At 38.1% G+C, this 72089-nt stretch overlaps 1 protein-coding gene across 1 annotated transcript; it reads left to right on the top strand.

The window, feature by feature from the left end:
• The first annotated feature begins 40312 nt into the window (after positions 1-40312).
• On the top strand, positions 40313-58658 carry LOC114258267 (Vps51/Vps67 family (components of vesicular transport) protein). Its single transcript, XM_028198178.2, has 6 exons — positions 40313-42999; positions 43184-43378; positions 44261-44541; positions 46670-46849; positions 47321-47498; positions 58058-58658. Exons 1-6 carry the CDS (start codon positions 40753-40755, stop codon positions 58229-58231), a joined length of 3255 nt encoding a protein of 1084 aa, XP_028053979.2. The 5' UTR covers positions 40313-40752; the 3' UTR covers positions 58232-58658.
• The last annotated feature ends 13431 nt before the right edge of the window (positions 58659-72089 follow it).

Genomic DNA, 72089 nt, shown 5'->3' with positions numbered 1-72089 from the left:
GAAAGATGCATGATTCTAACTATGTTAAGATGCCTAATGCAACGCATGAGAAGAATGCAATTAATAGGCTTGGCTACTAATATGACATATGGATCGATTAAATAACATGCAGTTAAACACGTATTCAAATAAGTATTGAAATGACAATGCGTTTTGAATGATGCGCCGAGCATTGGTGCATGCAATACGAATGAATGGATGGAAGCATACGATTTGCTAATTGAAACATGACGCTTCTAATCTAACCATCGAAAGCGATTAAATAAAAGGGAGAAAGACGTAGAATTGAAAGACATACACACACGCGCGCACACTTATTATAACATTACGCTCTCGCGAATGAGGGTCCGAATGAATAAGCTAACCAACTAGCTTTGCTAATTAAGCTAACTAATTATTACAAAACTCAAAACTAATTAACTATTCTAGTTAACTAATTATTACAAACCAAAATCGAATAACCTGTTAAACTAACTAATTATTTACAACTGTTAATTAGCTACAACTAATTAATTACAACACATATTTAAGCTATATATTTAAACGTTAAATAAGCTTGAAAATGCAAGGGAGGCTCATGCACGTGCTCGGTTTCCACTCAAAAAGCTGTTGTTTTGCTGCTGTAAGCCTCTATTTGCACATTTGAGCACTGACAATGCTGCCCACTTCCATAACACCTCTGTTCCACCTTACCAACAAACTGTGCAAATTTCATTGGTGGCCGACAAGGGGCCGATCGGCTACCATTGGTAGTCGGTCAGCCACTACTGTCCTGAACTTCCTTATTGCAACAGAAAGCAAAACAGAGCAAAATATTGTATTTCTCAAGGCATGTTTGCACACATCGCCTCTCCTTTTCATGGGGGAATCAAAGGAGGTACAAAATTTGGTTCACCAAACCATCAATCAAGCAATTTCATTGCATGATGGCTTGTGAAACCAATTGTGCAAGTTTAATAAATGCAAAACAAGACTCAAATGACCATCACCCTATCATGCATGATCAAGGGCAATGGAGACCTAGGAAAATGGCACATTTCATCACTTTTGAGTATGAAACGTCCCATTTTCCTTGTGTTCAAATTAACGTCCGATTTGAACACATGCAATGCAACAGAAAGAATGCTTATCTTGTCTCTTTTACTTACCAATTTTGTTTACTCATTTTAATTACCAAATCATTCATTAATCCATTAAGTCCATTGGTGAGTGTCCTCTAATGGAAAGAGGGCTCAAACCAAGAGTTGCTTTGGGCATGAAAGAGGCATTACACTATTGGTAATGAACTCCCTAAGGGATTAAACCATTAGGTGTAGCACCTCCATTTCACACTTAGGCTAACAAGGGGTTTGGAACCACTTTTAAAGCAAAAAAAAAATCAAGAAAGGTGGGAGGTTGCAAAGATGATTAAGTGCTGGAAATGAGTGACAAAAGCACTAAAACATGCAACCAACTTAAACCAATGGTAGTTAAAGCCTTAAAACAATAAGCTAGTGAAGGAACTTACACTATAACCATGCCATACAAAGCTCAAAAGGGACCAAACAGCCAAAACAGTGGCATAACAGTTCAAAGTAGAGTGTAAAACATGCTGGATTTGAGCCACAAAAAGCTAATACATTAAGCTAATACATGGGGCTAACTAGGCATGCAAACAAGACACAAGGAGGGGAGGCTAACCCCTCCAATTTTAGACTTCAAAATGAGTTTTTTACCACTGAAAAACCTTTAAAATTCAGTGGTTAAAAGGGCGAAAAAGAGTTGGTTTGAAAGTGATGAACAAAGGCACAAAAACTTGACAAACTAAGGAGCAAGAAGGGTGAACCACCCCCTAACTAAAAAAAGGGCTCAAACCACCACTTTTAAGCCACAAAAACAGAACGTTTTACCATTTAAAACCAGCCCCAAAATAGTAAGAAAAGATAACCAAACAAGTATTTTGAAACAAAGTAAACAAGGCAAAAGTTATACCTTTGAAGCAAAGCTCGAGTTTAGGCACCAAACCAAGCTAAAATCACCTTCAAGAGCTCAAAACAAGTCCCAAGGAACCTCAGCTCAAAGGTGAGAGGATTTGGTTTAGGATGTGTATGCAAAAGTGTAGAGAGAACAAGCAACTAAGCACAAAATTGCAAGAGAGAGAAAGAAATCTAGGGAGAGTGAGAGAGAGATTTTTTGTTCCAAAATTTCTAACACTCAACAATGGGAAGGAACCCCCATATATATAGAAAAACATGCCTTGAGCTTTGAAACATCCTACCATACACATGTAGGGAGATGCAACTCAGTGTGCTAACAGCTGTCACAGCTGTCAACAAATATCTGGGAAAATAAACTGGTGGCCAATCGGCTACACCAATGGCCGACAACCATGAGCCATGGCCGACAGCCTATGGTGGTGGCCAACAAGTCACCAAAAGGCCCAGACACCAAGTTTTGGTCCAAAACAAGACACAAAAAAGACAAGGTTTAAGGGCTCAAAGACAGGGCGTTCCGCCGAGGACTTCGGACACTCAAAATGAACACATGCAATCACAATCATCTTATGCACAAGTGATGACGTCCAAGTCTTGAGGACGATAAAAAATAGGTTGTCTACGTAGGAGAGGACGGTGGCCGGTACCATTAGCCCGACGACTTCACTACTTTCTTGCAAACTCGGGTGATGACAACTCTTACCCAGGGCATGGCCCGTGCCATTCTGGAGGTTGCTGCTGTCGCTGCTAGAGTCGTTCCTACCGCCGCTCCCGCTCTCGGGCTTTTATCGATTTCGACTGAGGTCGTATACATGTGGCCTGATGGGGTGATTGAGCAGATCCCCCTTGAGCATATTGAGGAGGGGGATCGCAGATTGGTGATCACTTCCGGTGTCAAGTAGGTACATATCTCTATATGTCAGCTCACTGTACTTTTCGCTGTGCTTCATTATTTTTTGCCCATTATGCTTTATTACTTACTGTCCACTATGCTTACTTTCTATCCACTGTATACTATTATCTATTCTCATATTCTCAAATCCTTTGTAGGTGCCTGCGATATATCTGGATGACCTCCTCTAGACAGTTGACAGACTGCTCCTGATGGTGCGGAGGAGGCAGACTACTCTAGCTACCCATGGAATCGAGGTATACTTTGACCCTAGTTTACAGTCATTAAAATCTTGCTCACAACTCTATTGGTCTCTTCTGATATCTGTAATCTCTCTTTTTTCTTTCTTCTTTCAGCTTGAGCCGGCACTAGTTGCACCTGCAGGACCTCCTCCAGCTAGGAGACGAAGACAGGGCCCAATGAGGGGCAGATGAGGAGCTGACCGGGAGAGAGGTAGAGTGAAATAGTTCTCACCTCTAGAGGAGTCTTTCAAGGAGTACACAACCTTCGAGGAGGAGAATGAGGTGGTCGACATACAGTCTAGCAATCCTAGTGATGACAGTTATGCACCTCCTCCGCAGTCAAGATGGAAGAGAGTGAGGATGGGTCACTGATTTTTGCTTTTTCTTTTGCTTTGTAGTTAGGAACTATATACCTTCAGAAAGACCTATGTATTTTGTTTTTGAAGACTTTTCCATTGTTTTTGGTCTTTGCAAATAATGATCGGGGTTGAACCCACCAGTATGATCTTCTCGTATGATGTGGCATGAATGACAGATTTTTGCAGTAATCTTCTCGTATGATATGGCATGAATGAATGGCGCTTGCATGATACTCTTGTACAAGACTGTTAACAACTGTGAATGCTCGCTTTTGAATTGATTCTTGAATCGGATAACAACTTATAACTGGCCAAAATATAAAATATAACTTGATAACATGAAAATGAAATGAAAACAACTCGAAAATACTAAAAAAAAAACACTTGGTATAAATAAAATAGGACTCGAAATACATCCATAGTACACCAAAGCAAAGACCATCCTTTTTCTACAATTGCACTGATCTACGCCAACATGTAGACCCGACCGGGTCCAAATAGGCATGGCCAGGCTTCAATGAGGCACGACCGGACCCAAAAATGAGGTCGGTCAGTGCTGTCCAGCTGTCATGCATTGCTTATTCTCAAACTCTATAAATGGTGCTCCTAGCTGTTTTTCTGGCAGAATAGCAAGTCCTTGGTATTTTGCTCTCAAGATAGAGACTCTTCTTAACAACAGGCTCCGAGACTAGATAGCCACTTTGGACGGCTCGAAAAAGGTGAACTTTCACAATTTTGGCCTAAACGCTTTTTTTTCTCTGAGCCATTCTTTGCTTTGTTTTACATTCCTCCACATCGTTGCTCGGTACTAGAACCTGATCACACATGTGTTTCGCTTCAGATCACAAGAAATGTGTCCGACGATCAAAGAATTTTAAGCATTGATAGAATCCCGGCGTAATGAAGAAATCATGCCTCAGCCCCATTTCAGCCATGCCTAGGCTTTGGGGCGGATTTGTGGGTTTTCAGTACATGAAGCTCGATCTCTAGCCCATCATGGGGAGCTAGACATCCCCGGCTTAGTTCATCGATTTTCCGTAATTGGAAACAAGACGACCTTCTCTGGCGAGGTTATCGGTAACACGCTCTCTGTTTATGTTTACTTGCACAATTCCTCGCCCCTAGTTTCGGCAAAGCCAACATCTAGTTGATCGAAGTGGCCTAATGTCCAAAAAAGGGTAATAGTTGCCTTGCCCCGATGTCTGAAACCTTGATGGGTTTAGATGCCTTTCATTGGCTAGAGACTACCCACTTTGTAGGGAGTCCGTTACTTCTTCAGGTATTGTCTCCCACCCTTCTAATTTATAATTCTCACATAACTCAATACTCAATCTCTATTTTCCTCTCAAAACCCTTTTTTTACTTTTCTCTCAGTGTACATCTCTCTATTATTTTATCTCTCTTATTTTTCATCCCTTCTCAAGTATTGTTGATGGATAAACTAAAAGTGGTGGACCCTTGCCCCGAATACTCGGCCAGAGCTTAGTTCTTTCGCCAGCGACTTGTAGATTTCCTTTCAGAGGGGTTGTGGTGTGACTAGATGTGCAGCAGATCTGCAGCTGACATAACTTGGCATTGCCCCTAGCTTAATTTGACTGAGATGAGTTACAGCATGTCCCATCAGCCGGGTATACAGTTGATTGGCCTTACACACTGCGTGTTCTATTTCCCTTTTCGGTTCAGACACCAGTTTGGGAATGACCAGACACGTCTAGATAAGGAGGTGGAATACCAGGCATAATTTTCTATCCGTGGATCACACTTGCCTCGGTACCTCACTACTTGGAGGACAATGGAGCTTCTGGCCCCTACCCCTAGCTTTTGTTACGCCCTTTTTGGTGAGTGTTTAGCTTGGCTTGAGGACGAGGAACAAGTTGAGCTATCTTTAGCTGCAGAAACTTCCACGAGTGCAAGCTGAAGACATAGAGCTACCTAACTTAGCCGTGCCCCTAGTTTTACTGCTTTGATCTTTATTTTCAAGTTTTATGATGTAAAAGCGACTTTGATCTAAATCAGAGAGTTGGAGAATGTACTTGTGTTGAAATCAATAAAATTAAAGTTGCGAGTACTAAAACTTTTCCTTTTGGTCCCAAAAATGGTCCAAGTTGTAAAAGGGTAAAACTTAAGAAAAATCCATTTTTTAAAACCTTTCAAAACAATTTTTGGAAATGATCACTACCTGACACGCGCGGAATCAACCCTCAAGACGTACAGCTCCGAATCAAAATTTCGCAACTGTCCATAACTGCATCCGCCATACCAGCTCTTCTACCAATCATGAAGATCGCGCTAACTGATAATGAAGAAAGATGGCCTGATCACATATGTATGAATAGGACAGTTGAGTTGGAGATGGTTACGACCCAACTTCATGATGAAGTTGCCTACGTATCCCAAAGATAAGAATCAGGCCTTACGTAGTTCAGTCCAGGTTCACTCGAGTATTAACTCTCTCCTTTTGCGCTCTAACTTTTGCCAAAGTCGCCCTTTATGGTTTTCAAGCTTGCGAACTTAGTTTTTCTTTATTTCTAATTTTTCATACTCTAACTTTTGCCTAGGTCACCCTTTTGGGTTTTCGGCCTAACGAGCCTCTTAGGAGTAATATTTCTTCAACTTGTCCATATTAATCGGTTGTGAAAAGTCCAAGTCATCCAGGCCCATGAGAATAATCGCCCCTTCTGACCAAATTGACTTGATGATATAAGGACCAGTCCAATTGGGTCTGAACTTGCCTCTAGAGTCATGGATAGGAGCCCGGTTGTCTTTCAGTACCATATCCCCGTCCTTGAGATTCCTGGACTTTACTTTCTTGTTAAAAGCCCTGGCAATTCGGCGTTGGTAACCTTGGACATGATACAATGCCCTTAGTCTTCTTTCATTAAATATCATTAACTCCTCAATCTACTCCGTTGCCAGTCTGCCTCTACTATCTGACACTCGGCCATAACTCACAGCGACGACACTTCAATTTCAATTGGCAAAACAACCTTCATCCTATAGACGAGAGAATAGGGGGTTACCCCTATTGATGTTCAGATTGAGGTTCTGTAGCTCTAGAGCGCAAATGGCAATTTACCCGACCAATCCCTGTAAGTTTCCATTATCTTCCACAAGATGTTCTTGATATTCTTGTTAGCGGCCTCAATAGCTCCATTGGTCTATGGTCTATATGTAGATGACTTATGAAAAGCCACATTATATTTCTTAAGCAGATCCACCACCTCTTTCTTGAAGTGTAAGCTGTTATCTGATATGATCTCGTTCGGCACCCCATACTGGCAAATGATGTTATTTCTGATGAATTTGGCTACATGAGACGCTTTCAACACCGCATAGGACTAAGCTGTCACCCACTTTGTGAAGTAGTCGATCATCACCAGAATGAACTTGTGCCCATTGGACCCCTTTAGCGAGACAACCCCGAATAACGTTGATTGCCCAAATTCAGAAAAGCCATGGTGAAGTCATGTTGTAAAGCTTAGACGGCGGTATGTTCATGCGATTGACATGGATTTGACATTTGTGGTATCGCCGAACCAAACCAATACAATCCTCCTCCATGGTTGACTAGTAGTAGCCTTGTCTAAGGATTTTCTAGGCCAACATCACACCGTTCATGTGGGCTCCGCACTTTCCTCAGTGAATGACCTCCATAAGACGTTTTGATTCCTCTTCCTTCATGCATAGCTTATGCATTCCCAGATGGCCTCTTTTATATAGCTTATCCCCGCAGATGATAAATTGGACGGCAAGACATCGTATTCCTCGTTTTTTCTTGGCATTTGCCCCTGGTGGATACATCTCCTTTTCCAAAAAGTTCCAAAGATCGTAATACTAAGGATTTTTATCTTGCACTTCATCTATTACGGTGATGGTCTCATAGGCCGACGTGTGCTTCTGCTCAATGATGATCAGACGCATCTTGACCCCCAACGAAATGTCTACCATTGAAGATAGAGTTGCTAGTGCATCCGCGAACCAATTGTTCTCTTTTAGCAGATGGGTAAACGTTAGCTTTTCAAACCTTGGAATTAGCACATCCAGGGCCTGATGGTAAACCTTCATTTTCTCTTCTTTAACTCGCCAATCTCTGTTGGCTTGCGAAACAACCCAGTTTGAATCCCCTATAACATCTAACCTTTTTGCCTTTAGTTCTAGGGCTGCTTCCAAACCAGTAATGCACGCCTCATACTTTGCTTTGTTATTGGACACTTTAAACCGGAGTTTGAAGGCTAAGGGTACATGGGAGTCACCGGGTGCTATTAGTAACACATCGATCCCATAACCGTATTGATTAGATAGGCCGTCAAAGTACATCGTCCACATTTCCTCCTCAACATACAGAATGTCTTTATCTGGGAATAGGTATTCCACTACCTTATCTCCCTCTACCGGGTGGTCTACCAGGAATTCCGCTATAGCCCTCCCTTTAACCGACTTGTGTGCGACATATTTGAGATTAAATTTGGAGAGAAGAAGCAACCAACGAGCTAGCCTACCCATAAACGCTGGTTTCTCGAAGAGATATTTAATGGGATCTAATCTCGAAACTAGAATTATAGAGTGAGCTAATAGGTAGTGCCTCAACTTCCCGGTAGCCCATACCAAGGCTAAGCAAGCCTTCTCAAGGAAAGTGTAGCGGGTCTCGTAATCTAGCATCTTCTTGCTCAAGTAATAGATGGCTTTTTCCACCTTGGCTTTTGACTCCTGAGCTAGCATGCAACCCATAGTAGAATTCGTCACTGATAGGTACAAGATCAATGGTTTCCCAGGCTCTGGCGGTGACAACACATGTGGATTTTTGAGATACTACTTAACTTGTTCAAAGGCATACTGACAGCGATCGTCCCATTGGAACTTCTTTCCTTTCTTCGGGAGACCAAATAGTGGTTCACAAGTCAAAGTTAATTTGGAAATAAATCGTCTTATGAATTGCACTTTACCCAGAATGTCACACTTCCTTTTCAGCCCTTGGTGGTGGCATTTCTAAGATAGCCTTGATTTTGGACGGATCTACCTCAATTCCCCTCTGTGTGATTAGGAAACCCAACATCTTCCCTGTCGTCACCCTAAAGGTGCACTTCTAGGGGTTCAGCCTCAATCTATACTCTTTAATCCGTTGAAAGAATTTCTCCAGTAAGGTGTAGTGGCCTTCTCGCTCTTTAGATTTAACAATCATGTCATCCACATACACCTCAACTTCTTTGTAGATCATGTCATGCAGAATAGTTGTTGCAGCCCTCTGATAGGTAGCCCTAGCATTCTTCAACCCAAATGGCATGACTCAGTAGCAATAGGTGCCCTACGGAGTAGTGAAAGCGGTCTTCTCCCTATCCTCGGGTGCCATCAAAATCTGATTATACCTGAAAAATCCATCCATAAAGGAAAGCAAGACATGGCCAGCAACAAAGTCGACCAACTCATCTATGTGCGACAGCGAAAAGTTATCCTTCTGGCTTGCTCTGTTCAGGTCCCTGAAGTTGACACAGACTCTGATCCTGCCATCCTTCTTCGAAACTGGAACAATATTGGCAAACCACGTTGGATACTCAAATACAAACAAGAACCCTGCATCAATCTGCTTGGTGACCTCCTCTTTGATTTTCAACGCCCAGTCTGGGCGGACTCTGCGCAGTTTTTGCTTAACTGGTCGGGCCTCAGGGTCAAGAGGGATCCGTTGTTGTACAATCTCAGGATCGATTCCAGGCATGTCTTCGTAGGACCATGCGAAAACATCTTTAAAATCTTTTAATAAAGCAATTAAACACTTGCGCTCCTCCAAAGACACGTGGACCTGATCTGGACCAAGCGAGGATCCATCTCAGTACCTACGTTAATTGATACGATTTCATCTGTACAGGGCTTAACACACCTCTCCTCCTCATGATCAACCAAAATTTTCAAAACCCGAGGAATTTATTCCTCTTAGCGTAAGTCAAAATTTTGGAAATCCAGATCAGTACAATAAACCAAAGGCATAGAAAAAGGGGCAAAGTCTACTGCATTCCCATTCAAATAGTCCAAATCCTCAGTTACAGTGGACTCAAAATAAAAACAAAAAGACGACCGGTATAGGATCTTGGTATTCAGGTTACCACTCCCGAAAATACCAGACTTAGATGAACTAGAATCTAACTTCGACTCCACAGACTCAGTGGAATTATATTCTGACTCACTATCCGATTTAGAATTGTCGATAGCACCCTGCTCAAACTTCCAATCCAGGCATGGTGCCTTAGATACATCAACGATGAGGCTAGTGAAATTTGCTGTCGATGTATCCCCAATCATTGAGATAGTAAAACTATCCCCCAAGTTGACGAACTCAGCTCCAACAGTAGAACTCGCCAATAAGTCAGCTAGCGCTTTTCCCAACAGCTCTTCCTTTTCAATGTCCATGCTTGCAGTTTTGCCTTGATCTATGTTAGGGCTCAAGTCTGCCTGCTCATCCTCCTCTTCTGGTAACTAGTGTCCGAAGAAGATCTCGAACCCTGGATACCATGTTTTTGTCTCCCAATCATACCAAGGCTCCGGAAATCCATAGAAGCGGAAGGCTTCCTTTTGGCAGACAAAATGCCAGTTCAAGGTTCCCGTATTGGTTTGTGGACTAACTCGTTCTGCCTCCTAGTCCTCTTTGCTTTCAGCCTTTCTTGCAACTCATCTCCCTTTCTTTGATAATCTGCAATGGTAGGTTTGTATCCCAGCTCGAAAACGTAAGGGTTGTGACTCATTTTCTTAGCAACAGTACCTCCCAACTTGCCACTTCTGCCTAGTCCTGATCCCAGAATATGCCCCTATTTGTTCATCATGTAAATGGATTGAGCGCTTACGTAATTCCCATCGTCTTCTACCATAATGGTTTGGACCAACTAGGCCTCTGCCAGGGAGAAACCAGACAATAACACGTCCTCTTCCCCATGTATGATTTCCAATAATGGTGCAGTAGTTCCCTGGGGGAGATGGATCGCAGAATTGTCGTACATAGTAGCAATCCCATCTTTAAAGGGGCACTTTACCAACTGATGAACCGTTGATAACACAGCCCTCATCTGATGTAGCTAGGGCCTTTCTAGTGGTAGATTGAATGTGGCTAGTATACATGGCTTTTGAACATTCCCATAGCATCCCGGCTCATATTATCATAAGCTCGGACGGCCTGAGTTAGGGGTGTAAAGTCAGTCGACCTCAAACCAATGGCATAAGCAGTCCTCACTAGACATACATTGATCATTGAACCAGTATCTATCAGTACCACCGGAATCCACTTTTTCCAACTTTTCAGAGTTACATATAAAGGTCGGTTGTGGTTGGCACCCTCAGGTGGCAACTCTTTATCTATAAAAGATATCATCGGCGTAATGTCCCCGGATGTAACCAATGATACCAATTGGTCAGCAGTGGTGTCGATTGGCAGTTTGGTCCAGTTCATTACCTGTAGCAGTGCTTGCTTATGCTCTTGAGAAGCCATTATCAACCCCCAAAATGATATGTCCACCTGAATCTTCTTGAGCTGTTTCAAGACCAGGTTTTCTTCAACATCCTTCTCTTTTGATCTCTTAACCACTTTGTTGGAGGACTCCAGTTGATCTAAGGCCACAGGTTTAAAGTACCGACCACTCCAGGTCATATGGTTAATCTCCTCAATATACCAGGTGTCATTAGGGGTATCAGTCTTCCACCCTTCATCGATATATGCATGACTTAAGTCGCTATCTTCCCACCACTCTCATGCAGCTATGGTCGGGCCATTATCTGGTTCTATTTGAAGTATGTTCACATTACGTCCCCTGTCATCATACCACTCTTTTTCCACCACAGTCTTGGTTTCTGAATCCCAATACTTCCTAAGCTTTCTTGGCATTCTCTTTCTATCATTGGGTTCTTACTTGGTTTTTCCTATGCTCAAAATATCATCTATTATTAGTTCGACCTCTGCTATTCTTATTTCTTTTCCTTGCTCCAGGGCTACCTTTCTTTGGATCTCTTCTATCCTTTTTTGCTAGAATTGTTCCAACACTTGTTCTGTCTCAGTTAAAGGTGCGGCCTCAGCCTTGCTGTTATCACCGACTCCCTCTTCTTTCTCAGTCTTTCTTATCTATTCTTTAACATTTGACTCCTCCTCACTCAACCATCCGTTACTTGTTTCCAGATGGCTTGGATCCCACCACCCCAGTTGTAAATTTCTTGTATCCTCTTCTTCAAAGAAGTAGAGGTTGTCTAGATCCTCTTCCAACTCAGCCAGGTCTTCTTCCAGTGCAGCCAAGTCATTTAGGCCCTGTTCCAGCATTCTGATTCTGCCCTAACTGGTCCTCTCCAATAGCGTTAATGTTGAGGAAGTCTAGTAATAAGACTGCTGGATTCGGTTGATCGACGACCACAATGTATAAGCTGGGGTCATACTCCTCTGCGAGTGAGGCCCCTTTCTCTATAACTCGGGCATCAGGCAAGCCCTTCTCTAGTGCACTCTCTTTCTTCTCCGCCTCTGCCACCACGGACTTGGGTTTGCGGTGTTAAGTCCATCATACGCATGTCCGTGCCTTCTGGAATAATCATCTCTGGCTTAGGTAGATGGGATGGGGTAACGTAGGTGCTGGGGTTAAAGGAGGGTGGTAGTGTATGTATTTGGTTAATGTTTCTGGATGGGGAGACTTGGTTATGTGTAGGAAGCAGGTTGGTAGTTACGTTTGGTTTAGAGGGTGGGGTGATGACTTTGTTGTCAATGAGATCCTGGATCTCATGACGCAGACGGTAACACAGATCTGTGGAGTGACCATGTTGTTGGTGGAAGATGCAATACTAGGTAAGGTCATGTTTGGGTGGTAATGGGTCAGGAAGTGGTCGAGGATCGAGGGGCTTGAGATGTCCTTTTTCCATTAACAATTTGAGGGAGCGGGCTAGGCTCATATGGAGGGAAGTAAAAACTCTTCAGTTTCGAGATGGGCCGATATTTTATGAAGGTTGCGAGGTTGCAGTGACAAAGGGATCAGCTATTTTGGCCGTTGTAACAACTGTACTGACATCTGCAGGCCACGAAATAGTGCTACTACTACCATTGGTACCCCAAGAGAATGGTCTTCTTGCAGGTTCGCTTGTTTTGTGAATAGTGCCCTTCTTAAATGCACTCTCAATCTGGACCCCCAACTTATGTAGGGAAGCAAAGGTGGATAACGACGCCACTATCATTCTCTGCAGCATGTCTGGCTCAAGGTTCTGGACCAACAGCCGAACTTGTTCTCTTTCAGAAGGTCTATTTGTCATCCGGGCTGCCTTAGCTCTCCACCAAGCAACAAAATCAATGAATGATTCTTTGGGATTCTGGGTAGTATCCTCTAGCTCACTGATGGTTACCTCTATTTGAGTGTTATAGGAGTATTGGTCGACAAACGCCTCAGGTAGCTCCTCCCAATTTTGCTTTGTGGAGTCTTCCAACTTAGCATACCAAATGGCCGCCACATCAGACAAGGTTCTCCCAAACAGTGATAGTTTTTTAGCCCAAGACAGGCCCATTGGCCTTAGCATATCTAAAAACAGACGGATGTGCACAATCGAATCTCCACTTCTATCGAATCTGTCGATGTGGGGCATTTTAAATTTCTCCGGTAACCTGACCAAAGCCTCGGTGTACCCGTCATCAATATCTGGAATGGAGTTGAAGCCCTGGGATTTTTTCAGCACTTTCTCTAGCCTGGCAATCTTGACCAAGGCCAGATCGATTTCATTGATATCAAAAGGAAAGATTCCTACAGGGGGTTGAACCATACGCCTATAAGCTGGAGCCGGGAGAAACATTTCTTGAGGATCTGGGATTTGGAGATTTTTTACTGGTGGAGGTGGATCCGGGTTTGGCTGAGCAGTCGGGATCGAATGCACGGTTGATGCTGAAGCCCCAGATTTACGTCGTAGATCAGCGATGATTTCATCCTGTGCAGCTATCCTTTGGTTCATGGTGTCCATGGTTCTCTGGAATGTCGCCATCGTGGCAGCAAATTCCTCTATGTTCTATGCTGCGTTTTGTGCCATTACTGGTCTAGGTGAACTAGATGTTGGTGAACTAATTAGGTGAGATCGGACAGGTGTTTGTGGAGTGCTTTGAACTGCAGCTGCTGACTATTTGTTCCTTCTTCGTCGAGTAACTGGCGAAAGCGAGACTAACACAAGCTGGCCACCAACAAGGTCTTGAGCGTTACAAAGCGTGCCAAAGCAAGTCCACACAACTTGGGGAATATCAGGTCTTTCTGAAGCTATGATGGTAAACTACCTAGCAAAAGACAGAAAAGAAAAACCATCGATCAAAAAAATCAGACAGCACTTTGGTCCAATTCACAGCAAAAAAAAACACAGTTAAAGAACCGTAATCCCCACTGAACTCTGTTCTCAAACTATTACTGATATGAACCATCCTGTGCAGTTTCACTATAAAAGCACATACCAAGTAAAAGAACCAAAACACCCCTATGAAGATGTCAGGGTTACCCTGTTCTCGATTTTTTACATGAACTAGGATTTGCTATTTTAAACAAAAAGTCTCACAACATCATGCAAACGGGTGGCATCCTGTCCTAAGTTTGGATTGGTCACTATGGCTTACTACATGAAGCTAGGCCAAATAGTCAAAAGGGTACCTCGGTAAGATTACCTAATATACCTCTCACATCTAACACCAAGAAGTGAAAGGAGGATCAAGCGGTATAGCGGTAATCCAGATCCAAAGATTGTGTTTCCAACATGGCAGAGCACATGACCGGTTAGCCTTTTGGCAAGCTTTTAGGCAAGCCTCTGGCAAATCGTCCAGGAATAGCAGATGGAAAACACAGTGACTTATAATAACAATGCAAATGCTATGCAAAAAACATATAAATTTAGATAAAATTGCACATCATGAATTTCATGTCAAGTTCTCTAAATCCGAAACAAAGTCGCCATAAATTGTGGCTGGCTTTTCGTGCTCCTTTCGGATACAACTAGCCCCACAGTTTGAACTCCCATGGCTCTAAATCTGATTTCACAAGTGCAATGTGAAACAATGAAAACACAAAAAGAGTCCAAATCCGGTAATTCTTTTTGAAAAATCGATGTTTGAATCAAATGTCAAAAAATGGACTGCTTTGCCGGATTTTAGAGTCGCAATCTAAATATTTTTGGAAAATTTAGGAAACCCAAGACTCATGAAAAAGGCCACTTATTCGTCATCCCCAAAGTGTCTCTGCTCGGGAACTTAGGTACGAGAGGGGAATATCATGAATTGAGCATCTCACTCACCCGATCAAAGATCGGCCTTTACTAATCATGATGCGATTCTTATTTACATTATATGCTCTTGTTCCGATTTATTAGGCTATCTTACTACGTGGCGCACATAAGTATAGACTAATTTGTAAAAATTGGAACATTTGATTTTGTGTTTATTTGAAAATTGTTTTAAATACGTACCACTTGAAAAAGTGATCTCATATGTAAATTTACTCAAATTATTCCAATTCAAGCAATTAGCCTTCATCTACAAGCATTCAAACAGGTATATCATTTAAGCACTTAGCCTCTTGAATAACATACTCGGCATAGCAACACAAACATTCAATGCAAGATGCTAAAGCAATAAACGCTCACCTAGTACTCTAAGGCAAGCCAAACAAAGCAAAATAATTAAAAAAATATGCATGTTCCTAAACAATGCAATGTGTCTAATGCAATGCACATATGTATTCAATTTTTATAGGCTCGACTATGAGCATGGTATATGATCTAATTCAAGGCATGCAATAAATCACGTTTACAAGCAATGAATTTGAAATCGACATTGGTTAGTATGATGATCCGAACCCAAATGCATGTGATACGAGTGTATGCAAGCATAAGAATGCTAAGTAAACATGATGCTCTATACTACCATCATAAGTGGAGAAATAAAATGAAGAAAGAAATGGGGGTTGGAAGAAATACAATATTATTACATATTTGCCCTCGTGCAAGAGGGTCCGAATCGATGTTCGAATGTCCAAAACAAACTAACTATTACAAATTCAAATGAATGAATTGAATAATTAGCTAGCTAAGTTATTTACAAGAAGGATGTTAGAATGGGCAACAAGCTAGTAATCTAAGTTAACTAGCTATGTAACTACAACAATAATGAGAGCATTAATTTATAATTTACAAAGGAAGCACAAGGATGACATGCACGTAACAGTTCTAGAAGCAGCTCTGCCTGCCTTTCTTGGAATCTGCCTTGTTTCACCTTCAGCTACTGCCCTTTGTTTTTGCAAAAACACACTATGTACCAAACATTGAAGCTCGGCCGGCCCCCAATGAGGCCTGGCTAGGCCCAAATAAGGCCGGCCATGCCCTAATTTTGTGCAAAACCCTGTTTTGGTGCTTTGAGGTGAAAACAGTGCAGGTAAAGTTTTTCTAAACTCTGTTTGTCTCTCATACACTTCTTTGTCATGGAAAGCCTCAAAAGAAGGACGAAATCGTTTCCAACCATCAATGAGCAAGTTGCTTGCTTGATGATTTCGACCACGGTTTGGACAAAAATCAATGAATGCAATGAATAATAATCACCCTTCCCTCTTATCATGGAGTGAACTCAGAAGGGAAGTAGAGGCGCTTTAAGGGACGTTAAAACACCATGCATTGATATGCAATGACTCTTGACACAATGGACTCGACATAACGTCTGGCCGAACCCGAGCAACCTTATTCATGTTCTTTATGTTGGTTGATCCAATTTTAAGCCAATTTCATTAGTATTGTCTATTCTTTAATTCATTTGTCCAAAGTAATTATTAAGTCCGCTAAATGAAAAGAATGTCAAGCGAGAGGTACTCCTAAATATAAAGGAGAGACCATGCCTTTGACGATGAACCTCCGTAGAGATTAAACCCTTGAGCACAGATCTCTAGCTTATATTTTGAATAACCATCGATCGGTTGAAATAACTCTCAAACAAGAGAAGAAAAGAAGAAAGGGGAGGACGTTGCAGACATGATTGCGAGATCGATTATTAAAATGAAACTCCTGACATAAAAGCCAAACAAAGAAGATCCATGGACAATATAACACAACAAGTAAGATATGAGGACTTACAATACAACAAACAAATATTCAAAGCATAAACGAATTTACTAAATTAGGACAACCCTAAACAGCCCCAAAACATAAAAAAAACAATGGCTAAAGTGTGTTAAAAGCACACAAAAAGATAAACAAAAGCAAGGAGACACAAACTAGTAAACCAAGACAAGGAGAGATGGCTAACCCCTCCACTTTTTGAAACCTTAAACCATGTTTCCATCCCTTTTTAACCTCTGAAAATCAGTTTGTGAGCTAAAGAAAAGAGTGTAGAAACAAGGGCTTAAGCTATGAAATAAGGTGCAAGAGAAGGTGTTAACCTTCTCTATCCTTTGGTAGCTATCCAAACCCAAGTTTACACACTTGAAATAGACTCAAGACAAAACAAAGATACAGGAAATAGATAACAAGAGATAGAAAAAGAAGTAAAAAAGAAGGTGGTAAGCTTATACCTCTCAAAAAAAGAAAGCTCTTGTTTGTAACACAAACTTGGTTCAAGCACACTCTCAAGCTTGAATTGTGATGCACAGGCCTCAACTATGGCTCTAAGGTTATGATCTAAGGTGGTATATGGTGTATGGATATTAGTCAAGAGAGATAAGCTTGCTTAAAGGTGACTTGTATATGAAGAAGGAGTTCTCTCTTGTGTGTATAGGCCCTTTAGAAATTGTCCAACCCTCAAAACAGAGGTATAACCTCGTTTTTATAGAATTTGAGCAAAATAAGTGAAAAATATCTTGAGAAATGGACAGCTGACGGGCTCTCACCCAGAACAAAGTTTATCTCTAGCAAAGTATGGCCAGGCCCAAATAGCCACGGCCGGCTCTCAATGGTAGAATGATGCAAACATGGCACACAATTTCAGGACCATTTTGTATCATGTTTCAGAGCTAGAATTTGTGTGTTTGTATGCCATATTGCATCCTTTTCCATGCTTTGGTAGAGTGGCATTTGATGCCTTAGGATCGATCCCTTGCATCGTGCATGTTTGTATGTGTTTCGGTTGTCTCATTTCCATCATATGGCCACTGAAGTGAGTATGGCTGAGGTCCACCCATATTAGTGTAAGTCCATCTTGCATTCGTATATGCCATTTAGTTCATGTGCGCATGATAGTCTTCGAAAGAGCATTGTGTATGCCATGTTATGTGTGTGCATTGTATATGCCATGTTACAATGTGTTGTGCATGTTATGTTGTTTTAGGCATTGTGTATGCCATCTCATTTCCTTGCATTGCGTATGCTAGGTTGTTAGTCACATTGTGTATGTCATATGGTTCATAGCATTGTGTATGCTAGTAGCATGTTCGCATCTCATCCTTGCATGTTTGCACGATTAGGTCGCATTGCATTAGAATTGCATTAGAATTGCATGCTAGTTGCATTTGTGCATGTCATGCCATCCTTATTTGTTGCATTGTGTTTGGAGTAGGGTTTAGTCCAAACACGGGAAACGAGAGACGTTTCGTACTCCAAGTGACGACACGTGCCTCGATTCTCGGTCGCCGACACTCTTGACTGTCCATGATAGAGTTATTGGCTTTACTGGCTTATATGTGCATTCATTTCATATTGAGTCATGCAATTCGACTCCTCGGCCATCATGCATCGAGATGCGTGATTGGTGGCACGAGGATTGAGGATTACATCCCCTTAAGCTTGTGCAAGGACGGGGAGAGTGATCTTGCACACATATGTTGAAAATACATTGCCCTCTCTCTCTCTTGCCTTTGTTGCAGAAAAAACCAGAATCCAGGGGCAGAAAGTGGTCGGCCGACCAGGTTTTCTGGTAGGCCGACCACCTTTTTTGGTTCCCACCACAAAAGGTGGTCGGCAGGTGTCTCCCAAGCCAATACCTAGTCGGCAGCCTTTCCAAGGTGGAGTTTCAGCCTTCTGGAACTTTGTGCAAGTTTCTGAGATTAATTGAAAACAAGGGTGAGGTGAGGCATCGCGATGGAATTTACCGATGAGGCGACGCGAGCATGCATGCATCTTTCATCATTCGGAACAAGAGCTGAGGCAGTCCATTTTATAGCTTACATGCTAGTTTATTCGCTTTCCTAGTTAATTTGTTAATTAATTAGGGTTTGTAATATTTAGCTAGAGTAATTAATTATTTATTTCGGACTGTATTATTTATTCGGACCCTCCGAGCGAGGGCATAATTGTAATAAGTGTGCGTGTGTGTGATGTATGTCTTCCAACCCCACGTCTTTCTCCCTTTTATTTACTAGCTTATGATGGTTAGTTTAGGGCATGTTTCAATTAGCATACTTATGATAGCATGTTTGCATTCATTCATCTGTCTTGCATGCACCGGGCTCAACGCATCATACTAACTGCATTGTATTTCAATTCTGAGTTGAATACCTGTTAGTTGTAGCATTTCACATGCCATCTTTAGAATAGTCGAGCCTATTGTAGTTGCATTCCTGCATGTGTTGCATTAGGCATTTCAGCATAGTTAGGATCATGCATGGATTTCTAACATAGCTTCTGTTTTGGCTTGGAGTACTCGGTAAGTGTTTATGCTTTAGCATCCTTGCATGTGTGTGAGTGACTGCCATGATAGCATGCTTACCATGAGGCTATGTACTTATGTGATATATTTGCCTAAATGCCTGTGGGGTGAAGGTTGGATTATCTGAATTGGAATAATGCATTGACTGTGAGTTTTAAGCCCACTAGATAGTGGCAAAACCATGTTTCCTAAGCCCACCCGAGGGTGGCAAAATCTACATTTTTAGCCTAATTACGAGTAGCAAACCGCTTTCAAAAACAAACATGAAATGTTTTGTTCCAATTCGGGCGATCCAATCTATACTTGTATGCTGTGCGCATCACATAGTAAATCTAAGCTAATAACCGGAATAAGAACGCATAATGTTTTCAAAACTAGATATCATGGTTAGTAGAGGCCGATCTTTGATCGGGCGAGCGGGGGTGCTCACGAAGTGACCTTCTCCAATCGTACCCAAGTTCCCGAGCCGAGGCAACTTTGGTGATGACGGACACGTGGCCTTAGGCAAACGAGTCAGGGTTTCCTAAATTTCCCAAAATAAAATATTTAGGTGGCGACTCTGTATTTGGCAAAGCAGTCCATGTTTGGCACTTCTTTCAAAAAAATCTATTTTCAAAAAATGATTTGTCGGATCTGGACTCTTTGATGATTCATCGGTCTTGCATTGCACTCTGCGAGATTAGATACAGGACCGTGACTTTTGAGTCCGAACTGTAGTGAGCCCATATGAACAAAACGGGATTCATTCTCCCGGGACGTTCGGGGACGTCTACAGTCTGAAAGAAATACTGGGAGATCACCAAGCTCGCTCGTGCGAGGAAAGCTTCGCTCAAGCGAAGAAGCCAAAATCTGGGCAACTTCATTCTAGACCAATTAACAACCCATCTATTCCAAACATACCCAGCACATTCCAAAACTCAAACTCAAAGAGTGGAAGGGAGAGGAGACATAAATAATAATATTAAACCACGAGACTCGAGTCTGGAATACAACGAAGGTCGGGTCAAAACCCGGAATCACTATACAACTTCATCTAGACGTCGACTGGAATAGAGAACCTTTTCCTGAAGTATTCTAGTTTGGTCGAGGTGTCTATCCTCCACCTAAACATACCTATGATCTCGGCTTAAAGTTCTTTGTAAAGGATTTTCAGGAGAAAGAAAAAAAAAAAAGACACTGGCAAGGGTTCTAGAACCTCGGCTAAACCCTAGAAAGCGCTAGGATGAGGGCTTTTGAAGACTATGAGGAGAATTTCGTTTCAATTTTCTGAAATTGCAAAGATTTCTAGCAAATCCCAAACCTAAATCTACAAAAATGAATAAATAATCAGAGGCAAAGATCTGGAAACAAGCAAGAAAGGGAACATGATTTAGAATCAAGAAAGCAGCAGAGAAAAGCAACAATGTGACGAGCACAATGATGACAATCCAAGAGTATGAAAGATTGCAAATCTGTAAACACTGAGTGAGTGTGTGTAGGGCAATGTGCAAGAACCACAAGCAATACAAAAACTTAGGGACAAATTATGATGCACAAAATAGATTCAAAAGCAGGAAATTGGTTCAAAACGCAAAAAACGAAGAAAAACATAGCACAACTATGAATACAGGCTCAATGACAATGGATACAGTATAGGTGCATGGAAAAATTGGAGACGAAGCATATTGAGAGAGCAGTAAAAAGTTAAAAATAAAAAGAATAAGTCAAAGACTTATCGACATGGGTTGAGGAAATGAGCGCCAGAGTAGGTGTTGCTAGAGTAAGACGACATGAGCAGTCAGAAGCAGAGGATGAAAAGCTCGTCTGAGGAGATAAGCACGACAGTTGCAAAGAGCTCGAAAGCACAACAATGGAGGATTGGGAACTTTATATAGAGAAAATCTGAGCAGAAGAGAGAATACGATAATGAGAAGTGAAGAGGCAAAGAGAGAGAGAGAGAGAGAGAGAGAGAGAGAGAGGAGTTTTGTCAAAAACATAAAAATGAGGCAAAATGTAATGAATTAGCCTTGGATGACGTGCTTGTCAGGTACCGCAAGCAGAAATGACGCGACTTGATAGCGCGTGTCAGGTACGATCCAATGAGGAAGGGACACGCGAAGGAAACGGTTGAAAAGACTGTGCATGACAGCTCATGCGTAGTGGGAACCCTTACAATTCTTGAAATAATGAGGCCATGATCTCGGCCATAGAAGCGGTCTCAGTTGAGAGGTTTAAAGAAATTGATTCTTGGTTCTTGATCCTTGGTAAAGTGGACAGTTGAGTCTTGGTTATATGAAGCCGACAAGTAATAATCTCGGTCAAAGAAATGAATGGATTATTAGCCGACATGATATATAGACAAACGATGTAGGTTCCATTAACTCAGGTTACCGAGGTAATGGAACCTAGGGGGCAGTTGTGGGGACATATCTTGTGAATGACAGTATGTGGCTAAAGTGACGCCGAAGTGTCAGCCGAGGTGCCACGTGGCTTGGTCATGCGCTGAGATGATCTCGGCTAGGCCGAGGTTATTTGCGAAGATACCGGAATCCGAGATAAGTAGATAAAGGACAAGAGTCCTAGAACGGAGGAGGATCTCATTCTGGATAAAGATAAGGCTCAAGAAGAGTTTATTTTTATCTAGATGAGGGTCTAGGATGTGCATTGGGCCTGAGTTTACTGAAGTGAGGCTTCTAAAGGGATCAGGTCACTGCTAGTTATAAAAGTAAGGCACCTTCGTGGGTGGAAGGTTAGTTCTTTCTTGTGAGTTTAAGCACGATTTGCTATCTTTGAGAGATATTGATTACTGACTTGATCGTCGGAGTGCCTCGGGGTGGACGAACCACCACCGGATTCTCATTTTCTTGTGCAGGTTGTTGGGCTTAATGTATTCTGTCGGTGCTCTCCAGCTGAGTTCCCTGTTTGGTTGTGTGGTTGGAAATCAGCACCTACAGTGTGACATTTTAGTATGAAAGAGAGAATTACCTGGAAACTTTGGTCCAGTGGTAAGGGTGGCATCCACAACATATATTTTGTCAAAACAACCAATGCTTTTTTACTACTTATTGTGTAGTAGTTTTTTAATTTTTAATTTTTAATTTTTATTTTAGGACAAGTAATTTGCATTTATATATAATGAAAACAGAAGAACAAAAAGGTTCCACATATACAGATAAACAAATAGGCAAAAATAAAAACCTTCAAAAACTAAAATAGAAAATTAAAAACAAATGCCATGAGAAAACCATGAATAAAAGCATCAGCCACATCTCTACTAGTAACCACAATCAATAGCACCAAGACTCAAATTACTTAATTATGACATTGCGTCGACAGAGATGAAATAGACTTGGGTTATTGTAATTGTCTTCTATTCATAGCTCTCTCTTACGTTTGCCATGATAAGCAATGGAATGGGCATGAGAGGGAAGGAATCAAGAATTACCAATTCATCATAACCTGCGAAGCATTGTTGTGGGGCTTGGATTCTCTTGGATCGTCTTACACAACATTTCACAATTCTTTTGGAAATCAGTGGGGCTTGGATTCTCTTGGATTTGTCTACTCGACATTTTCACAATTCTTTTGGAAACCAGTGTTGGCACTTGCTCTTGAAGATCACTCGAAATTGGGGAATGTTGTTCCAACTTATTGTGGAGTTAAACATATAGTTAGACTATTATTATGTATATAATTAAATCTAATTGTGATTAGTTGTATTTTAATTTTCATTTAATCATAATTTTTATGTTGAAATTGTTCATTTGTGTATTCTTTGAAAATTGTACTAACCTTCTTGATATGTTTTGTTTCTTTTTATGCAATTAACCTTCTGTTAGCAAAAATTTGGTTTGGGTTAAATCGGCAGAGGTGATTTGATAGAAAACCAATTTTCACAAACAAATAATCCAATCAGGCTATGTGGTTGGTGTCTTATACCTTGACAGATTTAAGGACTTATTTGGAGGTTATCGACAAAAAGAAACAAACTAAAAACTGATATTATATTGCTAAAATTGTTACTTGTTACAAAGATGTGAATAAGAACAAAACAAAAAAAAAAAAAAAGAAAAAAAAAACGCAAAGGAATCAGAAAAAGTTCACTGATTACAATAACTAAAAAACCATCACAGAAACACTAAATTAAAACTACTCCTAGAGAAAATGAACTACTCTTATGATATGTTAAAGTAATCTACTCCTAGATAATCTATTCTAAACTCATGTTGAGTTTCAATGATCGATCCCCCTCCCTCTGCAAATTCTTGGCTTTTATATCTTCTTTTTTTTTTTTTCTTTGGCCCATGATCACATGACTCCTTCAAACTTGTAACTTCTTAACTGCTACTGTAACTACCTCCTCACTTCCAAGCCTTCAAACCCTACCAAACCTTCAACTCTTCCTATCGAATCAACTTTCCTCGATGCTGCCTATGGACACTCCATTTTTGACTACCCGCAAGGCTCGAGTGCTTTGTCCGGTACACTCAATAATGAAAGTAGTGTTGTGCATAGTTTGAGGTCTCAACAAAGGGTCGTGTTTAAAGCTCCGAAACAATACCAAACCTCCCATGTTCCTATTGATTATACCCAAGAAATCCATTTTTACACATTGTGCTACCCTATGCTGAGGTTGAAATAGAAAAACAGGGGAATGCATTGAGGCCCGACCGTGCCTCATTGAGGGCCGATCATGGCTATTGAGGGTTGGCCAGGCCTTGGTAGCGAGAAACACTGTTTTGGGCGGGAGGCCGCCAACTGTCCATTTTTGAAGATATTTATGATATTTCTCGCTCAAATTCTATAAAAACGACCATATATCTCTATTTTGAGGGTTGAAGAATTTCAAGAAAGCCTCTATACCACCTTGAGAGCTCCCTCTTCTCCTTATTCTTGTGTAAGCAATACTTTGAGCTAACCTACCACCTTGAACCTATGTCCATACACCATACACACCTTCACACCTTCACACCTTAACTTAGGAACCTTGGTTGACCCTTGAACACCATAATTCAAGCTTGAGAGTGTGTTGAGACTTAGTTTGTATCACAAGCAAAAGCTCACTTCTTTGAGAGGTATAAGCATATTATCTTCCCTTTTGCTTTCATTTCTTTCATTTTCTATATAGTTCTTGTAGTTTCATGTGGCTTTGGTTCTATTCTAAGTGTTTAAGTTTGGGTTTGGAGAGCTACCAAAAGGATAGAGAGAATTTATACTTTTTCTACACCTTTACCTATAGCTCAAACCCTTACTTTTACACTTTTTTTCTTTGCTCTCTACACCAATTTTCAGAGTTAAAAAAAGGGCAAAAATCATGCTTTGAGGTTTCAAAAGTGAAGGGGTTAGCCACCCCTCCTTATTCTTGCTTACTAGCCTTATTTTCTCTCTTTGTTGATTAGTTTTTTAGTCACCTTTTCATGCTTTTTAGCCATTGTTTTTTATCTGTTTAGGGTTGTTTTAGGGCTGTCTTAAGTTGTTTAGATAGCTCATGTTTTGATTAGTTTAGTAGTTGTCTCATAAGTTTGCCTACATAACATAGCTTGTAGTATATTGTTCTAAGCTTTTCTTCAATTTATTTCGATGTTTAAGGACCTCATTTTAATAATCAACTTGCCATTCATCTCTTTCATTTTAGAGTTGTTTCAATCGGTTGACGGTTATTCAAAACGTGAACTAGCGATTTACGCCTAATGGCTTAATCTCTATGGAGGTTCATTGCCAACGGTGTAGTCTCTTTTTCATGTTGAGAATCACCTCTCATTTGACATATTTCTCACTTAGTGGACGTAATCTTTAGTGGACATAACAATCACCTTGAACTTAATGGATTAAAGGATGGCAAAAACAAATGAATTTGGCTTAAAATGAACCAACCCACATAAAGAAAACGAGTTATATTGCTTGGGGTTTGGCCAGACGTTATGCCGAATTCATTGTGTCAAGGGTTGTCTAACATCAATTCATGATGTTTTGGATGAACTTTGAAGCATTTCTACCTTCCTCTTTGAGTTCACTCTATGATAGGAGGGAGGGGTGGTTATTATTCATTTCATTTATTGATTTTTGTCCAAATTGTGCCTAAAATCATCAAGCAATCAACTTGCTCATTGATGGTTTTGGAAACGATTCCAACCTTCTCTTGAGGCTTTCCCATGACAGAGAAGTGTAGGAGGGACAAACAGAGTCCAGAACACTCTGTCTACACTGTTTTCACTTCAGAGCACAAAATAGAATTTTACATGAAATTGAGGCACGACCGGCCTTCTTTAGGCCCCGCTGGGCTTCATTGAGGGCTGGCTGGTCATCAATGTTTGGTCAACAGTATATTTTTGCAGAAAACAGAGGGAAGTGGTTGAAGGTGAAACAGAACAAGCCAAAGCAGACAGTGATGTTCTGGGACCTTGTGCATGCAACCCTTATGTATTAATGCTTTATGCATTGTTGTAATTAATTTATTTATTAGTCTTGTTATAATTAATCTTGTTTATTTGTAATTGTTATAGTTAATTAACTTAGATAGTTAATTTTGCTTACTATGGTTATCCTTGTTGTAATATCATAGTCAGCTAGTTAATGCTTTAATTATTCATTCAGGTTTGTAATAAGTAGTTTAATTCGAACTTTCAAACTTTGATTTGCACCCTCTTGCACGAGGGCAATATTGTATTAAATTATATGTCTTCCAACCCCATGTCTTTCTCCCTTTTACTTACTTGTTTATGATGGTTAGTTTAGAAACATCACATTTTGTTAGCATACTCCATGTTTTGCATCCATTTGTCTTACATGCATCTAAGGTTCGGTTCATCATGCTAACCTAATATCAAATGTTCAAATTTATTACTTGACTTTGTGTTCTCTCGCATGTCTTGAATGGAATCATATGCCATACTCATAACCGAGCCTATAAAATAAATAATGTATGCGTTGCATTAGTCATATTCATTAATTAGGAACATGCATATTTTTCTAATTATTTTGCTTTGTTTTGGCTCGGAGTACTAGGTGAGCTATTTTGAGCTTTAGCATATTACATAAATATGGTTGTTGCCATGTCAAAGCATACTCTCATGAAGCTAATTGCTTAAATGATATAATTGTTTGAATGTCTGTAGATGAAGGCTAGTTGCTTGAACTGTGATGGTTTGATCAAATGTCCATTTTAGCCCACTTTTTTCAAGTGGCAAATTCACAAAACAATTTCAAAGCAAAACATGATACCTTGTGTGCGCATCACATAGTAATATAGCCAATAAATCGAAATAAGAACATATAATGTAAAATAAGAATTATATCATGATTAGTGGAGGCCGATCTTTGATTGGGCGAGTGAGGTGCTCAATACATGGCATTCCCCTCTCGTACCTAAGTTCCTGAGCCGAAATACTTTGGTGATGACGGACTAATGGCCTTTGGCACTAGTCTCGGGTTTCCTAAATTTTTCAAAAATATTTAAGTAGCGACTCTGAAATCTAGCAAAGCAGTCCATTTTTGGTATTTGATTCAAAATATCGATTTTCCAAAAAGAATTGTCGGATTTAGACTCTTTTTGTGTTTTCACTATTTCACATTGTACTTGTGAAATCAGATTTAGAACCACAGGTAAAGTCTGAACTGTAGGGCTATTCGCCTTCCGAAAGGAGCGCAGAAAATCAAGTTGCACTGCCACATCCCCCTCATCACTCTGAGCACCACATTGACAGAGAATAAGCCCCAGTTGTAAGCATCATCTCTTACAAACCAGCCCACTAAGCCACAAACTGGTTGGTAACTGCTCCAATGTTACTTCTACCACTTCATGCACACGATCACCTTCTCCATGCCATCTGTCCCTCTGATCAAAGGAATACTTTCACTTTGACTCCATTGTCACGTGTCATCACTCAATTGGTCCACCTGTCGACAGGAAATTTACGAAAATAGGTGCAAACACATTCCTATTAAAGTTTGTGGGTAAAATATATATATATATATATATATTCATCTATGTCTATATAATGTTTATTTAATTTAAAAAATACCTTATATTTCATTTTCCTACTATAAAATTTAAACAACTAACCCATCACCGCGGTTTGTCCTCTTACACTAAATCCCAAACACTTGGGCTTCGTTTGGGAAGTGGATTGGCTTTTTGACTTTTTTGGCTTTTTTGGCTATTTTAGCCTGGAGCTAAAAATCCTGATTTGAGAAGGATTTTTGGCTTTTTTTGTGAAAGAAGGAATGTAATAATTATGGATTGGATGTGATGTTTTGTCTTATTGGGCTAAAAAACTTATTTTGTTTTTTGTGACTTTTTGAGCCAAAAAAACCTCCAAACCAACTTGCCAAACGGAGCTTTATGTTCCAAAGTCAACTTCAAGCCTTAAATTATATATATATATATATATAATTAAGAGTGACAGCCTAATACTAAGTTCAGGTGTGATAGATCATCTTAAAACTAGTTTAGGCTTGTTTTTATGGTGTGATTTTCATTTTGATAAGTGTGAACGAAGAATCTCGTTCAAAAAAAAAAACAAAGTGTGAACGAAGAATAGACCAAGAGCTTTACCATTACAAGTAAGAAATGTGTTTGATACCCTATGATACCTTTTTGGTATTAAATTTCTAGATTTGTGATCCCTTTATTTATGTATCAACCTTAATTATTGGGGCATTCAATGACATGAAATATTGTACTAAAAATACAATGTAGTCTTGTGCTACACCACATGAATGTGGCAAATTTTACAATATTGTGTATAGTTTGCAAGTTTATAGTGCTTGTATGTAATGTTATGCAACGGTGATCAACAATAAAATGAGTGGAATGATATGCATAAGTGGGAAAGCTATTGCCACTCGGTCATGTGTAATGTTATTCAATGTGTAAATTGTAGACAATGAGAACTTCATATGGTATGATGAGAATGTTACATGTGCTATCACCTGAAAGTGGTGTTTATGTCATGTGTGATGGTATGAAGTATCACGATGAGTCATGTGTAACGAGATTCAAATGTAAAATGATATATGAATGAATATACGTGTTATAACTACATGCAAATAAAAACAAAATTGGGTGAAAATATTATTTTGAAAAAAAAATAAGAGAGAACACAATTTTGGAAATGTGAAATAGATTTTGAATGGTTTTAGGTCAATATGCAAATTTTGGAGAAAATAATATTTCAAAAAGTGTTGGGTTAAAAAATCCATTTTAAAATGTTAGGGTACAAAAGCAAATTATATAAAGTAATGGGTCAAAATGAAATTTTAAAAAATTATTATGGTTGAAATGATAGTTTGAAAAGCTTTGCTGTTGGAAAATGAATTTTTTTGAAATCTTTAACCAAAAATGTTATTTTGGAAGGTGTGAGACAAAAAAAAAATTTTTTTTTTTTGAAGAGTTAAATTACACTTTATCTCCTAAAGTTTTAGCAAATTTTCACTTTGGCCTCAAGGTTTATTTGTGCAGAATTTGGTTGGTAAACTGTATGATGTTTCCAATTTGACCTAAATACTACTGATGTTCAAATTTTAACGAAAATTGCCACTGAAGCACGTATGGCTCCACATTCATACCCAAAATCCAAATCCCAACTCCCTCAATTCTCTCTCCATTATCTTTTCCAATATGTTTCTTAGGTGTTGTTTGATAAAACTGAAAATTGAAAATTGAAAATTAAAAATTAAGTATTGAAAATTAAATGCTGAATTTTTTAAGTTAAAAAATTGTTTTATAAAAATTTAAGTGTTGAATTAAAAATAAATTGTTTGATATGTGTAAAATAAAATTTGAAATCTATTATTTTTAAATTGTATATTTTAATTATTATATTGTGATGGTGGTGGTAAAATGGCATAGTGGTAGTGGTAGTGGTAGTGGTGGTGGTGGCAGTGGCATGGTGGTGGTGGTGGTGGTAGCAATGATAATAGTAGTAAAATGATAGAGATGTTCATAGCAATAATAACAATGGTGATAAAGGTGATGGTAGTAGTGGTGATGACAGCATGATTGCGGCAGCAATGGTGGTAATGGTAGCGGTGACATACTGGTGCCTATAGTGATAACGATAGTGATGGTGGTAGTGGTGGCAGTGACAGTAATAGTAGTGATGTGAGTGAGTTTATAATAGTGTATATCGATATTTATGTTTAATATTTATAAATTCAATCAAAATTAAGAAAGTTTTATAAAATTTATTTTTTTTTTTAAGTTTTAGCCTGCATTTTAAGAGACACTTAAATTTTTAAGTGATATCTATTATGGTTATCAAACGGACTTAATTGATTATCACTTAATCAATTTAGTTTTAAGCACTAAATAATGTTATCAAACATCTCCTATTAACACCCTATCAATTATTTTGAACCTTCCATTTTTTAGTTTTTTTTATTACAATAATAACCTCAAATGACATAAATAATTTTGAGACACCCCATCTCACAATTAAACCTACACACCCACTGCATCATGAGTTAAGGTTTATAAGAGTACCCACCTCCATCACCACCCATCCATTTTTTTTCAAATCCCACATTCAAAACTTGTCTACCATCAAAACTTTGAAAACCCTTTGGCAGCAATATTCCGACAGTAACGGTGACAATTATTTGATTACCTACACTTTTCCAGCAATGATAATGAGTGACAGTTTTTTCGGCAGCCACAACTCCATGAGACAAGAAGAGTACAACAATAAAAACTCAAAGGAGGTTCATAGCTTTGTTGGTATTCTTAATTCAGAAAAGATTGGCCTGGTGAGAGTTAACTTTCTTTAAATAAATGACAAAAATAATAAAAATTGTTTGTCTTTTTTTTTTTTTTTTTTGAACTGAACTCCAGGACATATGATCAAAATTTGGGAATACAGGCCCGAACATTATTTATTTGTTCGGGAACAGATAACCGAACATTTCTTATTTGTTCGAGAACAAACAATTGAACATTATTAATAAACCTTTTTCAAACTTTAAAATCACAAAACCCAAGTAAGATAAGGAACAAGAATTAAAATTGTCGGAAAATTCAAAGAAACTCACATAAGAGATCACAAATTCAAACTCATGAAGATCACAGAACCTACAAAAGGGGAATTTTGAATCAATAACAAAAAATCCTACATTTATTTTTTTAGGTCATGAACAAGTATATGGAGATGGAGTAATAATTACCTTCATAGGTTTTGTTAGGGTTTTTGAGAGAGAGATTTTTTGGGATGTGGGTGTGTGCATTTAATTAAATGAGTGTAATATTTTCACAAGAATAATTTTGGTATTATTTGAGGGGAGAAAAGAAATTTTAAAAGTTTTAAAATTTATAAATGGGGGTCCAATGAAATAGAAAGTCCAAAATAATTGATGGAATGTAATAACAGCACTCGAATCTTATTATTCCAACCCCAACAGCCCCATACTTATTTACCATTGGACTACCATCGCTCATTCGCTCCACTCCATATTTGGAAAACAATTTCTTTGATTAATTCCATTTGGTATGGACTTCCCTCATGTTTTTTTGTTTGTTTCAATATTCAAGGTGTAGTTTTTTCAACTATTGCAATAAAAAATTCATCATGTTTACAAAATTTGCACGCTACTTTCATAAAATCTCTATTTGAAAATTTTCATTCCAAATTAAGGTTTCAACAATCACATATTGTCAAATATTTGTTATAGAGACTCATTTGCTTTGATAGTCACATTATTTTGTTGCATATTTGTATATATACAAATGCAAAACTATTTGTATTATTATACATGAAAGAGAGAGTTTATGAAACGAAACAATCAAATAAGAAAATGAAAAAGTCATGACCTCTGAACCAAGTCAACATCAAAAGCATTGCATACGATGATGAAAATGAAGAATGCAAGATTTTGAAGAGTTTAATGGAGTCTCTTACACAATTTATCTTGAGACAATTACTTTATATTATTAAGAGGCGAGTACTCGAGCAAGGCAAAGGTTTTTTGAGACTTGGTAATGTGTGATTGAGTTCAAGTTTGGATTTAAACTTGGCTAAATGAGTAAGTGAGGTAACAATGGTAGTTCAATATGGGGGTAGTGGTTCATAAGTGGATGAGAGAGACAATCATCAAATGTAGGAATGAGAGAGATAAAGAGACATTAAAATAAGAAGAAAAAAAAAAGAGTTATAGGACATGTATATTATAATGCATTTAGGACATGTTTGATAGCCACGCTAATTAGGTGTGAGATAGGATTATAGCAAAGCTACTTTGAAATAAGGTTGAATTTGTTATGCAATATTGTCCGATCTAGTGTTTGATGGTCCAATGGATAAGTTATTTTTTAGTTCAATGGATAAGTTAAAACTAATTTAAAATGTTCTTTTTGATCCCAATGGCAATGGATGAGTTGAATGAATAAGCCCAATTCAATGTTGTCCCATCACCCATTGGTATTCTTTTATCCCATGTTTAAGCCATTGAATTAATTGGGCTAGGATGAAAGTTGACTCTCCTAATTGTATCAAACAATGAACAAGTTGGTCCTAATTTGAAATAGTCCTACCCAAAGTTGCACAATACTAGTCTACAATAAAACTTGGCCTTAATATGTCATGTGGCACAACATGGTACTTGGTAATTCTGTCAAAATTTGGATTGCACTTAGTAATTGGGTTAAATTAGGAACAAGTAGTTAATTTTTGGACCAAATTGGCAAAGAAAATATACTTTGGGAGAAAATAAAAAATTGATAATCTAATACTTCAAAAGTATAATATTTGCTAATCTAATATTTGACTCTCCTAATTGAGTTTTTTATTTTTATTTTTTATATATATATATTTTTTATTTTTTAGTGAATTTTTTTAATATTTTACACAAATTTTTATTTTTATTTTTTAGATACAAATAATCTAAATACATTTAAAAGTTATAATATTTGTGAAAAAAAGTATTAGAAAATTTTCCAAATACAAAAAATACAACCAAAAAAAAATTTAATTGTTGTATTCAATGGATTTTTTAAAGATTTTTGTAAAAAATTTATACTTTTTAAGTATATTAAGATTAAGTAAATCTAAAAAGCAATAAAATTTGATTAAAATATGTTTAAAAATCACAAAAAATACAAATTAAAAGCTCAAAAATTTGTTTTTAAAAATTCTAAATCAAATTTTTGATTAATTCCACTTGGTTTGGATTTCTCTCTTCTTCTTTTTTTTTTTTTTTGTTTCAATATTCAAGGTGTAGTTTTTTCAACTATCGCAACAAAAAAAATAATTATGTTTACAAAACTTGGTTTATTTTGGGAACAATCACTTAATTTTTGGACCAAACTAGCAAAGAAAATAAATTTTAAGGGAGAAAATAAAAATTTGCTAATATTCTAAGGTTAAAGTGTAATATATATATATATATATATATATATATATATATATATATATATTTATATTTATATTTTTTCTGCTGAATATTATTATTTTATTTTCCATAAAATTTGGATTCTTGCCCAACTTGCAATTGCAAGTAGGGGTGTAAAATCAACCCACCGCCCTGTGGTTCATTCGAATTCTGTCCGCGGCATGAAATAGCCTGATCTGTTCAAGTTCAAGCCCAAGCCCCACTCGTGACCCTAGGCTGGGCCGTGTGTTTTGGGGCTCAACCTAACTCAAAGCCTGATGCGATTGACCTGTCACACTCAACCCGCCCAATATCTAATGTTATTTTTAAGTTATTTTGATAAAAAATAAAATAAAATTATGATGAAAAACTAATTAAAAAAATGGTGAGGCTAGCCCATCCAAAGCCTAGGCCAGGTCATGCATCCCAGTTCGCTTGAGCACCGAGTATTCTTAGATTTGGGCTTGCGTTGGAGCTGAATTTTTGTGTGAGTGGCCCTATTCGGTCTGGCCTGAACTATGTTTATTTTTTGGGGGACTTACCAGCTGGTCCCATTGAAACAAATTAATACCCACCAAGTCCTGCCCTATTTTAGTTTTCAATTTTACCCTTTAATGTCACACCAAATGTGTGAAGCAAAGAAGATATCACGAGTTCTCCCCTGTGCGCGTGACACGCGCCTTCTTAATTGTTCTAATTTGAAAACTATTTTGAGGCGATTTGTGATTTAGAAATCAAAACAAACGAAGAGATTTTCCCTGAATCTCCTATCATTTCCAAAGAAATCACATCTGTTTCGATCTACATTCTGATTCTGAACAGATCCCCAGCAAATCTTCCACCGTTTCAATCTATATTCCCTGTTTAGTTCGTCTTCAACAAACATGCGAATCAAACGTGAGTTGTATTCATTTTTCATTTTTCTTTTATAATTATAATTAAGTGATATTCAACTTTATAATAATCACATCTTCATGTTCATTTGCTATACAATAACATATTTGCTTATTTTGCCCAATTCAGTATGAAAATTTGCTATAAGAATGATAGATTTGCTTAATTTTCTTAATTGAGTGATAAAATTTGTTATAATGATGGATTTAATTCTCTTCTTCTTTCATAACTATAATTGAGTTATAAAATTCGACTTAAAGCTATTTTCAATGTGTATCATACAGTATTAATTTATGATTGATATTCAACTTCATAAGAATCACATCTTCACGTTCATTTGCTATACAATGATGGATTTGCTTACTTTTGCTAATTCAGTGATAAAATTTGATATACAATAACAGATTTGCTTACATTGCCCAATTCAATGAGAAAATTTGCTATAAGAATGATAGGTTTGCTTAATTTTCCTAATTGAGTGATAAAATTTGTTATAATGATGGATTTGCTTCTCTTCTTATTTCATAACTATGGATTTGCTTCCCTTCTTCTTTCATAACTATAATTGAGTAATAAAATTTGACTTGAAGTTATTTTCAATGTGTATTATACAGTATTAATTTATGAGTGATATTCAACTTCATAATAATCACATCTTCATGTTCATTTGCTATACAATGATGGATTTGCTTACTTTTGCTAATTCAGTGATAAAATTTGATATACAATGACAGATTTGCTTACTTTGCCCAATTCAGTGATAAAATTTGCTATAAGAATAATAGATTTGCTTAATTTTCCTAATTGAGTGATAAAATTTATTATAATGATAGATTTGCCTCTCTTCTTCTCTCATAACTATAATTGACTAATACAATTTGCCTTGAAGCTATTTTCAATTTGTACTATACAGTATTAATTTATGAGCGATATTCAACTTCATAATAATCACATTTTCATGTTCATTTCCTATACAATGATAGATTTGCTTACTTTTGCTAATCCAGTGATAAAATTTGCTATACAATGCCAGATTTGCTTACTTTGGCCAAATCAGTGAGAAAATTTTCTATAAGAATGATAGATTTGCTTAATTTTCCTAATTGAGTGATAAAAGTTGTTATAATGATGGATTTGCTTCCCTTCTTCTTCAACAAACATGCGAATCAAACATGAGTCGTATTCATCTTCTATTCTTCTTTTATAACTATAATTAAGTGATATTCAACTTCATAATAATCACATCTTCATGTTCATTTGCTAAACAATAACAGATTTGCTTATTTTGCCCAATTCAGTGAGAAAATTTGCTATAAGAATGATAGATTTGCTTAATTTTCTTAATTGAGTGATAAAATTTATTATAATAATGTATTTGATTCCCTTCTTCTTTCATAACTATAATTAAGTGATCAAATTCAACTTGAAACTATTTTCAATGTGTATCATACAGTATTAATTTATTAGTGATATTCAACTTCATAATAATCATATCTTCATGTTCATTTGCCATACAATGATAGATTTGTTTACTTTTGCTAATTTAGTGATAAAATTTGCTATACAATGACAGATTTTCTTACTTTGCCTAATTCAGTGATAAAATTTGCAATAAGAATGATAGATTTGCTTAATTTTCCTGATTGAGTGATAACATTTGCTATACAATGACGAATTTCCTTACTTTGCCTAATTCAGTGATAAAAATTGTTATAACAATGATAGATTTGCTTAATTTGCCTAATTCAAAGAGAGTTATCAACAGCCCATAATAAAAAGACACTTCATAAGTTGATCAATAACAAAACACTCCTATAAAAAAAAAATGCAACGAAACCAAATTATAATATTTTGTTTTCAAAATGTTTTTGCAGGCTTGATTGTGGAATCATTGTTTGCTATATCATGAGGCAGTATATTTCTAGCAACAACATAATGTCTACTTTTTCCAAAGAAGAATGCAATCAATTGAGAGCCGATATATTAACTATCTTCTTGATTGACCAACAAACTGCTCAACAATAAATAATTGATGAAAACATTGATGACTTGCCTCCGCAATAATCAACAGATCTGAAAGAAAAGAAAACATTTTGCTTGTTTGTTTGTTACACTAATCAACAGATCTGGAAGAAAAGAAAACATTTTGCTTGTTTGTTTGTTACAGTGTAATAAAAAGGAAACATTGATTCATTTAGTTGTTAGAATGTGAATACTTCATACATTTGACTTGTTTGGTTGTTACAGTGTTATTTATATTTTGATCATTTTGGTTCGTACTTTACTTCAATAAATATTATAATGCTTGGTTGTTACAATATTAAAATTACAAACAATACACTAAATGAAAATTCTGTCTTTTTTAGCTATATTTTTACCAGATCTGGCTTTGATATCAGTTTTACTTTATGCTTAATAACAAGTTTAGATCCCTTCATTTACTCACATGATATTTTTTTTACACTGATAAATTTATCACTGTTCAAACTAACAAAAATCAGCAACTCTCTCTCTCTCTCTCATTTTTTTTTCCTAATTCAAGTAAACAAAACAATATAAAAAATAATAAACAATTTATCTAAATTGAAAATTAAAACACAAACACTATTACATTGTCCAAATTGAGAATTAAAACACTGCTGCAATTTGTAGATATTTTCAAGTTTGGGAATGAATGTAAGAACATGCCATTCTGGGTATATGGAGTGGAGATAAAGTTCTAACAGTAAATCCAAAAAAAAAAAAAATGGTACATTCATTTAAACATTTAACTCAAAGAACCAGTTATTTATGAAGAAATATGATCTTATTCAAGACCTGATGATAAACTGTTGTATCTAAAGCATTTCTTAGACAGAAATTTTGAACAATTTAATCTGAAAATGAATTGCAAACTCGAAGTATTGTACTTCAAGGATCCCACTGATAGTTAATTGCATAGTGGCAGTAATGTAGCACATATTGGAAAACTTAGTCCCAAACTACCTACAATTGATTTTTCTTGAGTTTAAGCCACTGATAAATTTATCACTGTAAAAAAGAACATTTGGTTGGATATAACAGTGATAAATTTATCAACCACTGACATAAATGTAATAAACCATCAACTCTTTCCATACAGTCAATTATAAATTTGTCATTCTTAAAAATAACAAAATTCAGCAACCTCATTAATGCTTGATTGTTTCCTTCAGACAATGGTAAATTTATCACTCTTAAAAAAACATAATCCACCAACTGATTCAAACCAACCAGAGATAAATTTACCACTGTATAAAACACCAAAAACATCAACTACATTTAACAAAAATCAAACAATATAATCTGTGAAACTTAATCTTGTAAAAATATCAACAAAAAATATAATTTCTGTTCAAAAAATTCCTCAATCATCCAATGCAACTATCGAAATGATTTATCTTTCAAAAAATACTCAAACATTCAATGCAAGTAACACCTCTCAACTCTCAACAAAAGCAATTCAATTAAAATCAATACAACTAAAGCAAGTTTCTTTACATGTCTTTCGATTATGAGTTCCCATCTTTCCACACCTACTGCACCTAATTCTCTTGATCCGCCCTTCGAAGGTATTCTCTCTGTTCTTGGACGTCCAACTGGTTTCTTACAAAGAAGAGGTAAAACAATGTCATCATCAAGAACTACATTTGGCTTCCACATACTAGGAACTGGATAGATAGAATGCGAATAAAAATCACAATAACTACGAACATGGTAGTAATCATCAAGAAAACAGTTCAGATCATTCTCACTCCTCTTTATAGCATAAAAACTATGTTTGCAAGGAAAATAATTAATTTCCAACAATCGACAAGAACAAGATTGTTTCCCAATATCAACCATAACTGAATGATCTAATTGGATTTCATAAATATCATCGCTACATTTCTTAACTATCCATGCCTTTGTATCATTAAAAGCTTCTTCCAACTTTTTCTCTGCAAAAGAACAAACAATATGATTCCACTTATTTCCAACTTCTCACCTTTTTGAAAATTGCTCCATTAGTTTCACCCGTATAGCATCAACAAGATTAGTTGAAAACAAATGGTACTTATCCCTAATCCATGAATTAAAAGATTCTGCAGCATTTGTGCACATTTCACCATACCTCTTGCCTTGAAAATAAGCATTACACCAACACTCATTAAGCAAATCCTCAAGAAACTTCTGAACATTACGACCACAACGACCCTTAAATTCTTCAAATAGCTCATTAAACAACTCAATAGTAAAAGCATATGCACATCTACTAAAATGAGTGAGCAAATACTCTTTAGATTCGTGACTCTTCACTGACAAATAAGTCTTCAAGGTTGTTTTCAAATGCATTGAACAAAAAGAATGATAAGAAAACGAAAAGACCTTAGCTAAAGCTTTCAGCAAACCTCCATGTTGATCAGTAACAAACGTAATATCCCTCCCGGAGTCAAAATAACAAATAACTTTGATAAGAACCAATGCCAATTGTCATAACGTTCACTATCAACAATGGCAAAACATAATGGATATAAACCTACAAACAAAATATATACACATTATTTGTAACAAATAAAAAAGATTACAAAACAAAAGCAAAACGCAAAGTATATAACATATAGTACCAACTATAGATAACTTTATCACTGTATTACAACAACAATTCAATAAAAACATACAACATATAGAATCAATGCATAATAAATTTATCACTGTATAAATATAAAAATTTAACAAAAGTATACAGCATAAATTTATCATTAATTGATTGACCATACTCAATAATAAACACTCTCCAGTAACAAAAATGATAAAATTATCATTGTTTTAATAATAATAACAAATTGACACAGAATATACCTTGATTACTGTCTTTTTCTCCTTTCAAGAAAGTTTCATCAAGCATCAACACAGGCCGACAATACTTGAAATCATGAATACATGCCTCAAAAGTGAAAAACAAGCATTTGAAATGTCTTCCTTTACTATCAATATCAAATTCCATATCAAAAACACTCCTCGGATTACAATCATTAGTGGTATCAACATACCAACGAAGATCATCAAATGAAGATGAATAGTCACAAAAAACAACGTCCCTTGTTTTTTCAACACCCATCCAAGCTCGCCAATAAGAAACTTTTGTTCCATAATAGTCATTGAAATCGCAAACCACCTCACTATTCGATGTCAAAGCCTTATTACGAACCTCACTTGAAATTAGCCCACCAATCATACTCGAAGTCATCCTAGTATGTGTAATTGAACAAAAAGAAGATCCACACGTATGAACATCATCAAATTGTTTAATAACAAAAACTTTACTAGAATTTTCCACTCTAGCATGCACGCTCCATAAACATCCCAAATCAGCCATTCTCTTACAATGAATAGTGACACGATCCTTGTCATTCTTAACAAAATCAAAATCAAAACCAGAATGAATAGAATACTTTGACAATGCATTTCAAAATTTAACAACTCCTTGAGCAAACCTTTGACTCACTCCTTTTATACAATTAACCCACCTATCGGAGAGCAAAGGTTTTCGTTGATTTAAATAAAATGAAGGCAAAAAATCAATTTCACAAACAACACTACTACTACTACCAGCTTCACCATCACAAATCATATAACCTCTACCCAAAGAACAACACTTAACAAAAACATCAATACGATGAATATCACAAGAAAGTGCGAGTCCAACCATAACCTTCAAATCCTCTTCACTTTGTAGACCATAATAAAAATGTACGAGCATTGAATACGATATATTCAAAGAACTACCAACTAACTCACTCCACTTTGCACACAATTTATATACTAAATCATTGAAATTAAATCCATCATTATACTTGATAACCAATGTCACACCTCTAAATTTGCACATAAGAAACAAAGAATTTTCCATCACTATAAATCTTGCAACAAACAACAATTTTATTTTAGCAAACAACTCAAACAATCTAAAGCAAAATCTAATACAGTGATAGAATTATCAACCAACTCAAACACATCCAAAAACCAACAGTGATAAATTTAACAATTAACACTACCTAAGACCAAGAGCATGAACAGTGAATAAGGCCTACATTTATTGGGCATGGTAACTCGATTTGAATCTTACCATTATATTATGCAACTTTTTCATCTCATATTCCTATACTCACTAATAAATTTATCAATGTTGAAAAAGTTAATCCAACGATACACCCAAACTACTCAGTGATAAAATTATCACTGTAGAAAATCACAAACCAACACTTGTGTTCAACCAAAACAATTTCGTGAACAAAAAAAAAAAAAAATCTAATATTATTATATATACATATCTCAAAGCTTTCAATATCATGATAAAAATACAAATTCAATCGCAGAAACAACATAATAACAACAATATCATAAACAAAATCAAAATTACAAACTCAAACTAAAACTAAAAAACACCAAAACATTGAAATTGAAATCAAAATCAAACATACTAGTTGAGCTTCATCCACAAAATCGCAAATCACAAAATCTAACTATACACCAAACGCGAAATCACAAAACATGAAGATTCACAGATTTATAAAAAGTAAATCACAAATAGAGCTCCCTCCATGAGATTGCAAATTGCAAAATCCAAATATACACCAAGCGTGAAATCACAAATCACGAAGGTCCACAATAATGCATTAACAAATTGCGAAGTTCTACAAGAATCCAAATTACAAACCCAAACCCAAACTCACATTACAGTATTTTGATGCAAAAATCAAATAGAAACGTGCCAAAACATGGGAAAACAAAACAGGGGTAAAACAGGTACAAAAAAAAGACTCCAGGACTTATTGGTGCACAACATCAATATTCAGGATTAAGAAGGAAATAACTATAAAAAGTAGGACCGGCCAGTAAAAAACCCTTATTTTTTTTGCAAGAGCTCGTTAAACCCAACAACGGACTAGCCTAAGTCCATACTCGGGCCGGATCAGGCCATTTTTACCCTCATAATTACAAGGTTGTGGCTGTCGATGAACATTATTATTTTTATGAAAGAATTCTTTTATGCACCTTTTTTATTATATATACATATATATATTATTAGTTATGATTATTTTTTTATTTTATTTTTTATAATATTATTTTGAGATATTTAATTAATATTATTTTGAGATATTTAATTATAATTTATTTGTATTTGGTTATAATATTTATTTATTTATTTTAATTATGAGTCAGAATTTATAAAATTATGCCATTGTTTATGAATCAAGCTGCTGCAATTTATTAGAATGAATAAGAGGCATACTTGAAGACGATGATGAAGCGAAGGTTGTATAATAATATACGTTTATAACATCAGGAAGGGCTTTCCCTTGGTGCTCATCAACTACATAGAAGTACATAGATGAGATGAGATGAGATCTGGGAATCGGTTGAAATCGGGTTTAGCTTGGATCTGGAAATCTGGCAATTAAGAATGGGAGTTGCAGTACCATCATCACCCTCACCATCTCCATCCGCAGCAGCCGATCAACAACGTCGGAATGGCGGTGTCGGCGTCGGAGGATACAGAGAGAAAGACGCGGAGTCTCTGTTCCGGACAAAGCCGATATCCGAGATCCGAAATGTGGAGTCGAGCACCAGGAAGCAGATCCAGGACAAGAGCGAGGAGCTCCGGCAATTGGTCGGAAATCGCTACAGAGATCTCATCGACTCCGCCGACTCCATCGTTCTCATGAAGTCCTCTTGCGAGTCCATCTCCGCCAATATCTCCGCCATTCACGACGGTATTCTCCTTTCCCTCTCCTCCGAATCCACCCCCAAATTGCTGGCCGCCACGAGCCCTAACCCTGCCCGAGCCAGGATTTACGGGATCGCCTCCCGGGTCAAGTACCTGGTCGACACCCCTGAGAACATTTGGGGCTGTCTCGACGAGTTCATGTTCCTCGAGGCAGCCGCTAGATACACCCGTGCCAAGCAGGTTCACCACTGCCTTATTGACATTAACAACGACAACACCATATTGTCCAATTTCCCTTTGCTTCAGCATCAGTGGCAGATTGTCGAGAGCTTCAAGCTCCAGATCTCCCAGAGGAGCCGCGAGAGGTTGCTGGATCACGCCCTTGGCCTCAGCATTGTCGCCTATGCCGATGCTCTTGCTGCTGTTGCCATCGTAGACGAGCTTCAGCCCAAACAAGTTTTGTCCTTGTTCCTTGACTCCAGAAAGTCGTGCATTTCTCAGAAATTACTCAATTGTTCCACGGCCAATACTAGTACTAGCTCTGATGTCATCTCTGCATTTTGTCAAGTATTGAAGATAATTCAGGTTAGCTTAGGCCAAATAGGGGAGTTGTTCTTACAAGTTTTGAGTGATATGCCATTGTTTTATAAAGTCATATTGGGTTCCCCTCCTGCTTCTCAACTGTTTGGCAGTATACCCAATCCCGATGAGGAAGTCAGGTTGTGGAAACTGTTCAGGGATAAGTTGGAGTCCGTAATGGTAACGCTTGAACGGGACTTCATTGCTAAAACCTGCTCTGATTGGTTGAAGAGTTGTGGCAAAGAGATTGTTAACAAGATTAATGGGAGGTATTTGATTGATTCCATTGGCAGTGGTCAGGAGCTTGCTTCAGCTGAGAAATTGATAAGGGAGACAATGGACAGTAAGCAAGTGTTGGAGGCTAGTTTGCCGTGGCTAAAAAATGTCTTTGGTTCTGAAATTGAATTGCCATGGAACAGGATTCGTGAGCTTGTTATGGAAGATGATGCTGATCTCTGGGATGAGATATTTGAAGATGCTTTCGTCCGGAGAATGAAAGCTATCATAGACTTGGGATATGAGGACCTGACCAGAAATGTTAATGTCACTGAATCAATTCATGCCATTGCTGAGGCTCCTGGCCATCGGGTTGATTTCCAGGCATACTTGAACAGATCTTATTTGGGTGGTGGGGTTTGGTTCATGGAACAAAATAGTAAGAAGGCTGGTCCTCTTGCTGGTTCCAGAGCACTGCCTGAGGAGAATGATTTATTTAGCTGTCTCAATGCCTACTTTGGAGCTCAAGTCAGCCAGATTAGGGATGCAGTTGACAGTTGCTGCGAGAGTGTTCTTGAGGATCTCTTGAGATTCCTAGAGTCTCCAAAGGCATCTTTAAGGTTAAAGGATCTAGCGCCATATCTACAAAACAAGTGTTATCAGAGCATTTCGGTCATATTGATGGAACTCAAGAATGAGCTTGAACACTTGTCTGCTGCCCTAGAAAAAGGCAACTCGGAAGGTCAGTCTGTGCCATCACCAGCTACAATTGTTGAGAGATCGCTATTCATTGGGCGAGTCTTGTTTTCATTTCAGAAACACTCAAGACACATACCAGTGATACTTGGTTCACCGAGGTTTTGGCTGAGTGAAACTACAGATGCTGTTTCTGGTAGGTCAGCATCCTTGTTGAGGCATTCTAGCATCACCATTGATTCTCCCATGTCTGATAGCCCAGGAAAGAAAAGGTTTGATTTCTCTAAAAGGAAAACCTCGCTACCTACTTCAGCTTTGTTTGGAGTGGATGATAATTCAAGCCCGCAACTTGAGGAACTTACTGACATGATACAAGATCTTAGCAATAGAGCTTACAACTTGTGGATATCATGGGTTTCTGATGAGCTTTCAGCAATTCTCTCCCGTGATCTAAGACAAGATGATGGACTATCAACTACAAGTCCCTTGAGAGTAAGTGGCCTCTACCCTGGAAAATACCTTTCATGTTACACACACATATATGTAAAAGCATTATGTTTTTTTAAGAATAAATTCATAATTTCATATCTTGTTCTGATTGATATTCTGACTGAGCTACTACTTGAATTTTGTTTCTTGGTACATCAAACGTGTTCATATTTTAAGCATTATGCAGGGCTGGGAGGACACTGTAGTCAAGCAAGAGCAATCTGATGAGAGCCAATCAGAGATGAAAATATCACTCCCGGCCATTCCTTCACTCTATATTACCTCATTTCTATTCCGTGCATGTGAGGAAATTCATCGAGTTGGGGGTCATGTTCTTGATAAGCCAATTCTGCAAAAGTTTGCATTGAGATTGCTGGAAAAGGTATGCAACTTGCTTGTGTATTTGCTTTATTTTATCACCCATGTATAGTGATATGTCATTATTTTTGTCTAAGAAAGACGAACACTTCTAACAGGGTGCTGTGACAGTTCCCAACATGTATCAACACACACCCAAATGTGTCAATTTAAAAATAAAAATAAAAAACAATTTAGACCTGTACATGCTGCAAACACTTGGGGGACACAAATGCCTATCACTTATTTGACACACACGAAACACTTTATCATTGGAACAATGTAGATTTATACTTGTTAATCCCTCCACCTTTAGACTTTAGGAATTAGCGCTATGGTTCACTTTTTTATTATCTTTGAATGAAATATTCATACATATGATACACAATAAATATACAAACTATATATTTTGCATGTACCACCACATGTCATGTCTAGCAATTTTTAAAAATTGTTGTATTGGCATGTTTGTGTTTGTGCTTTTGAGGTTTGTGTCAATACTATCATGGTTCCATTGGAAGATTTATGGATATTCTTACTAAAGATCAGATCAGACCCTTAGACATAGTGATGTTTGTTCCGATTCCATTGAGTGGGGAGTAGGGATTTGCTAGAGAGACCTTTTGAGGAGGAGGTGCTTGAAGCACTTAGAAGCATCAATAGGGATCTATGTTGCGTTAACTCTTTTAAATGTATGAAGTACCGGTGTTGGACACTCAGCACTCACTTAGGTAGTGTTACATGCATACTTGGACATTACCTATGCATGTTTTTTTTATCTTTTGGTAATTGTTTTGATTTCTGATTGTTCGTATAATTTTCAATTTTTAAATTGGCTGCATGATTCTGTGGTTTAATAGTAGTCATAAATTCTTCTTGTTTGTGTATTTTGGTTTGTTCCATCTAGGTTATTGGTATATATGCGGACTTCCTTTCAACTGCAGAGGCCCGTGATTCTCAATTGTCAGATAAAGGTGTTTTGCAAGTTCTATTAGACTTCAGATTTGTGGCTGACGTTCTTTCGGGGGGTGATTCCAATACAATTGAGGAGCTATCAAAAAATGTAAAGTCAAAATTTTCTCTCAGAAGGAAGCAGGATGTAAACCAGACCAAGTCAGTCATTAGAGAGCAGGTTGATAGCTTGGTAAATCGCCTTTCCCAGAGGCTGGATCCCATCGACTGGCTCACGTAAGCTTTTCTAGCTTGGTGTTATGATGTACCATAACTGAAAAGATATCTGTGATATGCTTACAAGTTTCCATGTTCTTTAACTCTGCAGTATTGTCAATAAATTAGGGTTTCTGGCTGCACAAAGTAATCTTCTAAGAAAAATAAATTTCAGTTTGGGGCCGACAAGGGCATTTTTGGCTCATACTTCTTGTTGTTTAAAGTTACACTCTTGTTGTTTAAAGTTACATTCTGAGTATACTATATGATGCTTGGTTGGCTAAAAGTGGTAGTGTTTTGTCCAGACAACATAGGTACCACAAAATGACAAAATCTAAAGGCTTTGTTTAGTTTGTGTTTTGAGATATTATTTCAAAAATAATTTTTTGGAGAGAGTTTAGAAAATTTGAAAATTTGTTTGGTTGTATATTTTGAAAATGGTTTTGGAGTTTTGGATTTTGGGATGATTTGATATTTTTTTGTAGTTGAATAGATGGGTGTGAGAGAAAAAGTGATTGAGAAGGAGAGATGAGAGAAAAAGTGAATGATTGATGTGTAGTAGAGAGAAAAGTGATTTTGGATTTTCTTTTTCTTTTTTTTTTTAAATTTCAACAAAACATGTTTTTGAAATTTTTTCGCCAAAAACATGTTTTGAGAGACAAACTAAACATGCCCAAAATGTCTGGCTTTAAAGAAGGCGTCTAAGTTATCATCTATATACTCTGATAATATTGTTAATTCTCCCTGCACACTTCACATTATTATGAATATATCAATTTGCTGTTTCTGTATATTTCCATGCATGAACACCAAATTCTCTTATTTGTTTTCTTGAAAAAATTCATTGATACAAAAGGTTGTGATCTTTATACTACATTAGACTGAAACACTATTTCATGTTTTTCAGCTCCATTTCCATTTTTTGAGTTGTAAAAAAGAATTTAGTCAAAGACTACGGACTTCTGGAATTACTCTTACCCTCCATTTGGATTGTGAGATGTGAAAAGAAAAGAGATGATTAGAGTTTCTCACCTAGGTGAGAAAAGAAAAGAAATGATTGTGGTTTTTCACCTTCTTGTTTGGATGGACTATGATTAAAAGAGTAATTTTGGTTTCTCACCAAACAAAACTTATGTTCGGTGTGATTTGGCTTTCTTACCATTTCTCACCATTACTCACCTCATTAATCATCCAAACAAGTGATGAGAAATCTCATTCTCTCTATTTCTTTCTTTTCTCACCAAATCCCTCAATCCAAATGGAGTGTTAAGGTTTCTATTTGGCTTTTAAAGTACCAGAGCATCTTGAACGCTGACAGTAAGCCATCCCAATGATTCTAATACCGTACAATCTTGTCTTGAACTACTTGGCACTGGCCTCTCATCTGTTTTTTTGGGACAGTCAGTGCCAACTGTGACAGTCCTTTCCAAGAGAAGTGTGTTTAAGTTTTTTTTTGTTTGGTGGACTTGATGTTAAGTTGGTAAGTTCAGATGTTAACTCTTACATCACTTATCAAAAAATAAACAGTTCAGCTGTTAACGGTAAATTCTATTCACCTTGTTTGGTTCCAATTTTATGAAAAATTCGTTTTTTGTTTATCTCGTTTTTTGTTTTTAGTGATTTTTTTTAATATTTTAAGTATTTTTTAGATACACTTAATATAAATACAATTAAAAAATATAATATTTGTGAAATTTTTTTGAAAAAAGATTCACTAAATGCCAAAAATATATATAAAAAAAAATACAAAAATTTAGTACATTTTCATATTCTTGTATATTTATTGATTTTTTTTTCAAATATTTTTTAACTAATATTTTACTTTTTAAGTACATCTAGGTTAGGTGCATCTAAAAAATAAATTTTTTTCTTAAAATGTTTTAAAAAATTGACTAAAAACAAAAAAATGCAAAAAATAGAAAACTTAATTTTCAAAAAATTGAATTCATAAAATTGGAACCAAACAAGGTGATTGTTTTTTGAGTTAAATATATCCATGGTTTGATCTACCTAACAGTAGATGTTACGGTAAGATGCGTGTCATCTGTGATATAGAATCTTCTGTCTGTGACTGTGTTCTCTTCTTAAAAGAATAAATTTCCCCGCCCTGATTTGATCATTGCTTCAAATTTATTTTTACTCTCTTCAGGTATGAGCCATACCTCTGGGAGAATGAGAGGCAGTCGTACCTGCGGCATGCTGTCCTCTACGGGTTCTTTGTTCAACTTAATCGGATGTATACTGATACTGTGCAGAAGTTACCCACTAACTCCGAATCAAACATTCTGAGATGTTCTACTGTTCCTCGGTTTAAATACCTTCCTATCAGGTTGATTTTGTTATCCTTCTAACATATTTTCTTTAAATACTTAAGCTGATTACATTATGTTTTTCAGTATCTCATCTGTGGTCAAAAAGCCAATCTAATTCCCTTTTTTTCTGTATCTTCATAGATGGTGTATATTTTCTCATTGACACTAACCGCCCTCACTGTATTTCTTGATTGATTGGAATTACAAACTTGGCATTTTTTCTTTCTTTCTATATGATATAAGACATACACATGGCATAATTGGGGCTTTTCTGTTTGTTAAATCTAATTGGCCTTCTTTCCCTGTATCTTCATAGTGGGTGTATATTTTCACATTGACACTGACCATCCTCACTGTATTTCTTGATTGACTGGAAGTACAAACCTGGCATTTTTTTTCTTTCTATATGATAAGACATACACTCATGGCATGTTTGGGGCTTTTCTGTTTGAATGAAAGTAAATTTTTAATCTCATATTGGTCGCCAGTGCTCCTGCATTGTCTTCAAGGGGGACAACTACAGCATCTATTTCAACTTCTAGGGATGATGTTTCTTCAAGAAGCTCCTGGAAAAGTTATACAAATGAAGAACTCTCTCGAAATATTGATATTGATGACGACTCAAGTTTTGGGGTGGCTGCTCCTTTCTTAAAGTCTTTCATGCAGGTAAAGCTTCCATTTTTTTTTTACACTTTTGTTCCCTAGGATGCTTTTTTGTCTCACAGTTTCAGTAGAATGTGTAGATTTTCTCAGTTTAGGTATAGCTAATGTTACCTGAAATTTAAAAAAAAAGGCCAAAGCCAGGAGTTTTATTCGTTAGGGGCAAAACAATGTATCCTTAGTTTGAGTACATCAGAGAGAATCTAATCTAGTGTAATATCACACATATTATTATTAAGTATTCATAGTTTCTTCCTTTTAAAAAAGATGAGAGAGGTCTGAGAGATAACATTTATGAGTTATATCCTTCGTGCATGTATCCACTAACATCAATTAGTCAGTTGATAAAATAACTTGAGCAACAAATTATAAAATTATTCAAGGTTCTATATAGGGTATCCCTTGTCTTGGATGTACATGGAAAAAAGGATTGGATTCCAAATATAGGTGTAAGAGGGGTTAACTTGAGCCCACTAATTAATTGGGCCCAATCAAAGCCCAAAATTTGGTGAGCTTTGAGAAATTATTGCCAAATGGGCCCAAGTGAATTCTATTGAATAAGTCCATAAGAAAGCCAACAAATTGGGCCGAGGAAGATCTATCAAACATATATCTCTAAAGAGAGTCTAACAAGCCCATCCAAGGAGGCTCAGATCATACGGGCGTCCGAGAAGGTTAACCGTTGTTTTCAGAAGAGATGAAATCCTCGGAGGAGATCCATTCTCCGAGGTATTGGCTTAGTCTTGAAAGGGTTCGGGACATATGAATCTAGAGACCTATTTGAGTTCGAACTCGAAAGGGTTTAGATCCACGAACCTAGAGATCCGAAGCGGTTGACTTCGAACGGATTCGAATGCAATCTAGAAGTCACTCTATTAATGAGTCGCAGAACACTTGCGGGCTCGGAGCTTTTCGAGATCTACGCACCAGAACCATGGGCGTGATTGAGTCCGAATAAAGGACCCGATCCCAAGGACGGTGAGTGGGGATAAATTCACTCTTCGGTTAAACTAGCCTATACCCAAGTCGAGGTGGCACGATCTAGGGAGTCCCTGAGACTCAACAATATTTGCAGTAGGACGTTCTCTTGAACTACCCTTGACCCTTCTGCGGCAGGACGTCCTCTGGGGCTATCCTTGACCCCTTGGGATGATTGAGGATCATTGGTTAGGTGTGGCTAAGAAGAAGGGTTTGCTGAGAGGTTGATCTCCTCTTCGAGGGTTTTCCACATCCTCGGAGAGGTCACCTCTTTGGATGAGGTGGTTAGAGAGAATATTTCCCATGTGCCTTGCACATGGGCTCCATCCTACATCATGAGGTGCCTATAAATAGCACCCACCCATAGCTTTACAAGGGTTGGATTTTGGAGACATTTCTTGGGAAAGAATTAATTTTCCTTCTCCATTATCTACCTTGAGAGTGAAAGTGGGAGATCCATGGGAGAGCCTTGTCATTATTCTTTCTCTAACTACTTTGCCTTCTTCTTCACCCAATTTCTTATCTCCATCATCTCTTTGCTATTGTGTTCATAGTTGTGACTGTTGAAGAATCTAAGTCTCTCATCCTTTCTAGATAATTCAAGTTTTCTTCAAGGATTTTCGAAGATATTCTAATTTTCTAGACCGCATTCTTGAACCCTCTCATACATACGTCCTCTGAGACTACCCCTGATCCCTTGGGATGATTGGGGATCATTGGTTAGGTGTGGCTAAGAAGAAGGGTTCACCGAGAGGTTGATCTCCTCTTCGAGGGTTTTCCTTATCCTCGGAGAGGTCACCTCCTCGGACAAGGTAGTTAGAGAGCATATTCCCCATGTGCCTTGCACATGGGCTCCATCCTATATCATAAGGTGCCTATAAATAGCACCCACCCATAGCTTTACAAGGGTTGGATTTTGGAGAGACATTTCTGGGGAAAGAACTAATTTCCCCTCTCCATTATCTACCTTGAGAGTAAAAGTGGGAGATCCATGGGAGAGCCTTGCCATTATTCTCTCTCTAATTACTTTGTCTTCTTCTTCACCTAATTTCTTATCTCCATCGTCTGCTTGCTATTGTGTTCTTAGTTGTGACTGTTGAAGAATCTAAGCCTCTCATCATTTCTAGATAATTCAAGTTTTCTTCAAGGATCTTCGAAGATCTTCGAATTTTCTAGACCACATTCTTGAACCCTCTCATACATTTGGCGACTCCATTGGGGAGGCGGATTAGTTAATAGTCTTAACAAGATCCGGAATCTACACAGCTCCGGTGAAGATGGCGAGAGAAGAAGGAGTTCATCAACAAGGCTCTTCCAACGGTGGTGATGAGAGGACTCAAGTTCAAGACACACCTCTCATCTTTCAAGCCATGCAAGGACTCCAACACACTCAATAAGAGATTCTCATGACCCTTCAAAATCTCACCCACACCATGTTGGTGATAGGTTCAAATTTCGCACCACCAACAAATGGAGGTCAAGTCGGCGCTGAAAAGCATCAACAACTTCATGGTGATGTTGGGAATGGTCAAAACCATCAAGACCCACCCCCAATTCTCCCTGAAGTTGCTCAAAATGGTGTGCAAAATCAAGTGCTAGGAGGAACAAGTCATGGTCAACCTGTGGCCCATGGAGCGCAAAATCACACACCTAAAGGATCGAGCCATGGTCTAGCGATGTTTGGAGGAGTTTACAGCGCGATGAATGGTGTTCCAGCAGCTGTGGAAGTTCAAGGAAGGCCCACCGAAATTTCTCTACAAAATGGTGCTCTATCCATGCCAAATTTTGTTCCACCGATTGTAAATTCTACTAATGTATTGAGTGGGTCTCCTTTGGCTTTGACAATGGTTTTCCAAGCCCAACCCAGCATACCCATAGCATGTAACGGAATGTATGGAACTCAATTCAACGCTCCATCACCGAATGTTATATCCATAGATGCCAATGGTCAATATCACCACATTCCTACACTGATGGTGAATTCTCAACACCCAAATAGCCAAGTGGCTCCAGGCTTGGTCTTCGGGTCTACAAGCCAAGTTTCGGGAATACCACCATCAAGTTCTCTCCCTCAACAATTTCTCACTCTCGCCGATGTGCAAGCCATGTTCAATCTCGAATGGGGCAAGAGGACTTTACCCTTTTTGCCTGATCTAGATGTTAAGCCGCCATACCCTATCGAGATGTTGAGTTATCCATACTCGGAGGGGTACACGGTGTCGAAGTTCATCAAATTCGATGGCAAGCAAGAAAATGCTTGAGAACATGTTGTTCGGTTCATAGAGACTGGGGATTCGTGGTTCAAATCATGTCCTCCGACTGAGAGAATTCTCCAAGTCCCTCACCGACCGAGCATATAGTTAGTACGTTAACTTGGCCCCAAACTCTATCCGAAGTTAGGAAGAGATGGTCGACAAATTCCATGCCAAATTCTTTCAGGTGGCCGAGAAAGTGACCACACTTACCCTGTGTAAGGAAAAGCAGCGAGAGGGTGAAGATATTCTTAAATATATGAAGAGGTTCCAAGACAAAGCTGTGGATTGTCACAAGGCTGTAAAGGAAAGCTACTTGGTCCGAATCTGTGTTGAAGGGGCATTGAACGAGTACAAAATGCTTTTGTTAATCACAAGTTACCCACCTTCTCGGCACTAATTGAAACATCTCGGAACATCAACATACCTTAGTCTCAAGAAATCGGGTTCGAGACTAGTTATAAAACTAGCTTCAAGAAGTCCCGAGGACCTTTTGTCATTGCGGCTTCTGCATCTTCCACCCGAAAGCCGCAGGGGGAGGAATTCAGAGGTCAAAAGAGGAAAAACTGCGAAGATGACACTCCTTTTCCATGTAGTGTTGAGGAGGTGAATGCCTTAGTTAAAGAATGGGTGGTAGATGGGGAATTGAAGTTGCCTCATATCGAAGGGCTTTTGCCAAAGAAGGACCACAAGGGCCCTAATTATTGTGTTTTCCACCGATCACTAGGGCATCCTACAGAAAAGCGTCGGACGCTTAAGAAGATCTTTATAAAGAAAGTCGAAGCAGATGAGCTAGAGTTCAAAGAACAAGGGCCCCAAGATATCTTAGAAGACGTGTCTATGATGGCGTATGACGGCCACAACCCGAGCAGCCGGTGAAAGCTTTCTAAATGACCTTGCAACTCTAGGGGCAAAGGTCGACATTCCGTAGAAGAAGTTTATCTATGACATTTACAATTTGTATTTACGACATTGTCCAAGAAGTTCTATCTTTCTTATGTTATGAAGAAATTTGTTTCCTCTATATTGTGTACCTTAATTAGAAGTTATTTTCTCTATATTGTGTATCTTCATTGTGTTATGTTGCTTGAGGCAGTTTTCAATTTTTGTTGCCCCTCGAAGAAGAAAGAGGAATAGTAGACTCGATTACCAACCTGAAGGGACCTTTCTTGACGTAGTAGAAGTGTACTCTCACTCGGACTTCCGAGGGATAGCCTTTGCTTCCATTGATTGTCAAAGAAAAGAGTGTACATGCACTCAGACTTTCGAGGGACAGCTTTGCCTCCGCTTAGACTTCCAGAGAGCAATCTTTACTTCCATCAGTGCGAGCTCTTGAAGAAGAAGAAGGAGTAGTAGACTCGGTTGCCAGCCAGAAAGGATCTTTCTTGCCAAAGAAAGAAGTGTGCTCCCACCCAGACTTCTGAAGGACAGCCCTTGCTTCCATTTGGACTTCTGAGGGACAACCCTTGTTTCCATCAGTACGAGCTTCGAGGATCTTTCTTGTTGAAGTAGAGTGTGTACTCCCACTCAGACACTTTCAAAAAACAGACCTCACTTCCATCAATGCGAGTTTCGAAGATCTTTCTTATTGAAGTAGAGTATGTGTTCCCACTTGTACTTCGGAAGAACAGCCCTCGAGACTCAGTTGCCTGTTAGAAGGGATCTTTCTTGCCGAAGTATGGTATGTGCTACTATTTAGACTCTTGAGGGACAACCTTACTTCTGTTCAGACTTCCAAGGGATAGCCCTTACTCTCATTAGTGCGGGTTCTTAGGGCCCCGAAGTCGTGGCCTTTGCTTCCATTAGCTGCTAAAGTAGAAGTGTGCATCCACTCAGACTTCCAAGGGACAGCCTTGCTTCTGCTCGGACTTCTGAGGGACAGCCTTACTTCCGCTTGAACTTTCGAGAAACAATCTTTACTTTTGTTGATGCAAGCTTGGTAGACTCGATTACCTTTCAGAGGGATCTTTCTTGCTGAAGTAGGGTGTGTGCTACTATTTGGACTCGTGAGGGACAACCTTAGACTTTTGAGGGACAACCTTGCTTCCGTTTGAACTTCCGAGAGTCAATCTTTACTTCTGTTAGTGCAAGCTTGGTAGACCCGGTTGCCTTCCAAAGGGATCTTTCTTGCCAAGTAGGGTGTATGCTACTTTCGGACTCCTGAGGGACAGTTTTGCTTCCGTTCAGACTTCCGAGGGACAGCTGTCATTAGTGCGGGTTTTGAAGGTCTTGGGATGTGGATTTCGCACAAGAATTTATTTGCCTGAAATAGTAAAGCCGACAAACAATATCAATTTGAGATCATGATTCAGGCATTATTGGAATGGGGCAACATCAACAACTACACATTTGTTCTATTCTCTTCAAATTTTCAACAAAGGTGTTCAACAACAAATTGCAATGGCCTTTAACATTCAAATTTTCAACAATGGTGTTCAATAACAAATTGCAATGGCCTTCAACAAGCCCACCAAGATTCAACAAATTTTTAAATTATTGCAAGGCCAAGAAAACATATCACAAATCTATTTTATCAAACACAATTTCAAGGCTCAATAGTATAAATTTCAGGGCAACAAAAGCCAAATTTCTTTAGCAAAAAAAAAAACAAGAAGAAGAAGAAGCCACGGCGTGAACAATGTACGCAAGAGCCAACTGCGTTCAGGACTGAGCAGATCAGCGGCTCACGGTGCAGCGAGCAACGGCAGTCCCACCACGGAGCAGTACCAAAAATGCGAAGTCTGGATTTGGCATTGGTCGCCGCTGATTCTAAAACCAAGAACAGAACAAGCCTAAGACGGAGCAGGTAGCTCGCGTTGAAATGGCGCAGTAGCGAGGTGCTGGATTGGTGGCAAGGCCGCGAGTAACGGAGCACGCGGCGTGGGTTGAAAGCCACATGCATGGGCCAAGTGTGAGAGAAAACCAACGACCACGATGAGTTGGTCAATGGCAAGCTGGGTTGGCGTTGGTGCAAGCTAGCAGCGGCTTGGGTCGCGACAGTGGTGTTTGGATAGAAATTGAAATGTCAGGAGGCGAATTTAGAGATCACGACATTTTGTTGGGGTCGAATTTATCGGCTTTGGAGAGCGATTTGGAAAGTCAAGGATCTCATAACAGTAATAGACGAATTGAAGATCTGTTGAAGCGATTAGATCGAAGGTTTTCAGGACGCCGACTCAGCATTAATCGTTCAGATTAGGAAGATCACGACCTTAGTTGCAGGAATCGTGCAACCAGGTGACGAATCTTCATAAGAAACGCGATTCTGCGTTTCTTAGAAAGAAACGTGTAAGAATCGCGTTTCTGTAGAGAGAGAAACGCGATCCTGTCCAAGATGGGATCGTTGGTGGAAATAAAACTACTCAGAAACCCAGACAGAGAGAAGCCCTAACCCATTGAAAACAGAGAAAGAGAAAACACACAAAAACCCTAACCCATTGAAGACAGAGAATGACAAAGGGATAGGGGAAAAACCTGTTGAAGCCCTAATCGAGACTAGATCATGGTATGTTCTTCCAATCTATGTGTATTCGACTATCTCTCTCCCTCTGTTCATCGTCGAAGTCGAACCTGTTTATCATCTTCTTTGACTCTCTCTTTTCCTCTGTTCGATGCTCTTTGTCGTCGTCTCCTTCGTCCTTCGTATCTCTCTCTCTCTCTGTTCATCTTCGTCTTTGTTTCCCCTCTCTCTCTCTGTTCGTCTCTCTTGTTCCTCCCCTCTATTCGACTCCTTTCCTTCCCTCTTCGTTGCTGTCTCTCTCTCCCTCTTTTATTCTTTATTTTATTTTTTTTTACCTTTTTTTGTTTTTAATAATAAAAAAACCATTTTACATCTTTTATTTATTTTTTTATATTTTTAATATTCTCAATATCCTAAACATTAAGATATAGAATAAAAAAATTATAAAATAAAATTATATATAATAAAAACATTATAAAATAAAATATGTTATTTTTGTTTTTGTTTATTTTAACATAATTTATTATTCCTTATTTATTATAATTTTTTATTTATAATATATATCAATTAAAAATAAAAAAATAAATTAACAATAATACATTATTTAAAAAATATAATAAATAAATAAAATATTTAATGTGTATTAAAATAAAAATATTTATAAAAAAAACTTCTTATGTGTATTAAAATATATATATATATATATATATTACCGCTCCCCGAGGCGCTTCCGACTTTAGAAACTTCTATCAACTCCCACTCTCGCTCCCGCCCCCGCTCCCGCTTCGTGCAACTAAGATCACAACAGAGATGCCGTACTCGGCGACGGAGCTCCGCCAAAATGGGCTTTGTTGCTCGTTGGCTGCCTTTTTGGTCTCATTACTGGTCTCTGTGTTGTTGCCTTCAATTGTGAAGTGAGTCATTGCTTGTTTTCCATTTCTGCTCTATTGAATTTGGATGTGAATGGCTGCCTTCAATCGTGAATTTGGATTTGAGTGTGTTGCTACCTTCAATCGTGGAGTGGGTCTTTGTATTGTTGCCTTCAAGCAAAATATATATATACATATATAGATATGAGGAGGCCCAATTTTTAAGATTTGTTTGTTTGCAAGAAAGCTGGGTTGGTCTCGGTTTTAGAGAGAGAAAGGACCGAAATGGGTCTTGCCACAAAGAGAAGGATTAGGGTTTTTGTCCTTATCCTAAAAAAATAAATAAATAAGAGCAAAAAGGGAGGTTTGGTTCTGATGGCCCCTTAGGTGTGCTAAGGATATATATTTATATATATAATATGCCTACGAATATTCTGGAGAATCTACATAAATTATGTAAGTTAAAGAAAAAGCAAAGTCAAGTTTGACTAAAAAATAATGTGAGCCTTACCTTTTCAAGAATAAAAAATGAAGGATAATGGGTGCTTTATTTTTTCTTGGAGTGGAGAAGTATTCTGATGAGTGCCTTATTTTTGTTTGGAGTAAAAAAAAATATTTTCACATATTCTAAAAAAATCAGTGGCGCGAGAAAAAAAAAATTCCGCCTTATTAATCGTCAATTTTATCCATAAATTACGGTGAGTCAACTTTATCCATAGGCCATGAAGACAATAATATATTCCAGAGGGCGTGATGTGAAGCATGGCCGAAGAAGTAGAATTATGCCTGTTCGAGAAATTCAAAATTTCTCATACATGCAAGGGGCAAAATGTAAGAGGGGTTAATTTGAGCCCACTAGTTAATTGGGCCCAATCAAAGCCCAAAATTTGGTGAGCTTTGAGAAATTATTGCCAAATGGGCCCAAGTGAATTCTATTGAACGAGTCCATAAGAAAGCCAACAAATTGGGCCGAGGAAGACTTATTGGGCATATATCTCTAAAGAGAGTCTAACAAGCCCATCCAAGGAGGCTCAGATCATATGGGCATCCGAGGAGGTTAACCGTTGGTTTTAGAAAAGATGAAACCCTCGGAGGAGATCCATTCTCCAAGGTATTGGCTTAGCCTTGAAAGGGTTTGGAACCATGAATCTAGAGACCTATTTGAGCTCAGACTCGAAAGGGTTCAGATCCACAAACCTACAGATCCGAAGCGCTTGACTTCAAATGGATTCGAATGCAATCTAGAAGTCGCTCCGTTAATGAATCCCAGAACACTTGTGGGCTCGGAGCTTTTTTGGGATCTACGCACCAGAACCATGGGCATAACGGAGTCTGAACAAAGGACCCGATCTCAAGGACGGTAAGTGGAGACAAATTCACTCTTCAATTAAACTAGCCTATACCCAGGTTGAGGTGGCACGATCTAGAGGGTCCTTGAGACTCGGCAATATTTGCGGCAGGGTGTTTTCTTGAACTACCCCTGACCCTTTTGCGGCAGGACATCCTCTGGGACTACCCCTGACCCCTTGGGATGATTGGGGATCATTGGTTAGGTGTGCCTAAGAAGAAGGGTTTGCCGAGAGGTTGATCTCCTCTTCGAGGGTTTTCCTCATCCTCGGAGAGGTCACTTCCTTGGACAAGGTGATTAGAGAGAATATTCCCCACGTGCCTTACACATGGGCTCCATCCTACATTATGAGGTGCTTATAAATAGCACCCACCCATAGCTTTACAAGGGTTGAATTTTTTAGAGACATTTCTTGGGAAAGAACTAATTTCCCTTCTCCATTATCTACCTTGAGAGTGAAAGTGGGAGATCCATAGGAGAGCCTTGCCATTATTCTCTTTCTAACTACTTTGTCTTCTTCTTCACTCAATTTCGTATCTCCATCATCTCTTTGCTATTGTGTTCTTAGTTGTGACTGTTGAAGAATTTAAGCCTCTCATCATTTCTAGATAATTCAAGTTTTCTTCAAGGATCTTCGAAGATCTTTGAATTTTCTAGACCGCATTCTTGAATCCCCTCATACAATAGGAAATGGTTGTGTTGTTGGCGTAGTAATTCTTTGAATAAGGGCTCTAATTGAGACAATCTAATATATTACATCAGATTCCTTGCAGAAAACTATCATCTCAAAACTATAGAACATAAGTCACTGGTTTAGAAAAAGCTGAAAGTGGCCCTAATTTATTTTCTTGTTTCTCTTGTACTGACTTGATCAAATGATAAACAGCTGTTGATAGACCTCTAGTCTGTTATTTAGAAATGTATGAGACGAGAAATTCTGTTCAATACATGGAAAACTACATTAGCTAGACATTCCTATGATGGAAAATACATGGGAAAGCTTGTAAGAAAGCAAAAATTCACCAAAACATGTCAATAATTTAATATGTTGCTGATAATCTTTGAATTGGCATGATGCAACAATATTTTCTTTGGTGCTGTGACTGGTGTTTCAGTCAATCATCACGTTGACAAGGGAAAATCGAGAGCGACTTTTGAAGCAACTTTAGTCATTGCATGTTTTCTAATGGCCTAGCGTAGCGTTTAGTTTTTATTTATGAATTATGAAACTTGTGAATAGGACAAGTGTATCCATCTTCATCTTTGATGGATTGCAGAACATGGAGATTGATTAAAGCTATTAATGTGAAGCGTGGTTTAGAAACATTGTGGAAGCTTTCCATAAATTTTAATATTTAAATAATCTACTTAGAATTTTGGTTCCAGTGACATTTTTAATTTTGGTCCATAATTCAGAATATTGGGATTCTTTTAAGGAATATCTGTATGCTAGTATGGATCAAATTGCCTGAAGAAAATTACTAGGAAGAGAAATACATGCCAAAAGAAAGAAAAAAAAAAAAGGTTTGGAAGATGGATATGGTAATATTTATCAGGATATGCCAATCTTGAATATATAATGCGGGCATTTATTATTTGATTTCATTAGTTTTTTCTTTTCAGCATTTGATGAAATGATCTCCTTGTAAAATGGCCAGGTGGGTAGCAGATTTGGAGAGAGCACACTAAAGCTGGGATCCATGCTAACAGATGGGCAAGTTGGGAGGTTCAAAGACAAGTCAGCGGCTGCCATGTCGACATTCGGTGACATTCTACCTGTCCAAGCTGCAGGTCTCCTTTCGTCCTTCACAGCTTCCAGATCAGATTCTTGATTACCCGTCCACTGACTCCTGCATTCAGTTTTGTCGTCAAAGAGAGATGCATCTTTGTAGTTAAGTGAAATGAAGCTAGGAGAAATTCCTACAAATCTGGAGACGCTGTTGACTGGATCACACACACTGTTTAAAGCAAGGGGACAAGATATATTTGTTTTTTATACAATAGGGGAGAATTTGGAGCAGTCGAAAGTACTTTGGGGGTTGATGATGTCTGCAAATAGATTAATTTCAGTTGTAGGATATATATTATTTTGTTTTTCAAAATTTGCTGTAAAATTAAAGAATGGAAGAAGATTGAAGGGAATTAATTGATGGAGACATAAAGTAAGAAGATATTGTGTTTGCCGGTCTATATTTTATGGGGACGGCTAATTCAAATATATAGGACCAGATGAATTTTTCTGGCTGTGACGGATTTAAACTGTGTTTGAGGGTAAGCTCAACTTTTTATAATTATAATCAACAGCCGGATTGGGTAGTAGGAAGGACAGGAAATAACCAGGCTCTATCATGAAATGAGGAATATAATATATATATATATTTTTGGTTAGAGAAAATTTATTTGAGGGGAGGCTATCTCAGTCCATGCAAGTCGTAGGTTTACTGACTTACAATGGACTTATATATCGTCCACCAGAGAGGACTGCAGCGGGAATTGAACCTAAGCTTTGAAACGAAGAGTTCAATACTTACCCCCTACCACTGGCGGTATTAAACCACAGTGTGTTTTAGTAGTAATTGTTTGATAGAAGACATATTTTTGGGATGAGTAACACCTATCATATCTAGGGATGACAATGGATAATCTACCTTATGAGTATCTATGGAGACTCAATTTAAATATATGGGTTTTTTTCTTTTTTCTTGTCTGTCGAGGCGGATAAGTGATATTCTTTAAATCTCTATCGGGGATGGATATTCACTATTTTTTTCATATTATTTTTTTTAATGTTATTTTAAGGTACATCAGAAAATGATTTCTTCATATGTTTTTACCACTCTATTTACAATTAGAGTTCTAATTCTCACTCTCTCTCACCCTCTTACTACAGCAACGGCGATTTGCGATAGTGACAATCTAGCGGCAACATGATTGTGATTATTGATCAAAAATACGTAATTAATCATAATCAAAACATGGAAATTGAAAACAAAAATGTACAAAATTTCAATTAAGGTGATCGCTAGTTAAGATGAAAATTGAAAAATTCAATCTAAGGTTACCATCAAATCAGAGAAAAATTCAATAAAACAAGTGCAGGAGATATTGAAACAAGAAAATTCATTCTATAATACAAATAATTTTTTTTAAAAAAAAGAAAAAAAATGGAAACGAGAGTAATAACTCACCTTCAGATTATCGAACATCAATTAATAGAGATGAGAAGCAGATACATAAAATTAAAAAAATTAAAAAAGAAGATGGATTTTTTTTGTATGAATATAATTTTTCTAAATAAATTTTAAAAATTCTAAATATACATAAAATTTGACAAGAATAATGTGACAATGTTAATTAATGTGTATTTGATTTTGTTGTTGAGCCAAATAACATAAAATTGGGTAAATTACAAAGACACCCCTTGAGGTTTTGTTAAAGTACAGATTGCTCTCTGTGATTTGAAAAATTACAAATACCTCCTTATTAGTATTTTTTATTTAACAAAATTAACTAAAAAAATGAAATTCATAATTGCTCTCCTATACAATAATAAAATTACCTAAATTATTAATTGAAACATATTTATAACATCATTAAAAACTTTTGTGGGTGTCAATTTCCGACCACACTGCCAAACTAGTATTCAGCTGGAGAGCACCGGCAAAATAGATTAAGCTCGAACGACCTGTCACAAAAAGATAAGAATCCCACGATGGTTTATCTACCCGGGGCACTCCGACAATCAAGTCAGTTATCTCTCAAAGATAGCAAAAGTGCTTAACTCACTATTCAGAGCATAAAAGCATACCTTAGACCTATGGGGGTACCTCACTTTTATAGCCAACACAATCCTAATCCCAATAAAAGTCTAGCTCCAATGGACTTAGGATTACTGCTAATCTTAGACTCCTAGTAGGATTGGGATAAACTCTCTAAGAGTCTTATCTTTACCCAAACTGAAGTCATCTCTCATTCTAGGACTCTTGTCCCTTATCCGCATATTCTGGATTCCGGTTTCTTCGCAGATAACCTCGGCCTAGCTGAGATGATCTCGGCATCATGACCAGGACACGTGGCACCTCGGTTGGCACTTCGGTGACACTTCGGTCACGTGTTGTCATTCAAAATTTATGTCCCCACAACTGCCCCCTAGGTTCTATTACCTCAGCATCCTGAGGTGATGGAACCTATATCATTTCTTCCATTTAGCACATCGGCTAAGCTCACTCCATTATTCATTACCGAGGTCATCACTCGTCGGCTCAATATGACCAAGACCTATAGTTTGCTTTCATCAATACTTTGGAACCAACAACCAAGTTCGTTTAAGTTTCTCAACCGAAATCGTCCTCCTAGCCGAGGTATTTGCTTCATTAAATCAAGAACTCCAAGATTTTCATCACGTGTATAAGCTGGCACGCATAGTATTTCAACCGTTTCTGCCACGCGTCTTTCCCCTACTGAGCCGTGTCTGATACGCGTCATTAAGTCGTCTCGCATCTGCGTACGCCGTCTGACAAGCTTGTCATCCTAGGCACACTAATTGCCATTTTGCCACCATTCTGCGTGTTTGATCAAAATCACTTTACTCTCTCAGTCTTTTTACTTCTGCATCTTCGTTCTTGTTCAAACTTTCTCTCTCAAATCCTTCATTGTTGCTTTCACGAAGCTTTCTGCAACCAGTTTCATTTTCTCCCTCCGGCGAGGCTTTCGTTGTACTTCTTTGCTTACTACCACCGTCTGACACCGGCGTACTTCACACCGGCCTTTTTGTAATCTAAACAATCACCCTTCAATGTTAGGCCAAAGTGCCTTCTTTCCTTTTTTGAATGTATTCTTTAATTTCTTCTTTCAATGTGGTTGTATGTGTCTTCTTTTTACTCTTGTATGCTTCTATGTTTAAAATAATTTGCATGTGTTCAAAATACACGTTAACTGTGCAATCTTCTCGAGGTGTAACACCTCGGTTATACCCACTAATCGATTTATCTCAACCTCGGCTTTAACACTTGAAAATATTTTTTACAATATTTTCACAAGTGTTATTTACAACTCGATACTTCACTCTTAGCAAGACTTCTGTCTTCAAATTTCTCCCAAGTCTTGGCAACATGGTAATCCCGGCAAGTATGTAGATACTTCTTTCAACATAACCTTGGTTTAACTTGTAAATTTTTCTCAAAAATTTCAACAAGTGTTAAACCAATCTTCCTTCAAAATGACCTCGGCTTAACTTCAACTTTGTAAGCTTAAATTTTAACAAGCGTTAAACGTATCCTTGGTTTAACTTCAACTTGTAAATTTCAATTTCAACAAGAGTTAAACATATCATCAGTTTAACTTCAACTTGTAAATTTCAATTTCAACAAGAGTTAAACATATCATCAGTTTAACTTCAACTTGTAAATTTCAATTTCAACAAGTGTTAAACATATCATCGGTTTAACTTTAACTTGTAACTTTAAATTTCAACAAGTGTTAAACATGTCATCGGTTTAACTGCAACTTGTAAATTTCAATTTCAACAAGTGTTAAACTTATCATCGATTTTAACTTCAATTTGTAAATTTAAATTTCAACAAGTGTTAAACATATCATCGGTTTAATTTTAACTTGTAAATTTAAATTTCAACAAGCGTTAAACATATTCTCGGATTAACTTCAACTTGTAAATTTCAATTTCAACAAGCGTTAAACATATCCTCAGTTTAACTTCAACTTATAAATTTCAATTCCAACAAGCGTTAAATATATCCTCGGTTTAACTTCAACTTGTAAATTTCAATTTTAACAAGTGTTAAACATATCATCGGTTTAATTTCAACTTGTAAATTTAAATTTCAACAAGTGTTAAACATTTCATCGGTTTAACTTTAACTTGTAAATTTAAATTTCAACAAGTGTTAAACATATCCTCGGTTTAACTTCAACTTGTAAATTTCAATTTCAACAAGTGTTAAACATATCATCGGTTTAACTTCACCTTGTAAACTTAAATTTCAACAAGCGTTAAACGTGACATCAGTTTAACTTCAACTTGTAAATTTAAATTTCAACAAGTGTCTAAACCAATCTTAGCTTGTGAAATTCCAACTCCCAAGCATCATTCTTCAGCCCTTTGCCCCCTAATGTGAACTTAAGTTCCACTTAGGTTCTCATTAGGAACGTGGCTTTGACCTCGTCGCCGATGTAAGATTCGACCAAAGACTAGCCGAGGTTATCAACCTTGGTCTCTTTATTAAGGTACTCAGCTCCAATCTGTGTCTGATTTTGTCGATATGACAAGTCCAGGTTAACCCAACTTAGTTCAACTTTATTATATGCAAGTAAAGTTTCTACTCTGTCATATAATAAGTCTAAGTTATTCGTCATGTTTCAATCAGAAACATCGTCATAGGACTGGTCGGTCCTATCGCACAGATTTCAAAAATCAAACAAGCACTTTATTATTGCTTCAGCCGTTATGCCCCATTGTCGGCAACCTTTCTCAGGCTGAGGTCCCTAACTTTGAACTCTCTTGGGCTGACCTTCTTGTTGTAAGCCCTAGCAAGTTGTTGCTGGTATGCCCCCAGTCGAATTGCTGTTCTATCGCATGTTGCAGGTGGATTTCAAAGCATTTTTATGCTTTTTTACATAGGCTTCAGCTTCTTTTTGCATGTAAAGCCAAAAGAATCGCTACGATATTGCTCTATGGGCAAGGGATCTGCCCTTTGTATTGCTTCCACATACTCCTTTGTGGACCTTATATAAAAAAAATTTAACTTAGGCCAAGCTCTTCTCTTCTCGGACTTAATCATCTAGGCCGAGGTCTTGTCTTCTAGGATCTGGGATCCGAGATTTGGAATCCGGGATCTACTCACTTGGGCTGAGCTCTTGTCTTCTCGTATCCAGTGTTATCTCGGCTTCGTTTCGACGAACCATTTATCTTCTCTTGTTTGGACGCCTTTGTCCCCAGCGTGTCCTCCTCGGCTCTGGCATATTTTTCTATCCTGACCATCAGCTCCTCCATGCTTTTCGGCAATATCCTTGCTAGTGATTTTCGAAGTAGGCAGTCATCCTTTAAGCCGTTTTTAAACACACAACCGCCACCTCTTGGTTGCATCCTGGTAATCGGTTGAATACCTCATAATACCTTTTGGCATAGGCCCTAAAGCTTTCATCCTCGCTGATCTTCAGGGCCATTAGGGAGTCCACCCTCAATGGCTGTAGCTTGTTTGTCACAAACCTTGCCACAAACATCTTGGCCAGGTCTTCCCAGGTTTTCATAGTTCCTTTCGGCAGCTTATGAAACCAGTTTGATGCAATTTCTCCGAAGGATGAAGGTAACACATTGCAGAGCAACGGCTCGTTCCCGGTGTACAATGCCATCGAGTTCAAGTACAAACCGACGTAAAAGTTGGGGTCCGACTTACCGTCATAGATCTGGAATCTCAACATGCTAAACCTCTTCGGGGCTTCAAATTTGTCCAATTCTACCGAGAACGGCGTTCTCGGTTTGACCAGGGAGGTTACCTCGGCATCTTTTTGCTTCCTCTGTAGGTGATCCCCTAAATCCTCTTTGGTCCGTCGGGGAGCTCGGCTATATCCTGACTTCAGCCTTTTCGATGGACTACTCCCAATTTCATTATGGGTTCTTTTGGACTTCCTTCCATTGGTTGCGTCGAAGCACAACTCCTGCCCTTGAACATGACGATGTTCTTTGGGGTCGGCTTCCTTGGTGCGATGCATCCTTCTCGATTCTTCCCTTCTTGACTCACCTCGTCCGACCTCCCTTAACGGCCGGTGACAGTGTTTTTCGGTCCTGGTGTGCTGGGAGACTGTAGGGACTGTTTTCTGCCGCTCTTTTCGGGCATCCTCCCTTGCCGCTGGAATCGGCGTATCTTGTAGTGGGAACGGTGGCTACATGACATTATTCTGCATCATGAAATTGACCACTGTTTGTAGGTTTGCCAATTTGTTCACCATGGCCTTTACCTCATCGTCCCTCTGTAGGCATCTTTCTTTCCATACCTGGAGGTTGTCCTTGTTGTAATACCCGCTCCGGTCCATTTTCTGTGGTACATCACTCTCCTAGCCGACGTCATTTCCTCTGTGATTCTTATCACAAGTCTCTTCGTTGCAGTTGTCTTCTTCAATGTCAAGGTCAATATGTTTCCCACTCTTAGTAGGGGTGTCGTCCCCAACCTTCTCTTTCTGTCTGTCGTTGGCCATCTATTCTTCTTTCGTTCCCACAGACGACGCCAAATTGTGGGTGTCAATTTTCGACCACACCGCCAAACTAGTATTCAGTTGGAGAGCACCGGTAGAATAGATTAAGCCCGAACGACCTATCACAGAAAGATAAGAATCCCGTGATGGTTCGTCCACCTGGGGGCACCTTGACGATCAAGTCAGTTATCTCTCAAAGATAGCAAAAGTGTTTTAACTCACTATTCAAAGCATAAAAGCATACCTTAGACCCATGGGGGTGCCTCATTTTTATAGCCAACACAATCCTAGTCCTAATAGAAGCCTAGCTCCAATGGACTTAGGATTACTACTAATCTTGGACTCCTAGTAAGATTGGAATAAACTCTCTAAGAGTCTTATCTTTACCCAAATTGAGGTCCTCTCTCATTCTAGGACTCTTGACCTTTATCCACTTATTCCGGATTCCGGTATCTTCGCAAATAACCTCGGCCTAGCCGAGATGATCTCTATGTCATGACCAGGACACGTGGCACTTCGGCTGGCACTTCGGTGACACCTCGGCCACGTGTTGTCATTCAAAATTTATGTCCCCACACCTGTTAATTGACTTGATGATTTATTAATAAAAGAGGTGATTTGTTATAAAATTAGAAACCTCAGGGGATAGAATGTAATTTCTAAAATCACAAGGGGTGATTCGTATTTTAATCAAATCTCAATGATGTATTTGTAATTTACCCAATAAAATAAGATTGAATGTATATTTAGTTTTGGTTGTAAATCTTAATATATATATATATATATATATATAAAGAAAAAAGAAAAAGGGGTCAAGTTGGGTTAGAGAAAATCCAAATCCCAACCCATTAGGAGATAGAGAGGGTAGTACCCATGGGACATGGAGAATGGAGAAAAATAATTATAGGAGAATAGGGATGGGAAATTAATATTTACCCTATTAACCCCCATTGGCATCCATAATCCTATCATTGAGTAGAAAAAGGCTCTAAAAAAGCATGAGCTTCAGACGTGCAAAAGGAGCCAAATCATGCAAAACACTGGGAAGCAACATGTTTTGCAAGTTGTAACACTTATTTGCAGCAACATTGCTAGAGTGTTTTAGCAAATAAATTGTATTTTTAATAATATATTTTATAAAAATACATCAGTTTAAAATTATTTGGAAAAATATAGCTTTTATAGACATCACAAGTTGAAGACACAGAATTATATGGTAACAAATTACCCATTAGTCTCCGTTTTTGTTTTCTTTCTCTAGAATGAGAGCATCATTGTCTCTGTGCGGTCTCCCCTAGGTTTATCCTAACCTATGCTAGGTTTTACCCTGGTGTCCATCTTACATGTTTCTCTCGACTCATCTTTCCTTAACCCTATTTGCTTCTCTTCTCTCTCTCTTTCACCTCTATTTCTCCCTCTTCCTTTTCTCTTTCTACCTATGGCCTCATCTAGTGTATCGCTTGATCAGCAAAATGGATTTGTACTAGAGGATAAAGATCTGGGGCTTGATGTTGTCTTTCCTTCTAGCCTCATCGGGAAAGTTTTAGCTCCTAAGACCCTTAATAAGAATGTTGTCTCCTCCATTATTGCTAAAGCTTGGAAGGTTTGCGGGACTTTGAATATCTTCCATTGGTCTAATAATGTTTTTCTTTTTCAACTTTTAGAGGAAGATTGTGATATCCATGTTCCGTAATATGTTAATTGGTCCTTAATATGAGTATGATTATGTGTTTAATGTGATTTTGTGTGCCATTATATGAAAATATCTGGTTTTGAATTTCTATCTGTTCACCATAGGAATATCTGTTTGATTATCTGCTTTGGAAATTAAATTGAAGACCCTACCGGCCATCGAAATTGAAATTGGTCGTGCCATTGTGATTGGCATAATTTTTAGAGCCTACAGTGAAGTTTAATTGAAAAATTGATTCGGACCAGATTAAATTGATTAAATTGATGAATTAGTGCCCAATTATTTATTATTATTAAATTGGTTCTAATGGGAACTTATGTAAAAAGGCACTATATACTTAATTGATACACTTGAGCTCAAAAATCAGATTTTGTGCCTTGAGAAAGAGAGGGCCGGCTATAGAGAGAGAAAGGGAGAGAATTGTGTAATCTTGGCTCAAGGTTTGGGAATTTGAAGATTTAACTCAAGAATTGGCTAGAGTTTGGGGGTTTGAAGCTCCTAGGTAAGTGAATTCATGAATTTTAAGTTATCATCTTGTGAATTCAAGTTTGAATAATGGTCAAGAACATGGATTAAATTGATTATGAGGAAATTGAGTTGATTTTGTTGTATTTGAAATCATTAGAGGCATGCATGTAGGAAATTGCTATAAACTTCCATGTTCAAGCATAAATTGTGTAATCCATGATGAATCTTGTTTGAAATTCATGTATTTGATCATCTCTTCACCAATTAAATTGAGAATAATGAATATTTCTCACATGCAAGTGTAGATCTTGGAGGTGTGAGTTTTGCATGTTTGAATTTGATGTGTGGGTGATGAGTTTAGGTTAATTTGAGGCATGCATGTGAGAAATTCTTGGAATTAAGCTTCATAATGTTGAAGTTCAGTGTTTATACCATGCTAGTATATATATATATATATATATATATATGTGAAGTTTGAGCCAAAATCATGCATTTGGAACCTTTGAATATCAAGTTGAAGCTCAAGAATGTGTTTTGGAAAATCCAGAATTTTTGATGTCTGCTCAAACGGGAGAAAAGACGCTCGAGCGGGAAATTCGTGCTCCCAGTATTTTTTTTCAGACATGGATGTTCGCTCGAGCAGGGAAGTTCACGCTCGAGCGGGGAGCCATGTAGAGAGGCCTTTCGCTCGAGCGCCAGAGTGCACGATCGAGCGTAAATTTGACATATCTAGTACTTTTGCAGGCCTCAAGGGTCCGCTCGAGCAGGGAAGTCCACCCTCGAGCGGGGACTCTGTTTTCTGAAATTTTGAAAAGGACATTCTGTGTTTCATTTTCTGTTCTCTTTCACTCCTAAATACTCTTAGGCATGCATTGAGCATTGTAATTGAGTTAAAGAGATAAGAATGGAGCCTAAAGAGGAAAATGTGAATTTAGAACAGATTGAGTTGTTTGTGACCCTTTTGTGTTCATGAAATGTGTAGGGTCGAGCTCCAGGGCAAACCAACCAACCGATCACTGTGAGTAATATCGATACCATGAAGTCGTCATTTGTCCAATTGCTTATTTCCTTATAAGCCTTATAAGCTTGCTAGTTTGAATTACGGACAAATGTTTGATATGAATCAATGAATGGGCCAAAGGCCAGTTTGATATGAATGAATGGGCTAGAGGCCAGTCTGACATGAATGAATGGGCCAGAGGCCAGTTTGACATGAATGAATAGGCCAAAGGCCAGTCTGACATGAATGAATGGGCCAGAGTCTAGTTTGACATGAATGAATGGGCCAGAGGCCAGTTTGACATGAATGAAAGATAAATGGGCCAAAGGCTAGTATGTTTGGAACCACAGTCACTTGACTTAAATTGTGTATATATATATGTTAAATAGAAATATGAATTGGGCCCAAGGCTGTTTGAAGCATGTTGTTCTACGTACCGTTTGTATAACTCCTTTATTTGATATTATTCACTGGGCTATTGCTCACGCTCATTCACGTGTTTGTAGGTGAGCCAAGAGGAGTCCAGACCCAGCCTCAGTGATGTCTGTATGGAACAACAAAGGTTTTGAAGAGTCAACCCTTGTGTCTCACGCACGAGACCCGTCTTCGTCTTTTTGTCATTCTGTTTTATTTTGTCATGTGGGCTAAGTCTTTGAATATAGTGTATATAGTTTTGATGGGTTGACTTAGACTTATATGATCCTATATGTACAGAACCTTATGCAGTACATATTTTGTTGTGAGTTATTAATATGCAGATAAATGGTTTGTTATGATGTGCCATGTAAGCACAATTCTATGGACAAAGTTTTTAATTGCTTCCGTTTGGCGTCCTTTAACTCTGTTAAAATACGTAAGGTTTGGTTTGAGGCCGTAGGTAATCTTATGATTACTGGCCGGTTATGTCTTTAACCCACGGGGGCAGGTTCGGGTCATGACAAAGATGATCAAAATCGAATCCTCTGTGATGGCCCTTGGTCCCTCATAGGCTTTTTGTTGGTTCTTTGTCCCCTTACCCAAGGGCAAACAACTGCTGAAGTGGACTTTCAATGGCGCCTCTTTTGGGTGCAAGCTCATGGCTCCCTTTCAACAACATGACTAAACGAACTGGTGAGATTTAGGCAGACGTATTATTCGGCTACTTCGTGTTGAAGCTTATCAGGAGGGACTTTTTCTTAACCAGAGTTTTCTGAGAATTCGTGTAGAGGTTAACACCTAGAACCCCCTTCCTCGGGGACTTTGGCTTCAACGAACCAATAAAGGTAAGGAGATTTGGATATCATTTAAAGACGAGAAGCTGTCTGATTTCTGCTATGACTGTGGGAGGCTAGGTTATGACAATAAGGTTTGCAAGTTTGTCACTAGAGAACAGGGCCAAGTGTCTGGTCATGGCCCAGAGTTGAGAACCAGGGCAACTCAGAGTTTGGGTCCAAATTTTGATAACCAACGCAGTCCGCGGATGAAGGGTCGCACTGAGAACAAACCCCCATTGAATCACCGAGGGAATTCTCCATTCTTGGCACCAAATATTATGGCGGCGCGTGAGCATAGGACCCGTCACCAACCTCAAGACAACGTCCAAAATCAGTGCTCCCCTGCTATTGATGGTGAATCATGTGCACGTTTCATTGTGGCCTCAGAGACAGGTGGCAGTACTACCCTCCAAACCATTTTATTGCAGCCACAAATGGGTAGCATTAAGGTAGGCCTTATGTCTCCTTTAACAGTTCAACAATCTCCACCTAACTTGATTGCCACCCCTGTTGTTTCCTCTGATGTGATTGTCCAAAAGAGTTTTAGGCCCACTTATTCTATTGGCCGCCTTCTGAGCCTCTTCACCTTCTACTGGATCCAACTATTTTGTTACTGAACCCCCTGATAGCCCATGTAATGATAATACAATCCCTCTATCTTTAGGCATAGGCCTTAACCCAGGCCCCTTTTCCCCTCTATTTGGCCCCTTCAATACCCTAAACTTATGCCTCTCTAGAGCTATCAACACACTTTCTCTAAAATGCAAGGGCTCAGATGAGAGCCCACTCTTATGCATCCTACAAAGCTTCTCAAAGAGGTGACCTCTCACTAAAATGACAAATCGGATTGTGTTCCCTCTCCTCCATCTTTCTCTAAAACATCAATTTCGAGGGCTCCTGATAGTAATTAGAATATGAGATTGGCTAAGACTTCTTTTCGTGGCAAAACATCAAAGTCTCGATGTCAGTTTAGGATGGTAGACATCAAAATTTAAGAGGTGACAGAAGGTAATGTCTGTTCAAATCCCTTTCTAGTTACTGTTAGTCTCTTTTCTTCGGGGTCGGATGGTCAGTTATCCCTATTAACCATGTCGATTTCTGAATCCTGTTTGTCTGAGGTGGCGGTGGTGGCTGGCCCCACTCAGCCACCACAACCATGTTAATTCTAAGCTGGAATTGTCAGGAGATGGGGCGACCCATGACGTTCCATATCTTCCAAGGGTTATGTAGAACCCATCGCCCCATAATAATCTTCTTAATGGAGACCAAAAATATGTAGTCTAAGCTTGAATCTTTCAAACGCGGTTTGTCTTTTTCGAATCAGTGCTATGTGGATCTAGTAGGTCTTTCAGGTGGTCTTGCCTTATGGTGGACAGATGAGGTAAATTTGCAAGTTAGATGCAAGTCACAAAATCTGTTTCAGTGCATTATTTTCGATAATTTTCAACTAACTAATTGGCTTGCTACTTTTGTTTATGCACCTCCAAGATGGGTGGATAGGAGATTGTTTTGGACTTGTTTACAGAAAATTGCATAGGGAAATCATTACCCATGGCTATGCATTGGGGATTTCAATAAGGAGGGAATGTCATGGGAAAAACAAGGTTCAATTCCCTGTAATCCCGCTCAAATGGCTCAGTTTCAACATCTTTTGCCGGAGTACAAATTCTTGGACTTGGAATTTAAAGGTAGCCCCTACACTTGGACCAACAATCAACAAAGCCCCCAACATCTTCGGGAGAGATTGGATAGGGCTTTGGCAACCATCACCTGGAGGCAACTCTTTCTTTATGCTCAGGTGCATCATGAAGCTTTCTTAGGATCTTACTACTGTCCCTTCCTTCCGCATTGTCATGTCCCACCTAAGAGGGTACCCCACCAGTTTAAGTTTGAATCTATGTGGACTACTAGCCCTATGTGTGCTGAAATTATACGTGCAAATTGAAGCCAACTTTTTGTGGGTTCTCCTATGCTTCAAGTCTCTCAGAAGTTACAAAGTTGTAAACACGAGTTGTCTAAGTGGAGCAAGATTGAATTTGTGATAACAGGAGAAGAATAACTTAACTGAAAACTGTCATTATTACTCTTTAGCAACTTCCTTACTCTGAGGCCACTGATTCTCAGCTAAGGATCCTTAAGAAGGAGTTTGAGATGGTCTTTCTTCGTGAGGACATGTATCAACACAAACACTCTTGAATTAATTGGCTTGATTGTGGCGACAAAAATACCTCTTTTTTCCATGCTACAGTTACACAGCGGCGTCAAAGAAACCAATTGGTTAAGATTAAAAGGGACGATGGTAGGTGGTTAGTTTCAGATTCAACCATCAACAACCATCTTGCATCTTTTTTCACCACCTTTTTTAAAGCATGGGACCCGAGGGATTTTGAAGAAGCTTTATTGGTGGTTCACTTTTCTGTTATAGATCGGATGAATGAGGATCTCCTCCAGCCTCTAGTGGATGGGAAAATTAAAAAAGCTACCTTTCAGCTTGGATCTCTAAAGGCCCCTGGGCCTGATGGTTTTCCTAGACTATTTTATCATAAACATTGGGATGTCATAGGCCCCAAGGTGTGTAGGGCTGTGAAGTGCTTTTTTAACGGTGGGGTTTTGCTTAAAGACTTAAACCACACTAATCTTATTCTCATCCCTAAAGTAACAGCCCCTGAGCAGTTTAGTCAATATCGTCCCACAGGCTTGTGCAATTTTTTTATGAAGATTATCACTAAGATACTAGCCAATAGATTAAAAGGGTGTCTTAAGAAGCTCATTTCTCCTTAACAAGCTGTATTTGTACCTGGCCGACTCATTCAAGATAGTATTCTTATTACTCACGAGGCCTTTCATTTCCTTAAGCATAAGAAAAAAGGATGCAAAGGTTATGTTGCGTTGAAACTTGATTTCAATAAAGCTTATGACCGAATCCAATGAGACTTCTTGTAAGCTCTTATGCAAAAAATGGGCTTTCATGCTAGGTGGGTGCATTTGATCATGGAATGTGTATCCACGGTTATTTTTTCAGTGTTTGCTAATGGAGAGCGACGTACATCGTTTACTCCAGCTTGTGG

Source organism: Camellia sinensis, chromosome 10, assembly GCF_055761805.1.
Source record: "Camellia sinensis isolate YWXY chromosome 10, ASM5576180v1, whole genome shotgun sequence".
Classification (NCBI taxonomy): Eukaryota; Viridiplantae; Streptophyta; class Magnoliopsida; order Ericales; family Theaceae; genus Camellia; species Camellia sinensis.
Note: the sequence above shows the minus strand (reverse complement) of the source record. Positions and strands in the feature narration are given on the sequence as shown.

What these genes read in the sequence shown, in the direction of transcription:
- LOC114258267 (XM_028198178.2), top strand. Translation starts at nt 40,753, where the DNA reads ATGGGAGTTGCAGTACCATCATCACCCTCACCATCTCCATCCGCAGCA. An exon ending in CATTGAGATTGCTGGAAAAG is followed by an intron (nt 43,379 to 44,260) that starts GTATGCAACTTG and finishes TGTTCCATCTAG; the next exon opens with GTTATTGGTATATATGCGGA. An exon ending in GATCCCATCGACTGGCTCAC is followed by an intron (nt 44,542 to 46,669) that starts GTAAGCTTTTCT and finishes TACTCTCTTCAG; the next exon opens with GTATGAGCCATACCTCTGGG.